The 61826-nt window shown below is 37.7% G+C and overlaps 7 protein-coding genes across 8 annotated transcripts; all 7 read left to right on the top strand.

Moving 5' to 3' along the window:
• Positions 1 to 1430: 1430 nt before the first annotated feature.
• Positions 1431 to 2857, top strand: LOC127496987 (apolipoprotein A-I-like). The gene is made up of 4 exons (XM_051865043.1): positions 1431 to 1539; positions 1638 to 1693; positions 1776 to 1926; positions 2019 to 2857. Exons 2-4 carry the CDS (start codon positions 1654 to 1656, stop codon positions 2593 to 2595), a joined length of 768 nt encoding a protein of 255 aa, XP_051721003.1. The 5' UTR covers positions 1431 to 1539; positions 1638 to 1653; the 3' UTR covers positions 2596 to 2857.
• Positions 2858 to 3412: 555 nt separating this feature from the next.
• Positions 3413 to 5546, top strand: si:dkey-7f3.14 (apolipoprotein A-I-like). The gene is made up of 4 exons (XM_051865050.1): positions 3413 to 3513; positions 3604 to 3659; positions 4483 to 4633; positions 4745 to 5546. The coding sequence occupies exons 2-4, from the start codon at positions 3611 to 3613 to the stop codon at positions 5025 to 5027; spliced, it is 483 nt and encodes a 160-aa protein (XP_051721010.1). The 5' UTR covers positions 3413 to 3513; positions 3604 to 3610; the 3' UTR covers positions 5028 to 5546.
• A 5105-nt stretch (positions 5547 to 10651) lies between these two features.
• On the top strand, positions 10652 to 12104 carry LOC127496986 (apolipoprotein A-I-like). The gene is made up of 4 exons (XM_051865042.1): positions 10652 to 10760; positions 10859 to 10914; positions 11022 to 11172; positions 11265 to 12104. Exons 2-4 carry the CDS (start codon positions 10875 to 10877, stop codon positions 11839 to 11841), a joined length of 768 nt encoding a protein of 255 aa, XP_051721002.1. The 5' UTR covers positions 10652 to 10760; positions 10859 to 10874; the 3' UTR covers positions 11842 to 12104.
• Positions 12105 to 17917: 5813 nt separating this feature from the next.
• apoeb (apolipoprotein Eb) lies at positions 17918 to 40700 on the top strand. 2 transcript variants are annotated; one of them, XM_051865684.1, is made up of 5 exons: positions 17918 to 18001; positions 38844 to 38908; positions 39128 to 39281; positions 39417 to 39704; positions 39847 to 40700. In XM_051865684.1, exons 2-5 carry the CDS (start codon positions 38866 to 38868, stop codon positions 40205 to 40207), a joined length of 846 nt encoding a protein of 281 aa, XP_051721644.1. In that variant the 5' UTR covers positions 17918 to 18001; positions 38844 to 38865; the 3' UTR covers positions 40208 to 40700. The 2 variants fall into 2 exon arrangements, with proteins under 2 accessions (XP_051721644.1, XP_051721643.1); XM_051865683.1 differs by lacking the exon at positions 17918 to 18001 and adding an exon at positions 38311 to 38429.
• Positions 40701 to 46438: 5738 nt separating this feature from the next.
• On the top strand, positions 46439 to 48038 carry apoc1 (apolipoprotein C-I). Its single transcript, XM_051865639.1, is given in 5 exon segments — positions 46439 to 46583; positions 47165 to 47233; positions 47375 to 47425; positions 47428 to 47512; positions 47711 to 48038. Coding segments are annotated over 4 exon segments (243 nt in total). The 5' UTR covers positions 46439 to 46583; positions 47165 to 47178; the 3' UTR covers positions 47763 to 48038.
• A 3289-nt stretch (positions 48039 to 51327) lies between these two features.
• Positions 51328 to 52970, top strand: apoa2 (apolipoprotein A-II). The gene is made up of 4 exons (XM_051865640.1): positions 51328 to 51470; positions 51729 to 51765; positions 52178 to 52400; positions 52512 to 52970. Exons 2-4 carry the CDS (start codon positions 51729 to 51731, stop codon positions 52669 to 52671), a joined length of 420 nt encoding a protein of 139 aa, XP_051721600.1. The 5' UTR covers positions 51328 to 51470; the 3' UTR covers positions 52672 to 52970.
• A 5658-nt stretch (positions 52971 to 58628) lies between these two features.
• apoc2 (apolipoprotein C-II) lies at positions 58629 to 60322 on the top strand. Its single transcript, XM_051866406.1, has 4 exons — positions 58629 to 58725; positions 59325 to 59407; positions 59548 to 59704; positions 59854 to 60322. The coding sequence occupies exons 2-4, from the start codon at positions 59359 to 59361 to the stop codon at positions 59948 to 59950; spliced, it is 303 nt and encodes a 100-aa protein (XP_051722366.1). The 5' UTR covers positions 58629 to 58725; positions 59325 to 59358; the 3' UTR covers positions 59951 to 60322.
• Positions 60323 to 61826: the final 1504 nt, after the last annotated feature.

The raw sequence follows: 61826 nt of genomic DNA, 5'->3' as shown, positions 1-61826 counted from the left end.
CTCTCTAGTGGAGAGAAACACATTTTCCTCATCTCTGATTCAAATTAGATTATATGTAGAGGCCTACTTATGTCAAATTTAGTGAAAGGAATTATATGATAAAATGATGAATTACCTTACCGTAGTTTAATCAGACAAATATTGTTATCAGAGGTGTCAAGTAACGAAGTACAAATACTTCGTTACCTTAAGTAGAAATTTTGGGTATCTATACTTTACTGGAGTAATTATTTTTCAGCCGACTTTTTACTTCTACTCCTTACATTTTCACGCAATTATCTGTACTTTCTACTCCTTACATTTTAACAATAGCCTCGTTACTCCTATTTCATTTCAGCTTGTCATCGTTCAAAAAAAAAAAAAAAAAAAAAAAAAAAAACTATCCAGATAAATCGTGCCATCTGGATTCTGCCATCTGCCAATTTTTTCAACATTGACATTTTAATATAATATTATAGTCATTATGGCCTTTAGAAAAATATTTTTTGAGGAAGTGGGGTAGTGCAAAATAGGCCCCTGTCCTTAATGGCACTTTTTTCCTTACATTACTTTTACTTTTATACTTTAAGTAGTTTTGAAACCAGTACTTTTACACTTTTACTTGAGTAAAAAGCTTGAGTTGATACTTCAACTTCTAGAGAAGTCTTTTTAAACCCTAGTATCTATACTTCTACCCAAGTAATGAATGTGAATACTTTTGACACCAGTGATTGTTACTGAATAATTAAACATCTTTATGTTCTTTCAGACCTGGTGTTGGGATCATGATAATTCCATGGGATAGTTGCAATCAGTTTATGTGGAGTGGAGTCTATTTCCTTTAAAACTATTTACGTATTAATTAATGGCACATTATTGTAAATGTTAATAAAGTTAACTCCTAGATTTAAAGCTAAAGGGCAAAAGTAACAAAGCTTAATGCCAGCAGACACAGAATCAAGAGGCTTCGAGTGACGTGTCAGACTTTATCAGGGAATGCAGAACGTCTTTTATCATATGTTGTTTCATTGGGTCAAATGTTCAAACTTGGGGCTCTGTCTGATTTAAGTACCTAAGATAGACCTTAAATAATTTGATTATTCTGGATGACTCCTTTTCTAGGCTTAATGATTTTTATTAATTTAATGTTTCCAAATATTTTTACATATACTTTTCTTTTTTGTTTTAGGCAGTTGGGGATTCTATTTTAATTCCCTTTAATGACATCTGTGTAATGTTAAGTGCTAAGCCCTAAAATATTTTATATAAATATTTGATTTTAACCAAATTTTAATAAAATTAAAACTTAAAATATTCACTACTGCTTTTAAAGACAAAGTTCCACTGTTATCATTATCTGCAATGAATCTGAAAGTCTGTGGTGGTTGAAGGTACAGTCAGGGCGTAATGATGTGTAGTGACAGCAAGGCACTACCCACTGGACTTTGGGTTTGCACTACGGCAATCACCTTCCCATGTTATATAAATACAGATGTGAACCAGCCACCTTCACACTGGTTTTTCAGACAGGACAGCGTCAGTTAAAACACACTGACTAAGGTAAGAACTTTCAAACTTTTTAGTAAATTCAAAATACAGCACTTTTTACATTTATGTAAAAGACAGAGACACTCATTGAAAGTGTTTTTTACTTCTAGACTAAAACTGAACACCATGAAGGTTCTTGTGGTGCTTGCACTTGCTGTATTTACAGGTGAGGAATTCAGAGAAAATTACAATATGAAAAAGGCTTGATAAATTTACAAAGTTTATTAACAAAACCATTTGATCAACAGGTTGCCAGGCCAACCTTTTCACTGCTGATGAGCCCAAGCCACAGCTGGAGCAGCTGACTGATGCATTCTGGAGCTATGTTTCCAAGGCAACACAAACCGCAGAGGAAACCGTCAAGATGATCAGGTCTTCCCAACTGGGACAGGAAGTCAAGTAAGTCAAGAATATTTACCTGCAGGACACTGTTATTTAGACTATTTCTTATGCCCTGATATAAAACTCGAACATCTTTCTCCATTTAACAGTGCTAGACTGACCCAGAGTGCCGACATGGCCAGCGAATATGCCGTCACCCTCAAGAAACAGATGGATCCTCTGGCTGAAGAGCTGATGACCAAAATCACCAAAGAAGCTGAAGTGTTGAGGGAGCGTTTGGGCCAGGACCTGATCACTGTGAGAGACCAGCTGGAGCCCTATGCTGACAACCTCAAGAGCCAGATCCAGCAGAGAGTGGAGGAGCTCAGGACGGCCATGACTCCATATGCAGATTCCCTGGATTCTGAGACCCTGAAGGCCACTCTGCTCCAGAAGAGTGAGGAGCTGAGAGGAAACCTGGAGCAGAGCGTGAAGGAGCTGCAGGCTCAGCTGGAGCCCTACACTGCTGAAATCAAGGAGAAGGTTGACCAGCGTCTGCAGGAGTTCCAGAAGACCGTGAGCCCTCTGGCTGAGGATCTTCAGACCCAGATTAGAGAGAGAGCCCAGATGGTCCAGCAGAGTCTCACACCCCACGCTGAAGACCTGAAGGAAAAGTTGGACCCCTATGCACAGGACCTGAAGGACCAGCTCACCTCCCTGTACGAAACCTTCATCAAGAGAAATTAGATGCTTCACAGACTTCTTCTTTCTCTAACAGAACTATATAACTACTCATGAACTTTAATATGGATCAAATTACATATATTTGATCCATGTTTTCCTCCATTCATCCTACCATGCCCTATACTAGAGCAAAAAAAAGTTTGATAAAGTCTCATAAATTACAGTATGCAACATCCAATGTCCTTTACAATTGCAAATTCTCTATTTTTTTTTCTGTGTAACAGCGGTTATTTATTTTGAATAAATACAATATCTCTGAGAAAAATGTGTTTTGTTCCTGTTTCTTGCAAGTTTACAAATGTCACATTTTATTTTATTTATGTATCAATAAAAAATAAACATATATATATATATATATATAAATTTTTTTTTTTTTTTTTTACAGAATGGTGCTTTTGTTGAAAGGTGTATGTAAGACATCCATCTTAGCAGATCAAATAGCAAATTTCTGACAAGAGGCTGCAAAAACAAAGGACATTATTGCAGGGGCATTCTTGTCAACAGCCCTACATTAAAAACAAAAGTACTTCATAAGTGTTAAACAATCACAGTCCGTCTCCAATCTAAACAGTAAATTGGCCCTCAAACATGTAAACAGGAATAAATTCTGCTGAAATACCATAGTTATTGTTGTGACGTGACATCAAAGGCCTTGTTCTTAAGTGTCCATTGCTTTTAGCTACACAGTCTGGCAGCTTTTATGGTTTGCTTTGAACGTGAGAATCTGATGAGACAAAAAGTTCCAGGAAATTTTGATATGGAGTAATCATGACAGTCAGGCACTACCCACTGGACTTTGGGTTTTTATTGCGACAATCACTTCTTTCTGGTATATAAATGGAGATATGCAACCACTACATCAACAGTACCACTTCGGATTGAAGGTAATTCAAAGGATAGTAATTCAAAGGATAGACACAGGTAATTATTAAAGGATAGTAATTATATTTACTTTTATTTTACTTAACAAGTAAATAATGTAAGTAACTCAGATATGTAATTTCCTTACAGGCCAAAAATGAAAACGATGCAGGTTTTCCTGGTCATTGCATTGGTGTTGTGTACAGGTTAGTCATATTACAAAAACAAATTTCGCAAATATGAACAGAAATATCTGTACTGTCTTTAAATATATTATATGCACCCTATTCATATTACGTTTCTTTGTGGAAGGCAGAAAATATGTGCATAAAAGGGATTGTTCACCAAAAAATAAAAATTCTGCCATTATTTATTCACCTTCATGTCGTTCCAAATGACTTTCTTCTGTGAAGGGGGAGAGAGAGCTGGATCCAAATGCAAAGTAAGATTTAATGAAAATAAGATTAAAAATAATAACAAAAACACCAGGGAACACAAGGAGCAAAACTGAACACCAGGAGCAGAACTGAGGACACCAAACAAACAGCCATACAAGTCCAAGACCTGACAAAGAACACAGGAAACACTGGGGTTTAAATACACAAGGGCTAACCGTCTAACAATCAATGAACATGGGTAACCAATGAAGAAAAGGACTACAAACATGGCACAAGGAATAGGAAACACAACATAAGTCCAGGGGCAAGCACAGCGGACATGTAACAGAAACCTAAAAGAAAATATTTTGCATAATGTTGGCAACCAGTTTTGGTGCCCACTGACTTCCATTGTATGGAGAGAGAAAAAAAAAAAAAAAAAAAAAAAAAAAAAAAATCAAAATATCTTATATTCCACAGAAAAAAGAAATCAAGAAATTTCAGAATTACAATTAAGAATTACAGAATTTTTATTTTTGGGTGAGCTATCCCTATAAAGATGACAGAAATATTTTTAGAAGGCATAATTATGAAACATTATATATCCTGAACATATACATTATTGATATAAAATGCTCTGCACCCTCATCAGGTTGCCAAGCCAACCTATTCTATGCTGATGAGCCCAAGACACAGCTGGAAAAGCTGACTGATGCATTCAAGAGTTATGCTGACCAGGCCACACGCACCGCTGAGGAAACTGTCAAGAAGATTAGGACTTCCCAACTGGGAGAGGATATCAAGTAAGTAAAAAAAATTTACCTACAGGAACCTGTTGCTATTAATAACTTCCTTCAGCATTTCTAATGAAAAGAAATGACAATGATAGACTAACAAAAAATGTCAATATCCAGCCAGTACACCACCAACCTGAAGAAAAAGATGGATCCTTTGGCTGAAGATCTGATGACCAAAATCACTAATGGTGCTGACATGCTGAGGGAGCGCATAGAAGAGGAAGTGAGCACTGTGAGGTGTGCACTAAAGCCCTACATTGAATATGTCACCAGTCCATTTCAACGGGGAGCGGATTACATAAGAGAGCTGAGTTTTGAGGACCTGAAGGCCACACTGCTCCAGAAGAGTGAGGAGCTAAGAGAGAGCCTGGAGCAGAGCATGAAGGAGCTGCAGGCTTAGCAAGACCCCTCTACCTGAGAGAAAAGATGGATCTTTACACTCAGGACCTTAAGACCCAGCTCAAAGAGCACCTGAGAAATTTGGATGATTTGATTTGTTTTATTGTTGGCATTTTTTTCTATGAATTAACATTTTGATTCCAAAAATCAAATATATAAGTGTTCATGCTTATTTTATCCAGCACTAAACACTCAAACAGGCCAAAATTTTCTCCAAAAATCAGTAATGATGGTCTGTTACCGAAAGCTAGAAGACAATTACATATGCAGAAAACATATGAACATTTTAATGTATGTCTATTTCTGAATCATGTACATTCACAGTTGCATTGATTATTCTTTTCTTCTCCACTTGTAAAATGTACAAAATGTATCTGTTTTAGAAAGTAATGACAGAGAGATTTCTTGAAAGAGCTTTTCATTTTTGTTATGTGACCACGAGACACCAATAATGTTTTAATGCTAAACTATAGGCCTAGATATATTCAAAATGGGAAGCACAATAAATTCTCTAGAAAAACATAGGCTACATGATTCTTTAGACACCACTGACAAACCTGATCACAGACACTTAAACAACAGCAGCCCTTAATTTAAGAACAAAAATATTCATAACAATTTATATTTAGTCATTAGTTTTAAAAAAACAAAAAAATATACATTTTATTTCTATTTAAGAACATTTAAATGCATTTTTCCACTTAAATACACTTTATTATTTCACTTTGTGTGCTCTTTAAGCATCCATAAAAAAGCATTTTTAGCTCAAGGGCACAAAGGTGAGTTTTGAAATATTTTCGACTTGACACTCTTAAAAACGGCTTATGGCACAAGAAACTGAGCACGTTTACACGCACACCAGTAAGCTGATAACTCACAAATATCGTCTTATTGAAATAACCAGTTTTCCCTGTTTACATGCATACCAGTAACTGACCACGCAAGTAAACCGTGTTTACATGACTTTATTAATAAATCTGGTTATTTCCCTGTAGTGACGTCAAAAATAATCATTTGCGCATCTGACCACTTGTCTACTTACATGACGTATTTCCTGTATTTGGCTCAAGTGTTCAAGTTGCGTGAAGACTGCAAGTGTGTGTAGAACTTTTGATTACCCGATGGGACACACTTATAGTCTTGCAAAAAAATGCAAGTGTTTACAGAGCTTTTTTTTTTTTTTTTTTAATTATTATTATTTTAAAATACACTTCTAAATGTATGTTCAGTGGTCGCTATGTAACTAACAGAAGAACAATATTAAAATTGTGGTGCTTCTTTAAGTGATAAAAAGCAGTTACCCATCTTTGCATCAATAAAATGTGCAACACCTCATATTTTACTACCAAATTATATAATGACATCTTGACATCCCGAACATAATGCATGATGGGATACGGTTAGCCTCGAATAGCGCTCCGAAGCGGTATTCAATATAGTGTGGGTTTTAGATTGTTAAGTCTGACGTCACGCGGCAGCGCTTCCGGGTCCAAATGCTCTATCTCATACCACAAAAAACAACAAATGGTGCTAATATACACACACGATGTGGTGTTATACTACAAAAAATATATAATTATAACCTTTATATCCATACCAAAATTCCAGATGGCCAGACAGTGATTCATCTTTTATAAATCCTTAAAATATTGATGTCTGTGACGCTGTGAGCACGGAGACTGTTGTGTAGACTGTAAATATTTAAAATGTTGAACTTTTTAAAATGATTGATGTTTAATATTAATAAATAGCGCTCATAAATGGCCATCGATGGCATTCTCAAGTGAAACGAGTTGAGGCTTGGACCCAGAAACGGCATTCCTTACGTCACAACTTAACAAGCGGTTAGTGTGCGTTAAAGTCCCCCTGAAATCAAAATTTATGTTTTTTAACTTTTAGTATGAATATGTTAGCCTTAAAGTTATGAATAAGCTGGTGTGTTCCAAAACAATGACAACATTCGCATTTAGGAGATATAAGCATTCAAAACTTACAGTCTCTCACTTCTGCTAAAATGGATCACGGATTTTCATGACATCACATCGCACGTCAGTTTCTCTTCAAATCTTCGGTCCAATCAAATGCTGTCTAGAATCTGAAGTCCCGCCTCCTCCTACACTCTTATGGGGCGTTCACACCAGACGCGACATGCGCCAGTAAAACGCGCTATTCGCGCGTTGTTGGACGCTTGAACATTTTGAGCTTACTCGCTTCATTCGCGCTTGAAATTTACTTCACAACAGACGCGAATTAGTGCCATGAGAGGGGCCTCCGCCAGGCGGCTCGTCTCGTTTCTGCACACTTCCTCTGAATAAACACATCAACTCGTCTGCAGGAAAGTAGTTGTAAAATACGGCGAATAAGCTCAATTTGCCGGCTTTAGCTAGCTTGTAGTCTCAATATGTATATGTATATATATATATATATTCACAAGGAGGGCAAGACACAAAAGGTCATTGCAAAAGAGGCTGGCTGTTCACAGAGCTCTGAGTCCAAGCACATTAATAGAGAGGCGAAGGGAAGGAAAAGATGTGGTAGAAAAAAGTGTACAAGCAATAGGGATAACCGCACCCTGGAGAGGATTGTGAAACAAAACCCATTCAAAAATGTGGGGGAGATTCACAAAGAGTGGACTGCAGCTGGAGTCAGTGCTTCAAGAGCCACTACGCACAGACGTATGCAAGACATGGGTTTCAGCTGTCACATTCCTTGTGTCAAGCCACTCTTGAACAACAGACAGCGTCAGAAGCGTCTTGCCTGGGCTAAAGACAAAAAGGACTGGACTGCTGCTGAGTGGTCCAAAGTTATGTTCTCTGATGAAAGTAAATTTTGCATTTCCTTTGGAAATCAGGGTCCCAGAGTCTGGAGGAAGAGAGGAGAGGCACACAATCCACGTTGCTTGAGGTCCAGTGTAAAGTTTCCACAGTCTTATATATATATATATATATATATATATATATAGCTCAAATTGAGTAAAGAGCATTTTTTACAACTTACCAGATTGTCCGACCTCCTCACTCACTTTCTTCCAAGCAAGATCCTTTTTATTCCTGTTTCTATAAAAGTACAAAGATGTATTTTACAGCGACAATGATTTTGTCCTCCATTGTTGTTTCGGATTTCTGCCTCCGCTCGCTACGTCACTACTAGAGCAAGCTCCTGATTGGTTAACGCTGCGCGAATATTCGTTCAGATTAAGTTCAGAATTTTCAACTCAACTGTTGCAAGAACACATCCTGTGTGAACTTTGCTGGATGAAAGCAATGTAAAGCAGCCAATCACAGTGTAGAATACATTTACAGGTGACACGCATAGGAAGTTTAGTGTTCCTTACTTTGAAGTTGATAATGATGACACGATGATAATACAAGTTGCGTTTGTTCCCTTCGATCCAATTTTCAATGGCAAAATGAGTGCGGACAGTTCATTAGGAAGCCGAATAATAAAATGATTTAAAACTTCCTTGGCCAGAAGCGCCCTCTATTGGCCAACATAAACACCATGCAAAAGATGATGCTTGGCACGTTTTTTAGAAGGTGCGTTCACGCTGTGTCAGAATTACAGTAGGCCTAATTCCGAAATTCTGACTTTGTAAAAAGCGTTCATATCTCCATATGGTGCGATCATGTCGAAAAGATAATATTTACGAGTTAAATGCACGTGAATGCCACCACAAAGTTTTAAATATGAAACTCGAGATTTTTAAGTCCAGAGGTTACGAATTGGGGGCGGTGACATTGGCAGTCTTATTTACAACAAAATAAGCTAATTGCCTGCACAAAACAGAATTGCATTTAGGCCTAATATAACAGCATAATAATCAATAAAGTTTACAGTGGCTTTGTGAATTAATTAAAAATATAAAAAAGCAAATGATTCACATTCTTTGTTTTTTGTTTTCTAGAAGTAGAGTTTAAAAATCTGAATTTTGTGAATTTTGCATACTTAATTAAGAGAAGTCGCCATCTTGATCCGACGAAAGTGACTTGAACACAAATCATAAATACAAACTTCCCAGGAGGACTTGAATGCACCAGTAGAAGAGTATGAGGTCTCTGCGGAACAAAAGTGGGCGTTTCTGAATTTGTGAGTGTTTTCAAACTGGTGGGTGTTTTTGTACCAAATTGTACCACGTGATCGCTGTACCACCTGACTGCTGCAAATTTATTTTGGCATTGATAGTGTTGCCATAGAAATGCATAATTCTGAGTCAGAGGACGTGAACAGCTCTGAGTAGAACGTCACAGGTTGTCATCTCATAATAATGGTAATTACGACATGTAAATGCACCTAGAGCAAACAAACAGGTGTACTTTGTGTATCGGAAGGCGGGAGTACAGCTGCCATATTTAGCATTCTCTGGTAGTATTTCACTTTGTGGGCTGTTTGAACATCCATAAAAACAGGAACTCTTTAAATGATGAAATGTTGATTTGCTCATCTCAGCAAACCAGTGGTAAAAACAAATGAATAATGGCAAGTTACGGTCTCTTCAAATTTTCAAGGATAAATTAATCAATATTTGGTTAAACCTACATCTAATTTTCAACTTCTAAGTTTACAATTAGGCTAATGGCTTATTTAAGGACCACTCATAATCATTGTTTGAACAAACACAATCTCTAGAATTAGCTCCTTATTCCTTTCCATATCAGACAATATAAGGTCTTTCATTTAAGGAGAAATTAACCTTCACTAGACAAACCTAACAGATTATCCCTGAAAGTCATCAGAGTCAACTTTCAGAGATAATCTTTAAGTTACTCAAATAGCATTGACAAATGTTAACTTCACCTTCTGTATGTGTCATTTTGTTTGTGCTCTCTTTTACCTAAAAAATGCAAGTACTCCCATGTATTCTGCATTTTTTAAATGTTAGGAAGGTCAGATATCTTTCAGCAGCAGTAGCATGATTCTAGGTCAAACAACCACCCTTATCTCTAGGGGTTTAGCAGGCATGTGTAACATGGACAGATTAATGCGTGTATGCTCCCTGACTCTGATAATAACTCCTCCTAAGAATCAATTGAAGTCAGTTTACAGCTCTGGACAGGTTAATTAAAATAAAATGAACTGAAAAGACTTACTGCAACTTTTAAGACATAAGAGTAGGAAATATATCCTTCCTCTTAGAATAGAGCTCAACAATTCATCCAGGATCAAAAAACATATCTCTTTCAGTGATGTGTCAAATCTTATCAGGAAGCGAGCAAAGTCTGGTATCATTTGTTAGTGTTATTAGTTCAAAGGTTCAAAATCAGCTTCTGTCTGGTTTTATAGATTAAGTAAACGGCAGTATTCAAAATGTCTTTATATTAAAATGAATTATATTACAATGAGATTGTCCATGTTAAAATATCAATTAAAATATCAATTATGAGTCTACAGAAACACTTCCAGAAATACTATCATTCCTTTATTAAGAAAACTCTTTTACTTAGAGATTTTACTGAATAGTCTTATGTGTTCATCTAAAACAATATTTATATTGGCATTCAGTTTACAGTTTATTGTCCAAGAGTTATCATAGTCTGTATTGAATTCAGGAATCTTTGGTGATAATAAGTACAGTCAGGGCGTTATGATGTGTAGTGACAGCAAGGCACTACCCACTGGACTTTGGGTTTGCACTACGGCAATCACCTCCCCATGCTATATAAATACAGATGTGAACCAGCCACCTTCACACTGGTTTTTCAGACAGGACAGCGTCAGTTAAAACACACTGACAAAGGTAAGAACTTTCAAACTTTTTAGTAAATTCAGAATACAGCACTTTTTACATTTATGTAAAAGACAGAGCCATTCATTGAAAGTGTTTTTTACTTCTAGACTAAAACTGAACACCATGAAGGTTCTTGTGGTGCTTGCACTCGCTGTATTTACAGGTGAGGAATTCAGAGAAAATTACAATATGAAAATGTTTTAAGGCTTGATAAATTTACAGAGTCTATTAACAAAACCATTTGATCAAACTGAAATGCTCAATCAACAGGTTGCCAGGCCAACCTATTCTACGCTGATGAGCCCAAGCCACAGCTGGAGCAGCTGACTGATGCATTCTGGAGCTATGTTTCCAAGGCGACACAAACCGCAGAGGAAACCGTCAAGATGATCAGGTCTTCCCAACTGGGACAGGAAGTCAAGTAAGTCAAGAATATTTACCTGCAGGACACTGTTATTTAGACTATTTCTTATGCCCTGATATGAAACTCAAACATCTTTCTCCATTTAACAGTGCTAGACTGACCCAGAGTGCCGACATGGCCAGCGAATATGCCGTCACCCTCAAGAAACAGATGGATCCTCTGGCTGAAGAGCTGATGACCAAAATCACCAAGGAAGCTGAAGTGTTGAGGGAGCGTTTGGGCCAGGACCTGATCACTGTGAGAGACCAGCTGGAGCCCTATGCTGACAACCTCAAGAGCCAGATCCAGCAGAGAGTGGAGGAGCTCAGGACGGCCATGGCTCCATATGCAGAATCCCTGGATTCTGAGACCCTGAAGGCCACTCTGCTCCAGAAGAGTGAGGAGCTGAGAGGAAACCTGGAGCAGAGCGTGAAGGAGCTGCAGGCTCAGCTGGAGCCCTACACTGCTGAAATCAAGGAGAAGGTTGACCAGCGTCTGCAGGAGTTCCAGAAGACCGTGAGCCCTCTGGCTGAGGATCTTCAGACCCAGATTAGAGAGAGAGCCCAGATGGTCCAGCAGAGTCTCACACCCTACGCTGAAGACCTGAAGGAAAAGTTGGACCCCTACGCACAGGACCTGAAGGACCAACTCACCTCCCTGTACGAAACCTTCATCAAGAGAAATTAGATGCTGCCAACAGACTTTTGCCAATTGCTGCTAATGTAATTAGATCTTAGATACAGTTCAATGTGAAAGTGTGTTCTTCACTGTCTGTGGTTAACAACTGCTGCTGACATTACAGTGACCTGATGGAAGTATTTATTCACAGCCATGAAACAAAACACAAAAGTCCAATGAAAAACGTGCATCCACATTTACACAATGATTTTTATGTAATATTTGAAAGATTACTTTTAATTTAAATTAAATAAATATTTTGTCAAAGGAAACGAGTCTCAAATGTTTCTTTACAGGGTGATAGAATGACAGATGTTTGACAAGTTTTAATACCCAGTTATATTCACTCTAGCATTATCATTTTCAAATAAATATATAAGGAAAGTTAAATGATGTCAAATATCATGTTAAGAAATAAACTTGGTTTGTAGGTATGTCTAATCTTTTGATGCTTGCTTTTATACCTGCATATGCTTAGAGAAATGCTAACTTATATACATGCATACATGCTAAATGCATACATTTCAATTTATTTTACTTTTTGCTTAAACTTCCACAAAACTCTTCATGACCTCAAATACAGTAAATACAGTAGTATTTCAGTAGTTAAATATTACCTCTTGAAGACAGCAACAAACTTCTAAAGTTCTTTTGAGGTTTGGATATATACGCTATTCCATTCAAAACTTTTTGGTTGGTAAACATTTTAAACATTTTTGAAGAAGCCTCTTGTGCTCACCAAGGATGCATTTATTTAATCAGAAATACAGTAAATATTGCCAGATATTATTACAATTTAAAATACCTGTTTTCATTTTTAATATATTTTAACATAATGTATTCCTGTCATGGCAAAGCTTAATTATTAGCAGCCATTGTCCTATTTTCTTCTTATTATCATTATTTTATTATCAAAGATAATAAAAACATAAGGGTTCATTATGTAAGGTCTTTATACACCACTGAAAACATAGTTATGTATATTATATTGCATTACTGTCAATAGATCCTCCTAAAATTTACACATTACAACTAATTGAGTACTTTACACTCATTTAAATTCTTGAGTGTAAAGTACTCAATTAGTTGTGTCAAGTAAGGATGGGACGGTATTTGTCTTAACAGTGATATGACTGGATAATTTTATAGCATAAGATAATCAGTTATGCATGATACAGTCAAATAATACAATCTTTCAAAATAAGTGAAAAACAATAGGCATTATTCCACAATAAATTATTTCTTAAGGCCTATTTCAGGGGTGTCCAAACTCTGTCCTGGAGGGCCACTGTCCTGCAGAGTTTAGGTCCAACTTACCACAACACACCTGCCAGGAAGTTTCCTGTATGCCTAAAAACCTTGATTAGTTGGTGTGTTTAACTGGGGTTGGAGCTAAACTGTTGATGACAGTGGCCCTCCAAGAGCAGGATTGGACACTCCTGGCCTGTTTAATGGACCTCTGGACTACTAGCTCTATTTATAAAATAAGGGCTGGACACTTAGTCAGACACCTAATTTCTATCCAATCATGTGGACAAAGGTGCTGCCATGTACTGTGTACTTGTTTTGTGCATCACACATGCCACCTAGTGGATGCCCACTATCATTTCAAGTCACTACAAAAAAAAGAAAAAAGAAAAAGATTATTAAGATTTACAGGTCATGTAATGCATTTGCTGTCAACTGATTGGCACTTCCTTTTTAATGGATGCATGAAGACACATGCTGCCAGAACATTCATAAACACCCACAGCAAGATCAACACTTAAAAATCCCACATAAATGCCAGCGCCAACATGCCAGGAGCCGTCCTTGCAGGTAAAAGTACCTGTTCTGTCAATACTTCCAAGAGTCTCCCACACACTTTCATTAGAACAAAAAACAAAAAACAAAAAAACAACCTTCATCTTTTACCTATACACAAAGAAGCTAGTCCTGACATTTCCAAGAGTTCATTCAAGCATGTCATCATTATCAAGACACTGCTTTCCTGGAAAAACAGCTGTAACCAGCCTAAGCTGGTTTCTAGATGCTCTAGCTGGTCTCCCAGCCTGCACAGCTGATGAGTGTACTATTAAACCAGAAAACTAGACTAGCCTGAGCATCTTAGGATGGTTTAAACAGTGTTTTTCAGCAGTAGAGATGGTGCGACAAAAAGGTTTTAGGTTTAATTCCCGGGGAAGGCATAAACGGACTCTTTAAATGCAGCTGTTAAATATGTAAACTGAAGTGACCTTAAACAGAAAAGGAACCTGATACAGTGAAATAAAACTCTTGTTTCATTACTGTTGGTTCACTTTTACATTTAAGTTGACTGAATTTAAATAGCAGTTCTACTCAAAGTCTGATGATATAGGGTGGTCTATTTACTTGTATTCTTATTTTTGTGGGTCATTTGCAGACACAGCTGAACTACACAGCAGAACAGACACAATTTTGCATTTTCCGCACTGATATTGGGGAAACAAACTGACTTGAAAATGGTAAAAAAAAAAAAAAAAATTGTTAAATATGACTGAGCGTACTGCATTCTTATTGGTAACTGGAAGCATGATCAAATTAGCCAAAAACATGCAAGTGATGGATGAGGGTTTGTAGAAGTTTGTGAATGCTCCGGTTCTGCTGTTTTCTGCATGTGGGCCTGGTTATTTGTACTTTAGCAGCACAAAATAACTGGTTCCATTTTATATTAAGTGTAATGTAGTAACATTTAAATTAATCATTTGATACACTACAATTATTTTGCACATACATGTTTTTACATTATTTAAAAATACCTGCATGTGATTACAGCTGTACACAAAGCAGCTGAGAGCCCTTTGACCTGGAATGCCTGACTGTTGAAAACAAAGACTAATGTAGACAACCTTCCCAAATGACACAACTGAGGAATGAATCACACACCACAGAAAGCAAGAAAAGAGAAAAACAAAGAGTCAGAGTCACTAGAGTTCATCAGCCCTCACTGTAGAGTACTTGTGCTGTGTTTGTGTTGGATAAATTTAGTCAGTGCATATCTGCTTGAGTCGTGGCTGTGATAAAGTATCAGCGCATAGCTCCTCTCACATGGTACACTGGACCTAGCAGCCCTTTTCTGCTAAATGATGAGTTGGCCGAGGTTACATGCATTCATTACTTACTGTTCACCTTTCACCCATTTATCCAAAAACCACATGGGACATAAACAACCAAGTCCTTTCCAGAGCTTATAATTAAATCATTAGCTGAATTTTTTTTTGTTTGTTTTTGAAAACAGTATAGTCATAATTTTTCAGCCACATTTTCTCCAATTTCATTATTCATTATGCAATCTTCATCAGGAATCTTCATCAGGAAAATTCAGTAGAAAAAAAAAAAAAAAAGTTCACCACTACCTAATTGAAAACCCACAAAAAATGGTTTGTCCAACAATTGGCACTGATCTTCCCCTTATGAAAGAACTGTTATCAAAAACAGAAAAAGGAATTACAGAGAGAGCTCAGTTTGCAATGCTTTCATCTAACTAATCCATTAAGAGTGTAACACAAAAGCATGGGAAGGGCTTGAAACAACCATAACAGTCATAACATTTTTAATCTTGCCTTTTTTGTTTTTCTTTTGTAGTCAGTTAAAATATCTTTTTTGTATACACTGCATTATAGTTTGTAGTATTTAAATTAGTATGCGCACATCCCAAAACAACTTAGAGCAGGTGCTCGACCATCAGAAACACTTGAATGTCAAAAAACAAACATCGGCACACTGCCACTGCTGCTCTCAAAATTTATTAAAAAGACAACGTTTAGACCACAAAGGTCTTCGTCAGGTCAGACAAACAGTAAATAATCAAAAGATGACAATTTCTTTTCATTTTATCAACATAATCAATCACACCTGATACAATTCATTAAACTAATAACCCAATCAACACAAGTAACAAATAGAATCAAATATATACAAAAAACTCAAATCACAAAAAAGGTTTCAAATCAAATTCCAAATTTAAACCTTTTGGAGAAATATAAAAAGCTTCCCTCTGTAATAAGATTTGATCAATATCACCACCCCTTCTAGGAATAATTTCGTGTAACACCAAAAACATAATCTATATGATCAAATGTCCCTGTGGTTTGGCTTATGTAACCCCTCAGCCAGCCCCGCTCTGCGCAGACCTCGAACCCGGGTCTCCGGCGTGGGAGTCGGACGCTCTAACAAGGAGGCTAAAGGCTGCAACCTCTAGTATCAGTTGCTAGAGCATCTCTTGAGATCAGAGGATTGAGGTTTACTTGCATAGCGACTACTAGCTGACCTCTGTTACATATAGGTAAAACAAACCGTTGTTTAAAAATGCGTATAGCCGAACACAGAAGTAATATAGGGTTGAGTGACCAAAAAAATCCCATTGCCGTGCATTTTGACGCTTTCAAACATAATTTGTCGATGAAGACCTTTGTGGTCGAAACGTTGTCTTTTTAATAAATTTTGAGAGCAGCAGTGGCAGTGTGCCGATTTTTGTTTTTTGACATTCAAGTATTTAAATGTTGCACTATACTCTCTATTTAAAAAAAAAGAGAAGTATCTATTTTGATATAATGCATCAGTGTTTTAATGACAACTATCCCTTTAATTACCCAAGGCCTTTTGGGCCGGAAAAAAAGATTAGTTTTACAAAAGAACACGATCTTGTTGAGTGGTGTTATGTTCAGAATAGAATTGCTGAAGCAAATATAGGGCTGTATTCATTATGTTAAATCTTCACAGGGAATACTAAAGAATGTCTTATCTTTAAAGATAAACACTAGGCCATTTAGACGTGGAAGGGCATTGTGATCAAACTGGCTGCAATCAACATTAGTTTGAAATTCATTACATTACTTACATATTATTACACATTACTACATAACTTACTAAACAAAATTACAAGGAAGGCACTAAACATTTGTTTTTACTTATTATAGCTATATAATATAAAATGCACTATTGTTGTTGTTACCACCATTGCCATTGCTCATGTGAATGCTAATACGAATTTGTGAAGTGAGCAATAGTATGGCCAATAGGTCTCTATAGCAGGGCCGTAACCACCATAGACATTGAGGTGGACAAGTCCCCCCAGAATAATTAGAAATTGTCAAATTGTCCCCCCCAAATTTCTGAAATGTTTGCACTGCTCTGCTGCACTCCATTACGCAGCGCTTTTTTTATGTTGTTAGGATGACAAAAAGCTTTAAAAGTTACATTTTAGTCTCGTCAATGTCAAAATGACTGAGACGGCCAATCAAATCAAAGTAGGCGGGGTTTACTGTTCACAGAAGCACAGCGTGAATTCCAGCGCGAAGCGTCAGTTTAACGTTGAAAGATAGTCAGGTAAGATGTAAATAGCGAAACATTTAATATATGTCAACTGTTTTACGATATGTTAAGTTTCCAGTAATGCAAACTTCTCGACTTTTTTCTCAAATATGGACGTTTTGAATTTTGAAAGTTTTGAAAAGTTCACGTGATTAATGTCATTCCTAACAGAGTGACGAGACCAAAAACGTTTTTGACATATTAGGCATACAAATAAAAGTGCATGTGTGCAAATATTAATGCAAATATTATTTGCAAATAGTTCAAAATTATGTTTTCTCAAGCAGAATTAGACTTAGAATTTTCTTCACTGTTCTATTTCTTTATGCTTTATAAAAAGTTGGTCCAGACATGGTGACAAATAATTAGGCTAAATAAAAATAATAGCCTATAAATAAAACAATAATATTAATAAATACTTGTTAGTAAAGACAAGCATAAAGATTTTGCACTCAAGGTATTTATAGCCAATATAAATATGCCTTTTAAATATCTGGCTAGGCGAGTAGCCAATAAATGATATAGGCTAAGCTAAGGGACGCAAAGTTGCTGTAATAGTCAGAACATAGGCTATATGAGCAATTCCTGAACACAATATTAAAGGAGATGTGCCTCTAAAATTTTCGAAAAGAAATTATATAAAGTGCGCAATTTATCTCCACCTGGTGCGAAAAGATGCGCACACTTGCTGCAGTCAGTGACGCGTGGGATGATGCGCGAGCCCCGAACAAAGGCGAAATCATGTTGCAGTGATTGTGAAGGCAGCGGGTGCGTCCCGGGACTATAAAAGACCTAACATTCCCAGTCCCTCTACACGAAGGAAAATCACACTTCTCAGGTGAGTAACGCTCTCTCTTCACTCATGAAGTAATCAACATCTTATTACCTTAACAGTTTATATGCAGGATAAACAGTTTGTCAGTAAAACCATTGCCTGTTACACTTCCAGTTAACGGTCACTGAGTATTAAACGCGTATGAGTGAAGCAAATCCTGCTCGTACCTTCAGATGCTGTTTTCTGTTTTGCTTTGTTTTGGTGCATTTTCATAAGGAGCTTTTAAAAATACTGTTCAGATTGAAATTATTTTAATACCTGTGAGGAGATTAAAGTTCCCATTTCCAAAGTTTATACTTTTTGTTGACTTTGATCTAATTTGTTTCTTTTTAAAGATCTTATATATATTTTTTTTGTGCCAGTGGTTTAGGCCTATTGATTTTTTTTTTTTTTTTTTCTGTGTTGATCTTTCCTCAGGTGTACTTGTCTGTCCATCAAAATGAGGTCTCTTGTGGTGATCTTTGTTTTGGCAGTTTTTACTTGTAAACTCTATTCACTCATGATTTAGTTTTTTTTAATCTGTTTTGAATATCAGTGCACAATCATATGTTTTATAGTGCATCTTATCAACTACATCACAATTTATACAGGTCATCTGCTAACCTTTGTAATCACTGTAAATTATCTAGCTCACTCACTGTGAATAACTTAATATGGCATAAAAGTAACGGTCTCTTCACACCCCTTGTAGGCTGTCACGCTCGTAGCCTGTTCCAGGCTGATGAACCCATGTGGGAGGATATGGTGGACGGCTTCTGGGAGTTTGTGTCCGAACTCAACAAATTTGGATGTTTGATGAGGGACTTCTTGAACTATGAGTCATTGGAAATTTAGTCAGACGCCTAATTTCTATCCAATCACTGAGTTATTATGTGGACAAAGGTGCTGCCATATTATGTACTAGTTTTGTGCATCACACATGCCACCTAGTGGATGCCCATGTAGCAGTGGTAACCTCCGGACACCACAGAAACACGACCACACCATAAACGGGATGATGGATATGCAGATTTTAGTCCTTAAACAGAGTAGTGAGGCAAGATTAGAATACACAGACATCAGAAGGCCTACTCTCTCATCCCTCTGCTTCTCCATTCGCATACACCATGCATCTGAGCGCGAAAGCTTAAAGGGATAGTTCACCCAAAAATGAAAATTTGATGTTTATCTGCTTACCTCCAGGGCATCCAAGATGTAGGTGACTTTGTTTCTTCAGTAGAACACAAATGATAATTTTTAACTCCAACCGTCGCGGTCTGTCAGTCAAATAATGCGTGTAAATGGGAACTCCATCTGTAAGAGTCAAATAAACACAACAGACAAATCCAAATTAAACACTGTGGCTCGTGACGACACATTGATGTCCTAAGACACGAAACGATCGGTTTGTGCGAGAAACCAAACAGTATTTATATAATTTTTTACCTCTAAAACACCACTATGTCCAACTCCGTTCAGCATCCGGTTAGTGAGGTCAAAAAAACGTGCTCTGATGACGGAACTGATGTCTCGCGCTTTGCTTCACTGAGTGCGAGACATCACTTCCGTTGTCAGAGCGCGTTCAGAACTTTAGAGGTAAAAAATTATATAAATACTGTTCGTTTTCTCGCACAAACCGATCGTTTCGTGTCTTAGGACATCAATGTGTCGTCACGAGCCGCAGGGTCTAATTTGGATTTGTCTGTCGTGTTTATTTGACTCTTATAGATGGAGTTCCCATTTACACGCATTATTTGACTGACAGACCGCAACGGTTGGAGTTAAAAATCATCATTTGTGTTCTACTGAAGAAACAAAGTTACATCTTGGATGCCCTGGGGGTAAGCAGATAAACATCAAATTTTCATTTTTGGGTGAACTATCCCTTTAAAGAATATATACAGAAGCGGTATATAATATTTAATACGAGTAAATGTAGTGGTGAACTATCTCAAATAACATGACAGCGCAAATAAAACATGTAAATGGTAAATACATAACATTTGTAAAAGTTAACATTCAAATATGCTGTAAACTCGTGCATTAAACTCTGATTGCTTAACTACTTAACTTCTTTTTTTACAAACACAGCATGTCATTACGTGAAAATATACCACGAGGCAATTAGTATAATGATAGCCTAGTATACACCTAAGTACACATACATATCGAATTAAATTCACGAATTACACAATAAACAGTTAAATTAATGATCACAAATTGAAACAACATACCTTAAAGGGAAGGGTACTTGTATGGCTTAATATAACGTAAATGATGTTTCTTACTGAAATTTGCAGTGGAAAACCCATGAAAGATTTACGTTATATAAAGAATCCATGACATATTTTGGACAATGGGGGGCGCCATTTTGTTTAGGTGCACAGTGCATTCTACGTCAGTGACTTCAAATGGTTGCACTCGGTGAGCTACTGACGCTACGCTGTTGCTATTTTTACCGCAACACAACTCGGAATATAATATACGATGCCACATTGTGCAGCTTTTGGTTGTAATTTTCAGTCGATGGGCAACAAGAGAAGCGATGCAAGTCTTCACTGCTTTACTAGCGTTAAGAGGAGAAATGAATGCAAGTTGTGAAGAATGTGGATGAATAAAACTTGATAAAGATCCGCGTCTTTGTTCTCTCCACTTTAGCCCTGATGCCTTTGAGGCTTTTAGTAGACCACAGCTACTGAAAGATCTGACAGTTGGTGATGGATATAAGCGTAAGCTTTAACCAAATGCCGGTGTTGTGCCGAATTTCGACCCCCTGCCAAATTATTACCGCTCTCGTTGAAGTCGCAACCTGATTGCCTAATCTGAATCCCTCCTCCACACCTACTCCTAAACCTACCAATAGGGGGGTCTAAATTCGGCACAACACCTGACCTGTCGTGGAGACTGACAAGGGCAGCCCATAACACATCTCGATTGAGACAGACTGCCTCAAAGCTTGTGTGTGCTGTGATGCACGGGATATCTCTGTGATCACATAAATAAATAAAAAAACTAAAAATCTCACAGTGAAGCCCTGTACTGGAGCTTGATTCGTTTTGCTATAACCACGTGATCAGTGACGTTTTCACATGCAACAATGTGACTGCTTCTATTCTGATCCGCGAACCCCTTGCGCAGGTTTCGAGTGTCATTCGCTTTTTGATATGAAATAAATCATAATGCATATAAAATTTACATGTGTAGTTTTTGGGCGTAGACTATTCAATTTAATAATCCTCAGTTCACAAGCACTTCAACTTCACAAGCATCATAACATAACACAATAACCTCTTCATTTATTTTGATCATATATGCCTACATATATGGACAATCCAACCATCTCCATTGACTTTGTACTGCGTGAAGCTGCCTCCTTGTCATTTCTGACTTATAACAAAAAAAAACAGAACAATGTCTAAAAGCTGATATGTGACAGGGTGTACAGCAAACCAACTAAAAAACACAGAACTAAGTTTTTATAAGCTGTCGACCCAAAAAAACAAGCGTTTAAGCAGGGGCGTGTTTAGGCTAGTGGGGGCCCTAAGCAAATCTCTGGGAGGGGGCCCCACGATCCCGTTCCGGGGTGGGGGGTCTAGTTTTTTGTAGTGAGTATACTGTGATTTTTCCCTCCCAGCCTCATACTCACCCATTCCAGAGCGACACACCATAAGCACCACCACACTCACTAATGCATATAGTATGCATCTGATCTAAGCTTCATGTAATTGAGAGCATTCTGAAAGACTGCTTATGTGTGTGTTATCAACGTCAATTTATTATAAGCAGCACAAGACTTTAACAGCCAATGACATTTACAGCTGGAGAGACTGGGCTGATTTTCTGCTGTTTAGTGTCAATCACCGTCTAACTCAGCCAGTTAAGATCTACATGATGTTATATGAATATGGTCCCTAGAGCATAGGTTTTATCAGCTGGCAATTTTCAATGCACATTTAAGAGTGCAAGTTGCAACTGTTATTAACAATAATGGAAAGATGAGGCTTATCCGTATGTCACAATATCACCCTGTTTGTTTTGCACCATTTCCTGCCAGTCTGTCATCATAGTTATGCATTTCGATTCACAAGCTTGCAATTCGATTCGATATCAGTTATTTTGGATATACTATATATCAGGGGTTCCCAACCACATTCCTGGAGGCCCCCCAACACTGCATGTTTGTTTTCCATGTCTCCTTAATCAAACACACCTGATTCAGATCATCAGCTCATTAGTAGAGACTGAATTGGGTATGTCAGACAAAGGAGAGATACAAAATATTGGGGGGCCTCCAAGAATGTGGTTGGGAACCACTGCTGTATATCAGGTACAGTAGGCTACATGGCAAATTTTCTCAAGAAAAAAAAAAAACTAATGCTGTATAATATACATGGGAATCAATTGGTACTACATTAATATTGAAAGTTAAAATTAACTGATTTGTTAAACAACTTTCTGTTTAACTGATTTGTGTCCTTAAGTTTTCCTTAAAAACTTAAGGAAATTTTTATAATAATAAAGTTATAATAGGCCTACTAACTTTAAAATGATTTCTACTCCAATTCATTTTTTGAAATATAAACATTTAAATGGTGGCTGTCAACTTGATGGATTTATTCAAACATGCATTATAGGCTATTAAAGAACGTTAAAAATTATAATTAATTTGTAATATGGAGTATATATTTAGCTAAATGCTGCTCTCTAGAGTAAATTTTTCTAGCTGACTAACGAGCTTATGGTCACTGAATATGTTTGTTCTGAGGTAAATGTGACGTTACGTTTGTTTGTTTACAAGCTTTTTTATTAACGTCACGGTTGAAACACTGATTAAGCGATTACACGAGACATGATACGGATTTCGGTAAGTTGTACTGTATCTTTTAACATATCTTTAGATGTTCATTCATTATTTCAAGCTGAGGAGAGGATCAGTTAACGTGAGCTTTAGGGCAGGCTGCCGTATCCTCCGTATCCTCGCGCTTTTTTAAGGGGGTATACGGAAATCCTTGACCTTTTATAGTGGGTATACGGCATACACCTGTGTATCACGTAGACTACACCACTGGGGGGTCCCCTTTGGGAGAAATCGCAGGGACCCCATGCAATTGCGTGCTGGGTAAACATGCTACTGCGTTTAAGGACACAAAGTGGATACAGGCAATTGAGAAAGAGCGCAACGTGCATATTACTCTGCGCCCACTAGACAGGATATGCTAAAAATAAAAATAAAAACACTTAGTTCTGGGGGTTTTTTTTAGCTTGTGCCGAGCATAAATGGGCGTGCTAGGTAAAGCCTACAAATTATTTCAGGAAAATAAAATATTTGCCATTTGCAATTCATATAGGCTATGTGTACATTATTCTTCTACTACATCATATTAATATTCATACTGGCATTAAATGCCAGTTTAATGGGTAAATTGATTTATCACAGAGGGAAATTCAACACACACACGCACTGTTAGGCTTTTATTTGAGCATGTAACATGAAACTATCTATAGAATGTGTGGCGGCTGCTTCGTCCGACGAAGCTTCTTTCACAGGATTTTGGTTGCTTTATTTTTTACTGAACACCAGATGGCGCTGTTTTCGACACTCTTGAAGCTTTGAATCTTTCCCGGTACAATGAGGGGAAAGCCTCAGTGCTTCATGAGGCTTCATTTGCCCATCATTAGGCCTACTGTACACCCTGTCACACAGCAGCTTTTAGCCATTGTTCTGTCTTTTGTTAGAAGCAAGAAACGACAAGGAGGCAGCTTCACGCAATAGGCCTTTATCACACTTCCGCGTTCGAAAAGCGGAAGCTTCAAGTATTAGCGTAAAATAACTTCCGCTGCAGCCTTTATTGGGAATGTTGTGATTTATTTTTGTAAAATTAAGCACAGATACTTATTCTAAAGACACCAACCTCTGTTTACCACCATTAATTGAGTATTGTGAATCAAAGAAAAAAGGCGTCATAATATTCTGACGCATATTTCGTTATTTTAATGGGAAGCGCGCAAGCCATTCTGTATGTGTATGCGCAATACTTCAGAGTTATCATCTTATTTTATCACAGAACTACAAAAATAAAATTCAAACAACAAATCACTTTAAAGAGCTTTAATTAGACAAAGCTTAAAATATTAACTACGACTAAAGTCTCTTTTGGGTGGATTAAATTAAAGGGTTGGGGAAAATGTATTGTATTAAACAAAAATGTTCACATTTTCTTTCATGGACTTACTTTACGATGCTTGCATCAAACTGAAGTTGTTTAAATAAAGGAATATGTCCAGCCCATAGACGATCATTCAAAAATAACTGGTTGATTATCGTAAACAAATCATATCCTCCGTGTTTGAGTGCAATATTGGATAGCATTATGCTGTAGACAATAATGGGCGTTTATATATTGCAAAAATAACATTACAAACAAAATGAAATCAGTCCGACGATTCCTCTGGCAGTAACTTGAGCTGCGCGCTGCTCGTTAATCTCATCATGCCGTCAGTACACCGGCAGCGCTGATGATCGCCTCGCTCAGATAATGTTACACATTAAAATGAAAGATGACATACATTGTAGGAGATCATGTAAGTCTAAATAAACAGTTTTAAATATTTAAGTTTATTGTTAAGTTACACTAAACAAGTATAATTTTCTTCTCAAAACTGCGCCTGTCCATTGACAATAATGCAGGTGGAAATTCCTTTACGCTACTAATCAAAGCCGGATGTGACGCCACGGTATGGGCGTGGCCTAAATGCGCTCTGTCTCTATGAGACGCAAAGGCAGCTTTTCCACCTTTTGACCACAAGATGTCGTTAGTGTGCACGGTCGTGCACGGTGTTGAAAAGCTTCGAGTAATGAACCGTTTTTCGGCACAATTTGATGAAAGCCTCAAACGCTTCAGAAAACTTCTGTTTCAGAAAGCTTCGGTTTACCATCACTTGTAAATGCAAGATAAATATGAGAGAGAAAAACTACCTCTGCTTCTCCGTTCGTAGGCTATACATATGTTTTTTTTTACAGTCTATGATACATAGTGCATCTTAGAGCGACCGCTTAAAGGAGAAGCAATATCCCACTAATGTCCCACTAATTAAACACTGTAAAAAAAATTCCGTAGTTTTTACAAAATAATTTTGGCAGCTGTGGTTGCCAGAATAATTTTGTAAAAAATACAGGAAAACTGTAAACACATTTACAGAACAAAATGTACATTTTACAGTATAAAACTGTATTTTAAGAAAATTTGAATGTAAACCAATAAATTCAACAATGCACACTACTACTAAAATCTGTTTTTTACCTTTAACATATACTGACAACCACCATAATAATGCAGGTGGTAAAAGAGAAAGCCACATGAAGAATCAGAGTTCATCACAAGTAGCTTTTCCACGAGCTGAAATATAGACTAATATAAGAAGGTGCACAGAGTCATTCATGCAAACGCAAAACATCATCATGGTAACCCACAATACTTAAATAATGCAATAAACATTCATTAAACAACAGAAGATGTAACATAAAACCCTAATGTACATAACTGATAACAAAAACTATTAAGAAACATGATTATTTAAACAAAATTCTTTCAAATGTGGAGTGTCACACAGGGAATTGTGGGAACATCAGTTTACAGATTTTGACTGTAAATTATACATTGATTTTGATTTTTTTTAACGTATGTAAATTGTAAAATTTACAGCATTTTACTGTGAAAATTGCATAAATGTCTGGTTAGAGCTTTTACAGTTTTTCCCTGTATATAACACGGGAACTTACTGTTAACCTATTTACAATTTTTTTCTGTAGCGTTTTTACAATATTTTACCGTTAAAATCACATTCATTTTTTACAGTGAAGGCCAACCTACAACAATTGATTAGGAACTCCCAATCGGAACCATTGCAAATAGATCATTTAATTAATACAAGTATTGCTGAAGTTAACAGCTGAACATTTCTACTTGGAAATGAAATATATTATATAATCATAATTATATCAATAGTCAAGAATATCAATAGTATAGAAACTATCATTTCAAGTCACTACAAAAATAAGATTATTAAGATTTACAGGTCATGCAACGCATTTGTTGTTGACTGATTGCCAGTTCCTTTTTAATGGATGCATGAAGACACATGCTGCCAGAACATTCATAAACACCCACAGCAAGATAAACACATAAAAATCCCACATAAATGCCAGCGGCAACATGTTGGGAGCTGTCCTTGCAGGTAAAAGTACCTGTGCTGCCAAGACTTCCAAAAGTCTCCCACACACTTTCATCAGAACAAAAAAACAACCTTCATCTTTTACCTATACACAAAGAAGCTAATCCTGACATTTCCAAGAGTTCATTCAAGCATGTCATCATTATCAAGACACTGCCTTCCTGGAAAAAACAGCTGTAACCAGCCTAAGCTGGTTTCTAGATGCTCTAGCTGGTCTCCCAGCCTGCACAGCTGATGAGTGTACTATTAAACCAGAAAACTAGACTAGCCTGAGTATCTTAGGATGGTTTAAACTGTGTTTTTCAGCAGTAGAGATGGTGCGACACCAAGGTTTTAGGTTTAATTCCCAGGGAAGGCATAAACAGACTCTTTAAATGCAGCTGCTAAATGTGTAAACTGAAGTGACCTTAAACAGGAACCTGATACAGTGAAATAAAACTCTTGTTTCATTTGCATTACTGTTGGTTCACTTTTACATTTAAGCTGACTGAATTTTAAAAGCAGATGTACTCAAAGTCTGATGATATAGGGTGGTCTGTTTACTTGTATTCTTATTTTTGTGGGTCATTTGCAGACACAGCTGAACTACACAGCAGAACAGACACAATTTTGCATTTTTCCACACTGATGTTGGGGAAACAAACTGATTTAAAAATGGTAAAAAAAAAAAATTGTTAAACATGACTGAGAGTACTGCATTGTTATTGGTAACTGGAAGCATGATCAAATTGTAATTGTTAAGATTTTTAGGGGGTCAAGCACGTAGTGCTGAAACCCTATTGTAATTGTAAGGATTTTTATTATTTTTCTTCTGCCGTAAAATTGATTGTGCAGACCAAGCCGTAAGGCATAGAGATTTGAAACTTATCCAGATGATAGGTCTCAATTTGGGGAGAGCCTGACAAGGTATGACCCCGATTGGCCAATAGGGGGCGCTACAGCGATCAACAACGCAAAACTGCTCATAACTCCTAGACTGTGTCGTAGACTCAAGTGTCTTATTATTGGAATCCTTGGCACAAGACGAACAAAAATAAATCCAAGTAAATCCAATTTCATTTCAGCCATTAACATTTTCCCGCCATTTTGAATTTTCTGAAAAATCTACGTTTTCAAACTCCTCATAGGCCGTTTGTCCAATTCACTCAAGACTTGATATACATCATCTAGAGACCTTCCTGGCAAAAAGATATCAAAAGAATTTCGATCAGTGATTCACACTTGTGACGGGACACCAAAACGTTCGAAGTAGGCAGGGCCACTTTCACTTAAATGGTTTTAAGTCTTGAACAAAATGAGATATTTTCACCCAACTTGTCATACTCATGTACTCATGTTCATTCTGTGGTCTTCTAAAAAAATTGCGGAGATTTACCACTTGGTGGCGCTATAATACGAATAAAACATAAAAACAGCTATAACTACATTAGTCCAATTGACTTGAAAATTGGCATGCACTGTCTTTGTCCGAGTTGCCTTGATGATTTATGATGACATTTGTGTATCTCGAAAAACATGGCTGCCATTGGCCAATAAATTTTGAGCACCTTTAGACCAGGTTAACAGAGCACCTTGAGCACCTTTAGACCAGGTTAACAGAGCACCTTGAGCACCTTTTAGACCAGGTTAACAGAGGCCGATTGAGACGAAACTCGGTGGGCCTGTTTGACTCATGGCCCTAGAGGTCTGAAAGAAACGGCCACGTAAACGGCAAAGTATCACACATACACACAATATTCATATCATATGTTGAATCTCCTCATTCTGAACAACTTTGCCTCAAGAACCACTTCTGTCAATCAAACTGTTCATTAAACATTTGCGATTATTTGAAAAATCTACTTTTTTGAACTCCTCATAGGCCATTTGTGCAGTTTGTTCAAAACTTGACATGCATCATCTAGAAACATTCATGGCAAAAAGTTATCAAAAGAATTTATTGATTCAGGTTCACAACAGAACGCCAAAACGTTTGAAGTAGGCAGTTGCCTTTTACTAAAATGGTTATATCTCTTGATTGCAATGGGATATTTTCACCAAACAGGGTACACGTGTGTACAAGCTCAGTCCGAGGTCACAGTAAAAAAAAAAACTGGGTAACACTTTACAATAAGGGTACATGAATAATCATGTACTAATACCTGAATTAATACTTAATTCAGCATGAACTAATGATTATTGAAAGCATGAAATAATCATGAACCAATGAAGAGCTAACCTTAATTATGACAGAAGTCATATGGATTCATGCATGAATAACGGCAGCCTTAACTACATGTTATTACATGTTTGATAGTTAATGAATTAATTAACATTTATGGATAAAAAAATCAAACAGCCTCTTTAAGAAGTAATAAGAAGTAAACAAATTTAAATAATATTATCAGAGTTTAAACTTTTGACTGCAGCTTTGTCATAAACATTATTGAATAGCACAGAATTAATTGATCCTCCTCATCAAATGTAGAAAACACTAAATACACTAATAAGTAACTGATCTTAAAAGGTCTTTATCTGTTTTGTTTTGTTTTGTTTTGTTCTCTTTCCCTTCAAACTCACCCTACTGCAACTTATGCACAGCTAAACAAAAAATAAAAATGCAAAACCCACAAAGAACATTTGTGGATCAGTTCCCAAAGAAACAACCAAACTAGAACCATGGTCAGAACGTTTGCTGGGATCAGTACAGTTCAATCTCCATCCAGACGCAGGCCGTAATGATACTGTACCTCCACTCTCTGACTTCTTGAAAAGCCACACAACATCACTTTACTGGCCTGAATACTAGTTGCGTTAGTATATGTGTATTTGATAGTAAGTTTATGATAAATAATGTGCTGAATTTAGAAAGTTGTTAACAGTGAATTAATTATGATTGGGCCCTCTCAAGTAAAGTCATTACAAAATAATGCATTAACAAGACACAAGTTGATGTTAGTGTATGGTTAGTTAATAATGAGTTAATTAAATGTGTCATGACATGTTAATTAAAAAAGTCATGACAAAATAATGCATTAACAAGGCATGTGTTGATGTTAGTTAATAATGAGTTAGTAATGATTGGGCCCCTCAAAATAGTCATGACACAATGATGCACTAACAAAACATTAAATAAAATATGATTAAACATGCAAAAAGAGTATCATTCATATTCCTTTACACCACCAGTACAAAAACAGATGATAATGGTTATCTGGAGTTCTTTTATTATTTATTTACATCAAACATATATGGACTCAAAAGGACATACCTGTAAAAACACATAAGGAACGTTTACAATCAAATATGGTGCATCTACAAGCTAATGCTAATCCACACTCAAGGTTAAAAAACAGGCAAAGGGTCAAAAATACACAGGAAGGCAGTCCAAACAAACAACAAGGCAGAAAGACACAGGCAGACAGGGAAATCCAAGAGACAGGCAAAAATCCAAGAACCAAGAAACATGAAACCAGAGAAATGCTCAGAATTGCAGTAGTACACTAGAAAAGACTTCTCAGTCACTGAATGAGAGAACCAGTATTGATTATTGAGAAAGAAAATTACCCATATTCTTTTTTTTTCTACAACCTGAATTCCGGAAATGTTGGGATGTTTTCTAAATTTGAATAAAATGAAAACTAAAAGACTTTCAAATCACATGAGCCAATATTTTATTCACAATAGAACATAGATAACATAACAAATGTTTAAACTGAGAAATTTTACAATTTCATGCACAAAATGAGCTCATTTCAAATTTGATGCCTGCTACTGTCACGGTTGGTAATCCGCTGTCTCATTCTGGTCTTGTGTGTTTGTGTGTGTGTGTGTGTGTGTGTGTGTGTGTGTGTGTTCGTCACGCTGATTGTTTCATGTGGGCGTCACCGCTGATTACCAGTGATCAGCGGCAGCTGAATGTCATCTACCAGCCTATTTATTCGGAAGGGGGATCTCTGCTGAGAAGTCCTCACCATCCACTCTCCTTCCGGTAAGACTGAGATGGGCCAACCACACACATACCTGCCAAGCCTTACTGGACTCCGGAGCCGAAGGTAATTTCATGGACATTCATTTCGCTCAGAAATTTCATCTCCCCATCACACCTCTCACCAGACAGATCTCCGTTAATGCTCTTAATGGACAGGAACTCCCCAGCATCTCCCTTACTACCTGTCCCATAACTCTTACTACGTCAGGCAACCACACTGAAACCATCACGTTTCTCCTCATGGACTCCCCTCTGGCACCCATAGTTCTTGGTCATCCCTGGCTTAGTCAACACAACCCCAGGGTGGATTGGCGCCAACACTCTATCTCTGAATGGAGCACACAGTGTTACGAGTCTTGTCTTGTGTCTGCTTGTCCGCCTGTGTCTGTTTTTGTGTTTCAGGAGAAGGCAGCGGATTTATCAAACGTGCCCGTGGAGTACCTGGATCTGAAGGAAGTGTTCAGTAAGTCCCGTGCGGCTTCTCTCCCTCCGCATCGTCCCTATGACTGTGCTATAGATTTACTGCCAGGTAAATCTCCACCTAAAGGCAAACTTTACTCTCTTTCTGTTCCCGAGAGGGAGGCCATGGAGAAATATATTTCTGATTCTCTAGCAGCAGGGTTCATCCGACCTTCCTCTTCTCCAGCGGGGGCGGGGTTCTTTTTTGTGGGGAAGAAGGATGGTTCCTTGCGACCTTGTATTGATTACCGAGGACTGAACAACATCACGGTAAAGAATACCTATCCTTTGCCGTTGATGTCTTCAGCCTTCGAGAGGTTGCAGGGAGCATCCGTTTTCACAAAATTGGATTTACGTAACGCTTATCATTTGGTTCGCATTCGGAAGGGGGATGAGTGGAAAACCGCCTTTAACACCCCTAGGGGGCACTTCGAATACTTGGTCAGGCCCTTCGGGTTGTCCAACTCCCCGGCGGTTTTTCAGGCACTCGTCAATGACGTGTTGAGAGATATGGTTGACCAGTTCATATATGTCTACCTGGATGACATATTGATTTTTTCTTCTTCTCTCCAGGAACACGTTCAGCACGTCAGGCGAGTGCTTCAGAGGCTGCTAGAGAATGGGCTTTTTGTCAAGGCGGAGAAATGCGATTTTCATGCACAGTCTGTTTCTTTTCTAGGATACATCGTCTCGTCTGAGGGAGTACGTATGGACCCTGACAAGGTTAAGGCTGTGGTAGATTGGCCAAGTCCAGATTCCCGTAAGGCCCTACAGAGGTTTCTGGGGTTTGCCAATTTTTACCGGCGTTTCATTCGTAATTTCAGCCAACTAGCCGCGCCTCTGACCGCCTTGACCTCCCCCAGAACTACGTTCAGGTGGTCCGATACAGCTGAGGCTGTATTCGCCAAACTTAAGAGCCGCTTCGTTTCGGCCCCCATTCTCATAGCCCCTGATCCTTCACGTCAGTTCGTGGTGGAGGTCGATGCGTCAGAGGTGGGGGTAGGTGCAGTTCTGTCTCAACGTTCTTCCACAGACGACAAGATGCATCCCTGCGCGTTTTTGTCCCATCGTTTATCACCCGCCGAACGTAATTATGACATTGGTAACAGAGAGTTGTTGGCGGTCAAATTAGCGTTGGAAGAATGGCGTCATTGGTTAGAAGGTTCGGGGGTACCTTTTATCGTTTGGACTGATCATAAGAACCTGGAATATATCAGGTCTGCTAAAAGACTTAACTCCAGGCAGGCTCGGTGGGCACTTTTTTTCGGACGATTTGATTTTTCTCTCTCGTACCGCCCGGGTTCCAAGAACATCAAACCCGATTCTTTGTCACGTATTTTTGATCCTTCCGAACGCCCGTCTACTCCCGAGTGTATTTTACCTGAGACATTAGTGGTCTCCACTCTTACATGGGAGGTCGAATCGAGGGTCAGTACGGCCTTAGAAGGGGTAACGCCTCCGCTCGGTTGCCCACCGAATCGTTTATTTGTGCCGGAGGGGTTACGGTCCGACGTTATCAAGTGGGGACATTGTTTAAACGCACCAGTTTTTTGGTCAAGCAACGATTCTGGTGGCCATTGATGGCTCACGACATTCGCAATTTTGTTTTGGCTTGTTCGGTTTGTGCCACTGGTAAGACTTCCAATCGACCCCCAGATGGGTTACTCCAACCGCTGTCTGTCCCTTCGAGACCCTGGTCCCACATTGCGCTAGATTTCATTACCGCCCTCCCACCCTCCCAGGGAAAGACAGTCGTTTTGACCGTAGTGGACCGGTTCTCGAAGGCGGCTCATTTTATTCCCTTGCCTAAATTACCATCTGCCAAGGAGACAGCGGTAACTGTTGTAGATCACGTCTTTCGGTTACATGGCCTCCCGATGGACGTGGTTTCCGACAGGGGTCCCCAATTTGTGTCCAAATTTTGGCAGGAGTTTTGTAAGTTACTGGGTGCGACTGTCAGTCTGTCTTCGGGGTTCCATCCTCAAAGCAATGGCCAAACCGAGAGAGCCAACCAGGATTTGGAGAGAGTGTTGCGATGTTTGGTATCCAAGAATCCTTCCTCCTGGAGTCAGCAACTCTCTATGGTTGAGTACGCTCATAACTCGTTACCAGTGTCGTCCACGGGCCTCTCTCCGTTTGAATGTAGCTTAGGTTACCAGCCACCTATCTTTCCCAGTCTGGAATCCGAAGTCGCGGTCCCCTCCGCTCACGCCTTCGTCCAGAGGTGCCGCCACACCTGGAGTAGAGCCCGTGAGACTCTCCTTCAGGTGGGGGCGCGCACCAAGGCTAAGACCGATCGCCACCGGTCGAAGCCTCCCGTATACGTCGTGGGTCAAAAGGTGTGGCTTTCTACCAAGAACATTCCGCTCCGCTCCGTATCTAACAAGTTAGCTCCCAAATTTATTGGCCTGTTCCCTGTCACCAAGATCATTAGTCCGGTGGCTGTCCGACTCAAACTTCCTCCGGCGTACAGGAGAATACATCCCGAATTATCCGCCTTCCATGTATCAAAGATTAAACCCGTGTTTCATTCACACATTAATCCGCCGGCCCCGGTTCCCCCACCGCCGCGACTCGTAGACGGGGAACCTACATATTCGGTAAACCGTATTCTGGACTCGAGACGGAGGGGACGCGGATTCCAGTACTTGGTGGACTGGGAGGGTTACGGTCCGGAGGAGAGAAGTTGGGTTCCTGCTAGGGACATCCTGGATCACTCCCTTATCGATGATTACAATCGACAGGTAGGTTCGTCTGGGAACGCCAGGAGGCGTTCCTAGGAGGGAGGGTACTGTCACGGTTGGTAATCCGCTGTCTCATTCTGGTCTTGTGTGTTTGTGTGTGTGTGTGTGTGTGTGTGTGTGTGTTCGTCACGCTGATTGTTTCATGTGGGCGTCACCGCTGATTACCAGTGATCAGCGGCAGCTGAATGTCATCTACCAGCCTATTTATTGCCCTGTCTTTCGTCCCATGTTTGTCAGATCGTTGCTGGAGATCGCCCGTGCTGCTTCCTGTTATCCTGTGTGTTCCTTTGTCTGAGTCATCGTGTCGTGCTGTTCCGGTTCCAGTCCCGTTTGGATTACTCACCTGGTGTTTTCCTTTCACTCTGGATACTCTACACACGGTCTTCACTCTTCTGTTCAGGATTGCCCATCGAAGTCCCTGTGTCACCACTCTCCTGCTGGCTGCAACGTGTTGGACTCTGTTGTTTTCTCAATAAAGAGATTTTACTTGCAACTTGCATCCGCGTATTATTCCCGTGACAGCTACAGGTCTCAAAATAGTTGGGACGGGGGCATGTTTACCATGGTGAAGCCATGGTGTTGGAATTTGATCCCATTCTTGCCTGATAAAGGTTTCCAGCTGCTGAAGAGTTTGTGGTCATCTTTGACATATTTTTCGTTTAATGATGCGCCAAATGTTCTTTATAGGTGAAAGATCTGGACTGCAGGCAGGCCAATGCAGCACCCGGACTCTTCTACGATGAAGCCTTGCTGTTGTAATAGCTGCAGTATGTGGTTTTGCACTGTCCTACTGAAATACACAAGGTCTTCCCTGAAATAGACGTTGTCTGGAGAGGAGCATATGTTGCTCTAAAACCTTTATATACCTTTCAGCATTCATAGTGCCTTCCAAAACATGCAAGCTGCCCATACCTTATGCACTTATGCACCCCCATACCATCAGAGATGATGGCTTTTGAACTGAGCGCTGATAACACGCTGAAAGGTCTCCCTCCTCTTTAGTCCGGAGGACACAGGTGTCCGTGATTTCCAACAAGACTGTCAAATTTGGACTCGTCTGACCATGGAACACTTTTCCACTTTGAAACAGTCCATTTTAAACGAGCTTTGGCCCACAGGACACGACGGCGCTTCTGGACCATGTTCACATATGGCTTCCTTTTTGCATGATAGAGCTTTAGTTGGCATCTGCAGATGGCACGGCGGATTGTGTTTACAGACAGTGGTTTCTGGAAGTATTCCTGGGCCCATTTAGTAATGTCATTGACACAATCATGCCGATGAGTGATGCAATGTCGTCTGAGGGCCCGAAGACCACGGGCATCCAATAAAAGTCTTCGGCCTTCACCCTTACGCACAGAGATTTCTCCAGTTTCTCTGAATCTTTTGATGATGTTATGCACTGTAGATGATGAGATTTGCAACGCCTTTGCAATTTGACGTTAAGGAACATTGTTTTTAAAGTATTCCACAATCTTTTTACGCACTCTTTCACAGACTGGATCTTTACTTTTGAGAGACTCTGCCTCTCTAAGACATCCCTTTTATAGCCAATCATGTTACAGACCTGATATCAATTAACTTAATTAGTTGCTAGATGTTCTCCCAGCTGAATCTTTTCAAAATTTCTTGCTTTTCCAGCCATTTGTTGCCCCCGTGCCAACTTTTTTTGAGACCTGTAGCAGGCATCAAATTTAAAATGAGCTCATTTAGTGGATAAAAGTGTACATTTTCTCAGTTTAAACATTTGTTATATTATCTATGTTCTATTGTGAATAAAATATTGGCTCATGTGATTTGAAAGTCTTTTAGTTTTCATTTTATTCAAATTTAGAAAACGTCCCAACATTTCCGGAATTCGGGTTGTATTTTGTTTTTCACTGTAAAAATCAGAACGCGAGGCAGGAGAGCCAGTTGACAACATCGATTGTCCTCCATTTGTTTTTCTTCTCAAGTCACATTTGATCTCACGAGTCTCGAGATCTCGTCTTACTGTGAATGTGAAATCCTTCCTGCAATCGACAGGTGTGTGGTCTCGCAGTCCAGTCAAATCATAGTGTATGCATTCAGAGGAATATAATGCTAAAAATCGGTTGAAACTGTCATTATGTCTGTGGTCAGTTTTAAAATCGGTTAAGATTTGAAAATCATCTAGTGTGTCCCAGGCCTAATATAAAGTGTGACCAAATCACTTTTTGCACAGAGACGAGGGGTTCGAGACTCAGATTAAGATGCAGATGACTGATTTCTCTGACACAAAGCAGCTGAGAGCCCTTTGACCTGGAATGCCTGACTGTTGAAAACAATGACTAATGTAGACAACCTTCCCAAATGACACAACTGAGGACTGAATCACACACCACAGAAAGCAAGAAAAGAGAAAAACAAAGAGTCAGAGTCACTAGAGTTCATCAGCCCTCACTGTAGAGTACTTGTGCTGTGTTTGTGTTGGATAAATCTAGTCAGTGCATATCTGTTTGAGTCGTGGCCGTGATGAAGAATAGATGCTATCAGCGCATAGATCCTCTCACACGGTACACTGGACCTAGCAGTCCTATTCTGCTAAATGAGTTGGCCGAGGTTACATGCGTTCATTACTTACTGTTCACCTTTCACACATTTATCCAAAAACCACATGGGACATAAACAACCAAGTCCTTTCATGAGCTTATAATTAAATCATCACGCTGAATTTATTTATTTATTTATTTTTTTTAAACAGTATAGTCAATTTTTCAGCCACATTTTCTCCAATTTCATTATTTATTAGATGCAACACCAAATAATTAAATAATCACTCTGGTGAAACCACATGTCAAATACTTCATCGGGAAAATTCAGTACAAAAAAAAAAATGTGTTCACCTAATTCTAAATCCAACACTTGGCACTGATCCAACACTTTTTGTCCAGCAATTGGCACTGATCTTCCCCTCATGAAAGAACTGTTATCAAAAACAGAAAAAGGAATTACAGAGAGAGCTAAGTTTGCAATGCTTTCATCTAACTAATCCATAAAGAGTGTAACACAAAAGCATAGGAAGGGCCTGAAGCAACCATAACAGTCATAATTCATTCTTAATCTTGCCTTTTTTGTTTTTCTTTTGTAGTCTGTTAAAATGTATTTTGTATACACTGTGGGGCATTATAATTTGCAATATTTACATGTTGCCCGTGTACTCTCTATTTCAAAAAAAGGGAAGTATCTATTTTGATATAGTGCATCAGCGTTTTGATGACAACTAGCCTAGACGTTTCATCAGTGTCAGTGGTCACCTTGGTACACAGAATAAATGTCATTGCTCAAAACTATCTTACATTTACAATAATTCTTTTATCAGATGCTTTTATCAGAAGCGTCATATGAGGTGTGCCAACCTGATTCATCCTTAGGAGGCAGAAACATCCAAGAACACAAAAAATTGTTCCAAAATTGACCATAAAATAAAATAGGTTTGTAAATTAGGGTTTAGTATAAATGTCTCAATAAAATAAAATCTATTTGCAGAAGGATTAACAGTAAATTGAACGTACAGAGGAGTATAAATAATAGTGGACGTCTGCATGCAGTGATCATACTGGGCCCTCTGCATACTAAAGCCATGTTTGTTTTCATCAGCTGCATGGGGTGAATCAGACAGAGCTGAGCCAGGAGAAAAGGACAAGCTGGGACAAGAGGCTAAAGATCACTGAATAGGTGGAATCAAATTGTGGGTGATAAGGCTTTTTTGCGTTGTCACAGAAAAAAAACAACGTAATTACCCAAGGCTTTTTGGCCGGAAAAAAAGATTAGCTTTACAAAAGAACACGATCTTGTTGAGTGGTGTTATGTTCAGAATAGAATTGCTGAAGCAAATATAGGGCTGTATTCATTATGTTAAATCTTTACAGGGAATACTAAAGAATGTCTTATCTTTAAAGATAAACACTAGGCCATTTAGACGTGGAAGGGCATTGTGATCAAACGGGCTGCAATCAGCAGTAGTTTGAAATTTGTGACATTATTACACATCACTACATAACTTACTAAACAAAATTACAAGGAAGGCACTAGATGTTATTATGAAACATTTGTTTTTACTTATTATATATAATATAAAATGCACTATTGTTGTTGTTACCACCATTGCCATTGCTTATGTGAATGCTAATCCGAAAGTGTGAAGTGAGCAATAGTATGGCCAATAGGTCTCTATAGACATGCTAATAGGCTCATCCATGTTGATAGGCCATTGCAGTAAAACGTTCGAGCAACAATGTTGGCGCCAGCAAAAAAAGTTTACCTTGAGGCTCAATTGTTTCTTTAATCACGAATTTGTCCCACAGGGACATTTACAGTTGTTTGACTTTGTAAACTGTCCGTTTAAGGACAACAACTTCGATTTTGATCCACGCAGCAATATCTACTAAAACTAAATAATTAAATAGCTAAAAAATAATAGCCTATAAATAAAAGGTTACACTTTATTTTACAGTGCCATAGTTACATTGTAATTACTTAAATAAGTACTGAGTACTATTAATTAACCTCATGTACTTATAGAGTTACAGTTAGGGTTTAGGATTAGTTAGCCTACTTGTAATTATGCATATTTTACTGGTATTAATATAGTAAGTACATGTAGTAACGTGTAACTACGGCACTGTAAAATAAAGTGTTACCGCCAACGATATGCTTTTTAAATATGTGGGTAGGATATTTAACAGAGTAGTCTATAATAAATTATATAGGCTAAGCTAAGGGACGCAAAGTTTTTGTAATAGTCAGAACATAGCCTACATGAATTCCTGAACACAATATGAAAGGAGATGTGCCCTTAAAAATTTCGAAAATAAACTATATTAATAGCGCATTTTATCCCCACCTGGTGCGAAAAGATGCGGACTTTGCACACTTGCTGCAGTCAGTGACGCGTGGGATGATGCGCGAGCCCCGAACAAAGGCGAAATCACGTGGCAGTGATTGTGAAGGCAGCGGGTGCGTCCCGGGACTATAAAAGACGTAACATCCCCAGTCCCTCTACACGAAGGAAAATCACACTTCTCAGGTGAGTAACGCTCGCTCTTCACTCATGAAGTAATCAACAGCTTATTACCTTACAGTTTATATGCAGGATAACCAGTTTGTCAGTAAAACTATTGCCTGTTACACTTCCAGTTAACGGTCACTGAGTATTAAACGCGTATGAGTGAAGCAAATCCTGCATTCATACTCGTACCTTCAGATGCTGTTTTCTGTTTTGCTTTGTTTCGGCTTTGATTTTCAGAAGAGGCTTTTAAAAATACTGTTTGGATTTAAATAATTTAAAACCTGTGAATTAATAAGTTTAAACTTCCCATTTCCAACGTTTATACTTTCTGTTGACTTTTATATAATTTGTTTCTCTTTAAAGATCTTATATGTTTTGTGCCAGTGGTTTAAGATGTACTGATTTTTTTTTTTTTTTTTGATCTTTCCTCAGGTGTACTTGTCTGTCCATCAAAATGAGGTCTCTTGTGGTTATCTTTGTTCTGGCAGTTTTTACTGGTAAGGGGAAAAAAAACTATTCACTCATGGTTTAGTTTTCTATCTGTTTTGAATATCAGTGCACAATGATATGTTTTATAATGCATCTTTATCAACTGCTACATCACAATTTATACAGGTCATCTGCTAAGCTTTGTAAACACTGTAAAGTATCTAGCTCACTTACTGTGAATAACTTAATATGGCATAAAGTTAAAAGTCTCTTCACACCCCTTGTAGGCTGCCATGCTCGTAGCCTGTTCCAGGCTGATGCCCCTCAACCCAGGTGGGAGGAGATGGTGGACCGCTTCTGGCAGTATGTGTCCGAACTCAGCACACATGCTGACGGTGTGATGCAGGACATCAAGGGCTCCCAGGTCAGCAGAGAGCTTGAGTAAGTTCAGCAGCCCTTTTAACATATATCTACAGCACCGTCATACTCATCCTCGCGTTATCAAATAGCACACATGCTGCTGAAACATTGTATGTGACCAGTGTTTTTTTTTTTGTTTGATTTGTTTTTTTGCAGCACCCTAATTACTGACACCATGGCTGAGCTGAGCTCATACAGTGACAGTCTTCAAACCCAGCTGACACCATACGCCTCTGATGCTGCTGGTCAGCTGAGCAAAGATCTCCAGCTCCTGGCTAGCAAACTGGAAACTGACATGACCGACGCTAAGGAACGCTCCACTCAGTACCTGCAAGAGCTGAAGACCATGGTGGAGCAGAACGCAGATGATGTGAAGAGCCGTGTCAGCACCTACACACGCAAACTGAAGAAACGCCTGAACAAGGACACCGAGGAGATCCGCACGTAAGTCTGGATGTTCTTTCAGGTGGTTTGAAAGAATTGCAAGTGGGTTGACTTGGGTCAAATGCAAATTGGGTAAAGCATTCAACTAGTGAAAATGTAGGTAATTTTTAAAGATATTAATCTTTACTTTCATTCCCTGCAGCACCGTGGCAACCTACCTGGGTGAGCTGCAGTCTCGTGCTTCCCAAAATGCTGATGCCGCGAAGGACCGTTTAGAGCCATACCTCACCCAGGCCAAGGATGGTGCCAGCCAGAAATTGGGTGCCATTAGCGAGCTGATGACGTCCCAGGCACGGGAGGTGAGCGAGCAGTTGGAGGTCCAGGCTGGAGCTCTGAAGGAGAAGCTGGAACAGACCGCTGAGGAGCTGCGCACCTCCCTAGAGGGCCGCATGGATGAGCTGACCAGCCTCTTCGCCCCCTATTCCGAGAAGATCCGTGAACAGCTGCAGATTGTCATGGATAAGATCAAGGAGGCCTCAGCAGCTCTTCCCACTCAAGCTTAAGAGCTCCACGCTTATCTAGTATTAACACCAAACATAAACAGGAAGGGAGGTTTTGTGTTACTGAAATGTGCTTTTTTCATTCTGTGAGAGGTTGATAAGTGGTTAACAACCAGACTCCATTGGACTAGCACTGTCCATTATTGGACAAAAGAATACCATGTACTCACCATGTTTACTTTCTCAGTATTAACCCACTGTCTGAGGATATAATTTCCATAATGTCTTTTGTTTGCATACAGTAGAGCAATTTTAAGATCAATCAAATTGTCATGGAAGTTATCTAAGAGATTTTTTTGTAGTTATTGGGGCCACAATGGCACCATTCAAAATAAATAGTAAAAAAAGTGCCTTCAGCTGTTGAACTAAATCAGAATATATGTAAAGATGAGCTTTGGTAGCCACAAATCCAGATATATATGCTCATTTACTTCATATGTTTGTGCACTGCTGTGTTTGAATTTGTTTGCAATAAATGTGCGTCCTACTACACTAACTAGCTTCTCATTTGATTTTTGTCAAGAGTATTGCAAAGTACTTGTAAAAACATTTTTGTTCCCACCACACTCATGTTAACAATCCCCCACACAAATACATACATCCCCAACACTAGCGTTTGGGTCAATAAGATTTATTTATTTTATTTTTTATTTAGCAAGCATGAATTAAATTGAACAAAAGGGACAGTAAAATCCTTTTTAATGTTATAAAAATATTTCTATTTCAAAAACATCACTGTAAAATATTTTCAGCTGGTTAAACTTAGAAATGTAAGTTCACCTGCTGCCTTAAAAATGTGAGTTAACTCAACTTGAAAATAAGCTTTGTTTCAACTCAAAAATAGTCAAGACAACGCATTATTTTAAGCTAAAATTTAAACTTAAAATAATGCATTGTCTTGACTATTTGTGAATTGAAACAAAGATTATCTTCAAGTTGAGTTAACTTATGTTTAGTTGAGTTAACTCACATTTTCAAGGCAGCAGGTGAACTTTCATTTCCAAGTTTAACCAGGTGAAAATGTTTTACAGTGATGCTATTCTTTCTGTTCATCAAAAAATCATGAAAATATATTTCACTTTTTTTCATAAAAATAAACATTGATAATAATAAGATATGTTTCTTAAGCACCAAATCAGCATATTAGAATGATTTCTGAAGGATCATGTGACACTGAAAACTGGAGTAATGATGCTAAAAAAAAATTAATCACAGGTATAAATTACATTCTTCAAAATACATTAAAATAGAAAACAGTTATTTTAAAGTGTAACATTTCACAACATTGCAGTTTTTACGGCAGCCTTGGTGAACATCTTCAAAAACATTTAAAAAATCTTGCTGACCCCAGTGTATCTTACAAAAACCAGGTGACCTAAAGTATTGAGGTTGTTTTGCAGTATATTTTTGCCCCGTAATCTGAATTACCATCTTAATAACAGGCTGAGAAATCGGTCAGGCTAAAACATGTACTGTCACACAACTGTAGGCCTGTAACAAGAGTCAGAGAACAACACATAGATACACATGGCCTTGCAAAAAGTCTCACATTTCAGGGTTTTGTATGTTTAGACTTGACTGATCCACTTTTCTTTTTTTTTTATCTGTGTTCGCAATTATGATGTAAACTTTGGATTCTATTCACCCCCTTGTTCCCCCATTTCTAACTTCAGCTCACTGTCACGCATCTCTCTTCCGCCTCCTGGTTTTTCAATAGGACTTGTGTGGACAAGACCAATCTACTGGTCACACCTTTCCTTCTTCATACAGAAACCGGAGATTTAAACCATTCCTCAGTTCTGGAGTTCAAAGAAAGGTCTGCTGTTGGATTTTTAAATAATTTTTGTCTTCGCAGAATTATAATCAATTAGGTGCAAATAAAAACAAATTTTGTAACCATCCTATTACAATTTCTTTTTTTTTAAAAAAGTGTGTGTGTGTGTGTGTAGACATGGGTTAAAATGTGAACACAACTCATAGCACTCTAAAGACTAAGGTTAACCCTAAATTTGCATCTAAAGGGAATGTTTAAGACTAGAATAAATGGAATTCCGCAAACCTAATCAAAAGAATTTTCACTGTTGTTAATTTATAAGAAAAACAAAACACAACAAAACAACCCTTCCACTGGCCAAAACAGCATACATGCAAATTTTACTTTTCCGACTCACGTTGACAGGAATTGTTTTACATTATCCTTAATGGAAAAAAACAAAAAAACAAAACACTTTTTCTGTCGCCCTTTTGAGAAGGATCCACCTTTTCTGTCTTTTCTGATAAACTCTTTCCTCAAACTCTGGCATATGCACAGAACTTTTCACTGTCAGATGCAAGTTTCTCAGCTTTGATAGTCTCATGATCAAAGGGTCTGTTCTCAAACCGCTATCCTGTCTTTCTGTCTCTCTGCCTCTCTCTCTCTTCTGCTGCTTTGAATCTCAAGAAAGACATGTTGAGATCTGTTGCCAAATTCCATTTGTTTTCCTGCGGGACTGTAGCATAAAGGAACATGCTGTGCCCCTGGTTATGTTCACTGTCTTTGTTTTTCCTTTTTAATCTCTGCTATCTTGTACTCACATCTGGATAAGCAACACAGAACAAATGCATTGAGACTGCAAACAATGCACTACCAAACAGTTTCATCCGTCTAGTAGTTGGACGTACATTATACCAGTAGATTCCACCCTTTATTTCACTCTCTCTATTTTTTCTCTCTCTTTTATTTATTTATTTTTTTACAGTTTTATTTATATCATCATAATTTTAGACAGATTCACAGTTTCAGTCTTTGTAACCTACTTTTATTATTGCTTTTTCTTAATTTGTTCCTCAAAGTGAGTGTAAGTAATAAAAATACTAAAAAAGATACAAAAACTAAGAAAGAAAAGATTACATAACCAGGTTATTCAGCATCACTCCTGAAAAGATCTGTCGTAATCATGGTTACTCCCCCTTTTCCAAAGAAAAAAAGTCCCTTTCTTCACTATAGATGGATGGATCTCCTAGTTAGCTTGTGGTGAAACAGAAATACCACAACATTTCTTAGGTTGCAAACTATGTCCTGATCTGAAGCTTTTAGCTTTCATGCAGGTGGTCTGGCAGAAAAAAAAAAAACACAGAACAATCTGCAAAGAAGCAAAGTCCAGGCCTTTCCTGTTCCTGTATATTAGAAACCCAACTAACTCCCTTTTAATCAATAACAACATTTTTTTCAGGTTTATACAATTAAATGTAAGTCTTTGAGGAGTTTTCATGTCAAGCAAAACCACATGGCAGTTTTATACAATCTTTCTTAAACTATAAGAATCACTAGCTCTGAAACACACCTTTTCATTCAAAAGTCAAACAATGAACCTGAGATGGCACAGCATGTCGCCGACTAGACACAATGATAAATCCTTCCATTCTCACATTAAATGAAAGACTATGGTCCATCGAATATGTGAAACAAAGAAAAAGAAGTGGCAAATTATGCATGCATGACAAGGAAAGCTGTAAGCAGTTAGCAAGACTGTGTCTGAATGGTTTTAGTCTAAAAGGTGTTGCAAAGATTGCAGTTCACTAACAATAGAACCCCTTTAAGTCTCCCTTTCCAGAGACTATATGACTGGTCAGATGTGAGCAGAGGTAACTGCAGATCACTGCCTCTTGGTGTGATTGTGTCCTCATTTGCACAGAGCCTCACTTCCCCTCTTTTGAGTCTAGACGCTTTCAACACTTTGCATGCTGTCAACTTTTCACCATCAGCATTTTCTATAACGATCAAGCCTTTTAATAGATGTACCATAGTACAAGAAAGCACGTTATTTCGCAAAAAAAAAAAAAAAAATCAATAAAAGGGCAGATAGATCTTCTTGACCAAGAGAATAAAAAATAAACAGGTCATTGGCCGTTGATTAGCAAGAACTGCTGAGTTTGTGTGTGTGTGTGTGTTTGTGTGTGTATGTGTACCTGGTATTCCCTACGTTACGGGGAACAAATGTTCCCACACAGATAGTAATACCAGTTAATTTTGACCTTATGGAGACATTTTTTTGGTCCCCATGAGGAAAATAGCTTATAAATCATACTAAATGAAGTGTTTTGAAAATATAGAAATGCAGAAAGTTTTCTGTGATGGGTAGGTTTGGGAATAGTTTAGGGGGATAGAATATACAGTTTGTACAGTATAAAAATCATTATGTCTATGGGAAGTCCCCATAAAACAAGGAAAGAGTCACATGATCTTTCAGAAATGATTCTAATATTCATGAAACATTTCTTATTATTGTAAATGTTGAAATATTATTTAATATTTTTGAGGAAACTAAAACACATTTTTCAGGATTATCTGATGAACATAAAGTTAGAAATAGCAGCATTTAGCGTTTTTTCCCAACAATTTTGACTTAACTGTCACTTTTGATTAATTAAATGTATCCTAAATAAAAGTACTGGTAACACTTTATTTTAATGTGTCCTTATTACACGTTACATGTATTTACAATAGTAATAACCATATATTAGGCATAATTACATGCAACTAACCCTAAACCAAACCCTAATCTTACCCTAACCCCAAAGTACATGAACTTAATTAATATTACTCAGTACTTATATGTATAATTGCACAGTAATAGGGACACATTTAAATAAAGTGTAACCAAAGTATTTTTATCAAAAAAAAAAAAAAAAAAAATCATACAGACCTTAATGGTTTTAAATGGTAGTTTATATATATACACATTTTACAGTAGGAAAATAAGTAGCAAGTAAGTAGCATAAATAAATAAATTTCCAGACCTGTAGCTTCATGAAAATGTAGTAAATTAACAATAAAATGAAGGCTATTCAATAACTTGGCATATAAAAATGCGATGTGTTTGGACATTTAAGCACAGTATATGGCATAAATACTCTACAGCACTAAACATGCAATACTTTAATTTAATGTAATTAAGAAGGCTAGTATATGACACTAGGTCAATAGAGTTAAGAGATCTAATCATCTTGCTGACCTAAAATCTAAAGGTGGTTTCAATGCATGCAATCCTGCATCAGGAATGAAGCAAGGTTATGCAACTACACTGAGATAAACAACTTCAATTTACTCTAGTCCAAATCCAATCTCTCTATCTCATGTTATGATGTGGCTAAAAGGTTAAAGAGCTATGGAGTAAATCAGCATGTCCTTACATCAAACAACGTTATACGCCTACAAATACACTATAAAGTTAGACTGACAGAAGTATGTTTTTAATTGCTGATAAACAACTAAGGCTAAAATTGCAGCACTATCTTTGCTTTACAGTTAGGAAGAATCTCTTTGTAGATATGTTCATACATCCAGCGTATCCAGGAAGATACATCATCGTATGGACAGTGATCATTAATTACATTCATTGGGGGGGGGGGGAATTCTATAGCCTTACGGTAAGAAATGGACAGTAAAGTGGATGGTGAGGGTATGCCATGCTAGGATGACGTGACATGCAATCTGTTTTCATTTTCCAAATGTTGGCATTTTGCCCACTTCCTCTCTTTCCTCACCTGGTACAAAGCCTCCAGATAGACACAAAGAAATGGTGCATTCTCTATTAGAATGAGGTTCCTCAAATCACTAGTTCCAAATTCAGCATACATAGTGTAACATGATCATTATTGACCACTTTGAATAGATAGTAATGAAATTGATATCAAAACAGCTGCTCTTAGCTGCAATAGGAACTAAAGTTTTAGATCCTTTTTTTTTTTTTTTTTAAATATTGTATATTCAGTAAGGAATGACTTTACCAATGAACCACAATACTAATTTAGTTAACTGTTATTTTTTGAGCATAACATATTAGTTTTGTGCAAAATGGGATGAGGACAATGAGGTTTGCTAGAGGAATTTGACTGAGAAAAGATTCAGTGAATTTAGACCACATCCACTGTTGTTTTGACTTTCAGAAGAGTTTAGAAAATATGCAGGCGTTGAGAAGAGCACGTAACCAATTGTAAAATCCCTGATAATGAATTAACATTGTACCATACAGGGCACCAGAGTACCAGATAAAGAAAATACCCACTGTTTTGTAACATTATTTCATTTGTGACTGTTTAAAATGGCACTGATAGTCATTAATGTTATTTATCAGGAATAACTGAACAAAACCTCTGGGAATGCAGCTGTTATGGCAAACAGAAGTTTACTCATTTCTAAGATGTTTACTATAGCCATTTGCAACATGGCAAAACAGAAACAACAAAGAGATGTACGCGAACATTGAAAGATCGCAGGAGGTCTTGATAGGTCAGAGGTGGCGTTATCACATACGTCAGCTCAGTTCTGCTATAAAGAGCCAAGCCATCTGTGGGTCATCACAATCTCAACACAATTCTCTCGAGGACTGCAAGGAAGGTATGACAACTTACATTAAACTTATTCTTGTCGTGATAACTTTCCAAACTTTTAAACAGAAATAAAAAGCGAATCCAGCGAGCTTTTCAGTCAAGCAATAGACGTTCTTTTCTTACGTTCAGTAAGTAAATAAACAGTATATTGGCGACATCTAGGCGTCATTGCGTGCCATCATCGGCTCCTAGTTAATTAAAAACAGTATTACAGTGCTTAGAAATGATGGAAAACAAGCATCAGAATAAGCGTAAGAAACATAATATATTTATATATATATATATATTTTTTTTATTATTTATTTAGTATTGTTATCTTTATTTGTATCACTATTGCTTTAGTTTCCAAAAGCGAACGTCTTCGTGTCTTCAGCACATAAATGATCATTTAGGCTAATTTAACTCTTCTCGTCGAAGCAGACGGTTCTTAACATTATAACATAAATAAATACCTTATGTTATAAAATATATTTCGCTTAAAACATTTTAAACAGTTCCTAATAGCAAACGAAAAAAAAAATCGTTTGAAATGACCACTGTCTGTAATCGTTGGCTCTATAAACTCGTTTTATTTTCTGTGTGTTACAGGAAAGACTGAAAAGATGAAATTGTACTTGGCTGCAGCCGTGCTGATGCTTGTACTTGCAGTACAGACAGGTAAAATAGTCCATCTGATCCATCTACTTAGATATACAAACTGTTATTTTATTCTCAAGATAAATTGGTATATTTAATGCTATTTCACATCAGTACAAATGAGATGTATGCATTTACAACGTTTACCTGACATCTAAACAGAGGCCCAAGATGAGCCCACACTGGAGCAGCGTTTCGCCAAATTCCAGACTCAGGTGAAGAGATTGCAGATGACCTGACAGAGAAGACCAAGGCCACATTTGAACAGATTGATAAGAGCGAGTTTGCTGTTAAAACCAAGTGAGATCATTATAATTCAACATTTTTTTGCAAAATAAAATGTATTAACTTTACATGTTATATTTATTTTTATATTTATGTTACATTTATTTTTTAAAATGCATTATTAAGATGTTCATGATGTTTATGTACTGGCATAGAAGCTGCTTCACATTTCTGTGGCTTTTTCCTAACATAAATTGTTTTTTGTCTTGGCAGGAGCTGGTTTAGTGAGCAGTATGAGAAGATGAAGCAGGGTTTGGGTTTCTGAAACCTTCAATTAAAATAAAGACCGATGACCTTATACCCTTCATCTCTGCAACCCTGCAATTACTTTGTGATATGTGATATCACCTCCACCCTGTTGTGCCGAATGGCGCGTTTGTTACAGTTCTAAACAACTTCAAACTGTGATGATCTGCTTGTCATTTGTGTAATCTGTAAAATAGTTTACAATTTTGTGGGATGCTGTTAAATATTATGGAAAAATTTAAAATCTAAAAATGCATTCTAAATTTTTTCAAAACAATAAACAGTGAAAAAAGAACCAGTTTGTATTTGTGTCATTTGAAATTTGTTCACAATAACAATTAAATATTTTGAATATAAATTAGATTTTTTTTATTATTTGTATCAACCTACATAACAGGAATATACTACATAAATTATAAATCAGTTTTAGTAGTTTACTCAATTATTTCTAAAAGCGGTAACAGATAAAGAGCAATATACAGGCATACACTAACTATAAATGAAGCCACATCATCAACATAACATCAATCAATAAAGGGTCAATCAAAATTTATTATATAAACCAGTATGCAAAGTTGCAAATCATAGGTCAAAGGACTTCTAGCATCAGACCACATGAGGCTAAAGTCACTGTTTGTCCTCAGTTAATGATCATTACATTCCTATGATTGATATCAACCCATGCAGTTCAGCAGTCAAGAGGACTGACTACTGACCCCTTTTCTTTGAATTACATCCCACTATTGAATTTCTCTGGCCTAAATGCAACAAATGTAAACTTGTTTTTCTGTTCATTGCCTCAAAGGATCAAGGTTGAAACATCCTCCATATGTCCTAACAGTCATTGATCGAAAAAAAAAAAAAATAAATAAAAATAGCAACTGATAACAGGAATCATGCTTATATAATAATTATATTTATAAATATTTATTAAATATTTATAGACCTTTTGTAGAAGGGTCTATATTCCTGTGCATAACAGGAATACATACATATACTAAAACCAATATAATATTTTTAGAATATATATTACTGTAACAATATACAGTATATGTAGTTGTTACCAGCATGATGGTTGCTGCATGTGCTGCTGAACCAAAAACCACCATGCTGTTGAACTTATCTGGTAACAACACTGCATATTATTCTCCATATTTTTCTTGCAATTTCTTTGGCCAAAACTGATTAAAATATGGTAAGATTAATGGAGAAAGAAAGAATGTATGGCTCAGGGCCATACGAACCCTGACCCCACCTTCAAGTGAACAACCCACAGCAAAAACAACTATTTAAAATATAATTGTGATTTTTATTTATTCACTTGCATGTATATATTATTTATTATTTATGGAATATATATATATATATATATATATTAAATATTTGTACCCGAAACACCATAAATGCTTGTTTTTGCTCTTCATCTAAGTAAACAGCGGACAGTGCCTGCTCAGAAATGGTGTGATCTGTTTCTCAGAACGTGAATTGATACAAATACAGCATTGCTGGAGCAAGTCGGCACTCTTCAAAGAAAACACAGAACCAAAGACAACCTCATCGCAAAAGCCTCAGAAAAACAACAGTGAGTTCTTCTGAAGAAAAAAAGACTACATCTACTTCTGCACTTCTAATACTTTAACTCTAAAGGTACATATTTATTATATATGTTTAAGTTACCACCAGACTGTAATAACGTATATGTAAGCAATTCCAAATCTATCATGAACAACTGATTAACTCAACTGATTGTTTTGCCAGATGTCCAGATTGGTGCTCTTTGTTCTGGTTGTGATGTTGCAAGGTCTGGCGTTACATATGCATATATATATTTTATTTATCGCTGCTTTTCATATGAAAGACTAAAGATGATATAGATCAACAACAACAACAAAAAAAAATCAATCATGCAACTTATTTCTAAATCTGTAAATCTATGACCCCCTAGTGTATTTGACATCATCCAACCCATTGCCTTCTACTGCTCCAGACAATGCTGGACTTCTTGAAAGAGCACAGCAGGTGTACAGGTACAGCTAATATATATTGTTTATTCACTGCTAAAATGTAATGTGTGAACATGTTCTACTTCTGTGTTTGTTTGTGTGTCTGATACAGGGACACAAAGACTAAAGTTCTAAATGTTGGCAGCACAGTGGCTGGTTTTGCTGGCATGTACTATGAGGAACATCTCAAACCTGTAGCTGACTCTTACATGGAGTGGGCTAAAGATGGTGCAAGCTCCCTTTGGGAGAAGCTGAAAAGCAAAGTGCCCACCTTCAGATCAACCCAAGATGAATAAGCAGAACAGACCTTCAAGGACGATCAAACCACATATAAGTTTTAAGTATACTGATATTGTGGATATTAATACCTCCAATGTAGTCATTTCATTGCAATAATGCAAATATGACTTAACGTAAAAAGAGAAAGTGCAACTAAACTGTGCAACTAGAAAGAAGAAGAAAGAAGAATGTTTCCTTTTAACACCAAACTAATAAACATGCTGGATAATATCACAGAACAAATGGATTGTGGAATCTTTGCATGAGAAACAATGGATGAATTAGGAAATAAGAAAAGAAAGAAGGAAGAAAATGAGAGACAAAAAAGCAAAATGAAGAGAAGTGATAAATATGACAAAACTTTAATCTAATTAATACAATAAAAAAGGAAAGGTGGGAAAAAAAGGTCCACAGGTTGTAGATTAGACACGTTATGTTCCAAAGTGGAAAGTTCACTGGGTCTGCTTCTGTGATTTTGGCATGTGGAAAGTTTTTCACAACCTTTGGACAGCCTTTGCTCAACCCTTATTAGTTTATGTACATTAAAGTCAGGAATATTGATTCTGGCACTCATGCAAAAATGAAACTGCTGTCCAAGCACAATCAGTAAATTTTGTACTAAATAGGTTAAGAAAATGTATAAGAAAAATGTTTATAAAATGTCTAAAAGGTGTAAAATGCATCCTTGCATCCTTACTAATCCTTTCAGATTGCTTAGAGACTTCTGTGTTGAGAAGTATATTCAAATATTTAATATTAATATGCAAAACCTAATAAAATGTGTACAATACATGCGGGACTTTTTGAAACTCGGATATGGTTGTAACCCAAAAGGTTGCAAGAGGTTTCTAGGCGGTCAATGGAAAACCAGCTAAATATTTTAGATTCCTTAAAACTATAATAACAGTATCACATTTACATGACATGTTTAAAATGGTATATACAATACTGTATCCTAAAAATATAGAAGCTTTTATATTTTAGGAAGGGGGTCTTTTGCAAGGGGATCTTTTGAAAATGCTTTGAATGAACCTTAAGCTGCTTTGTATAAAAGTGCCTGCTAAATGTATACATTTATCCTTAATGCATCTTTAAACACAGAGAACCTATGAATATCTTCAATTAGTGATTTCATAAGTATCTTCTCATGCCTTATTAATACACACAGAGGGAACTGTGGACTTTGAGTGGGCAAACCATGGTGTGCATGTTTGCCCTGTAGGAACAGTAGGTCCACCCGCGTGGGTGGGTGTGTGTGTATGCATGCAGCATGAGTGTGTGATTGATTGTGAGTTATTGAGTGTGTGTGTGTGTGTGATGACGTTTGTTTGGTCAAGCGGTCAGGCAGATATAGGGATGGACGGCAGACAATATAACTGCAGACTCAGCTGGTGTAGTTGACTCCAGTCCTTTATTTCTCTCTACAGGAATCTCACCAGCACAAGGTAAAGTGAGTCTTCACTATGTTGCTCTTATTTATACATGCATGCATTAAAATGGGGATAAACTACTTCCAATGCCTCTTTATTTTCAAGAGAATTTAAATGCATCTAATTTTTTGCAAATGCAAAACAATGCATATTAAACCTACTGCATTATAAACACATTTTCTTGACTGTTTATACATTTAAATTTTTGGTGAAAATTGGTGATATTCCCATATATTCCAAGCGTATCATCTACATTTCTGTCTCCTCTCCTAGATGAAGCTGACATTTGCTCTCATCCTTGCACTCCAAGGTAAAAACTAGTTCTTGAAAAATTGGATGTCTTTGTTAACTGGTGCACAACTGGAAAAAGAAAAAGACATTTTAGAATAGAAGGCCTGGAGCCTGTTCATCTTAATTTGCTCATCAGGCAAGATTATGGCCCTGAAGGAAGATTTAGGCAGATTTAATTGTATAAACGAATGACTGACATGTTACCTGTAAGTGGCTACTCAGCATATAGACATGTTAAGATGAACAGCAGTTTACTAGGTGCACATACTTGTGCAGACCTTTATCTGGTCCAAACTCTGCATTTCCATGATAAAACAAGATTTCAGACACATACAAACCAGGATTCTTCAATGAATTTGGTTGAGCATACTATTTTAGGTGGGCACGGTGCTCTTTTATATCATTCTAAAGGTCTTTTCTTCCTCTTGTAGTGTCGGTGTGTGTCTGGGCGACACACGAGCCTGACAAGGAGTTAGTTGAGAAATATACTGCGCTGAAGGAAGTTTTCCTTAAGAGGCTTGTCACTGCTTATGAAAAGGCCAAAGACACTGTTCAGCCACTGCTAGAGGGCTCACCAACAGGAGAAAAAGCCAAGGAGATTTTTGAAGAAATGAGGCAAAGCCCAAGAGTGGAAAGCGCTGTCAAAATTATCAGGTGAGGGCCACCTCAAACTAGTCATCCTGGCTCTTACTGCATCATTCTAACGTCATTCATACCAGTTATTCCATGTGAGTAAATCTATTGCGCTTTGTGTGCTTCTTCCAGCGGTCTGGCCAGTGAGCTCGAGCCTGTCGTGGACAAAGCTCGCTTGGCTCTTCTCGGTGCTTATGGCCATTATCTCCGGCCTTACATTGGCGAACACCTGGACACAGCAATCACCAACGTCAAGCCAGTGCTGGATACCGTCCTGCCTCATGATGGTTAGAGTCCACTGCTCGTCAACCACTGACTACTTCAACCCAGCAAACATGCATTTTCATTGCTTCAATAATGGATCCAAATCTGAAACTATCTGACAGCTGTGTGTCCGGCACAGTCATCATGTCAGTACAGTCTTCTTTTGCATGTATATACTGTATCTGTGTATTTGATACTGTTCTGTTTAGTGCAGGAAAAAAATAAAATAACATCCGGTCCAGCATCAATAGATTATGAATTATGTGATTTTGTGTGCCTCAAAAAGAAACAAACTCATTCTAAATAAAAACCTCTGGAAAATGCAAACCCTGGTTTTTGGTGTGATTAAGTACAATGTGTACTGTACCACAAAAGTAAAACAAGGGTAACATTAATGTAAACATGATATAATGTCTTTATTTAAACACCTGAAAGGTCAATGTTCGCACGTGCATTGAACTCTTGTGTAATGACCACTGATGAGCTCCACAGTCCCGCTCTGACATGAACACAAGAATTAGACTCTTTAATGTTCATACTTACAAAATCACATTTCTTAAACATATTAAGAATATGCTAGAAAGCAACTATACTCGATTCATTTTGTCCATCACTGATAAAAAGCTACAATTTTCACCTTTAGCTATTTCATCCCCTTGGAATTATAAGGTTCTATCTGAGCTATTATCTACAACCCGAATTCCAGAAAAGTTGGGACGTTTTTTAAAGATGAATAAAATGAAAACTAAAAGACTTTCAAATCACATGAGCCAATATTTTATTCACAATAGAACATAGATAACAAATGTTTAAACTGAGAAATTTTACAATTTTATGCACAAAATGAGCTCATTTCAAATTTGATGCCTGCTACAGGTCTCAAAATAGTTGGGACGGGGGCATGTTTACCATGGTGTAGCATCTTCTCTTCTTTTCAAAACAGTTTGAAGACGTCTGGGCATCAAGGTTATGAGTTTCTGGAGTTTTGGTGTTGGAATTTGGTCCCATTCTTGCTTGATAGAGGTTTCCAGCTGCTGAAGAGTTTGTGGTTGTCTTTGACATATTTTTCGTTTAATGTTGCTCTAAACCTTTAAATACCTTTCAGCATTCATAGTGCCTTCTAAAACAAGCTGCCCATACCGTATGCACTTATGCACCCCATACCATCAGAGATGCTGGCTTTTGAACTGAACGCTGATGACATGCTGGAAGGTCTATCTCTTCTTTAGCCCGGAGGACACGGCGTCCATGATTTCCAACAAGAATGTCAAATTTGGACTCGTCTGACTATAGAACACTTTTCCACTTTGAAACAGTCCATTTTAAATGAGCCTTGGCCCACAGGACACGACAGCGTTTCTGGACCATGTTCACATATGGCCTCTTTTTTTTGCATGATAGAGCTTTAGTTGGCATCTGCAGATGGCACGGCAATTCCCAGTATTCCTGGGCCCATCTAGTAATGTCATTGACACAATCATGCTGATGAGTGATGCAGTGTTGTCTGAGGGCCCGAAGACCACGGGCATCCAATAAAGGTCTTCGGCCTTGTCCCTTATGCACAGAGATTTCTCCAGTTTCTCTGAATCTTTTGATGATGTTATGCACTGTAGATGATGAGATTTGCAAAGCCTTTGCAATTTGATGTTGAGGAACATTGTTTTTAAAGTATTCCACAATCTTTTTACGCACTCTTTCACAGCTCTGCCCATCATTACTCCGCCTCTCTAAGACATCCCTTTTATAGCTAATCATGTTACAGACCTGGTATCAATAGTTGCTAGATGTTCTCCCAGCTGAATCTTTTCAAAATGTCTTGCTTTTTCAGCCATTTGTTGCCTCTGTGCCAACTTTTTTGAGACCTGTAGCAAGCATCAAATTAATGAGCTCATTTAGTGGATAAAAGTGTAAAATTTCTCAGTTTAAACATTTGTTATGTTATCTATGTTCTATTGTGGATAAAATATTGGCTCATGTGATTTGAAAGTCTTTTAGTTTTTTATTTTATTCAAATTTAAAAAACTTCCCAACTTTTCCAGAATTCGGGTTGTATTAGAACCTTATAATTCCAAGGGGGCGATTTGTATTATAGAAATTTAGTGTCTGTTATATTTTATGTATGTAATTTTATCATGGGTGAAAGTTTTGGAGCAAAAAAAGTTTTTCTTTGTTTGAGAGTGTGAATAAAACAAAATCTATTACTACCACTACTACTAATAATAATATAAGACAAGCATTACTATTATATTTGCAAACAAACCCCTAATAATGATCAATAAACCTGGAAGCATAACTTGTCCCATGTTTGTATTACCAACATTACCAATGTCTCAAATCGTGCAGCTTATTGAGAAGAGGTGTGCTATTGCTGAAGGGACATGATTTTAACCTGATGGTAAAACAGAAGAAAACAATCCCATAGCCATATCTAGGGGATGAAATGTCATAGTGTTATGAACTCACTGCTCCAAGACTTGAGCGAAGATCCAAGTGCAGCATTTATTTAGGACAATCCATAAGAGTAGTCAAAAACAGGCAAATGGTTAAATACACACAGCATTCCAAACTAGCAGAATCCAAGGACATGAACAGAGAACAAGGTGCTCAGAAATGCAGTGGTAACATTACCAAGACTATGCAACAAAAGCAAAAGAGAACACAACTCCAAAGACAAGCTACTGAACCACAAGTGAAAACAATCAGGCATGATGAGTCCAGGAAGAGAGTTATGGGAAATGTAGTTCATGTGTGAATGTCAATGAACAAGAGGGGAGTGTCCTCTGGTGGACAACCAGGAAAATCCAGCTGGTGATCATGATGCATAGAGACCCATGCAACCATCTAGCAATGTCTTAGCAACCATACAGAACACCCTAGCAGTCTAGTGTGTCGATGTTAACAGTCCTAATGCATTTGGGTCAATTTTGTCCCAAATATGGTATACAAATTTCCAACAAAAGTTTTTAGTACAAAAATAAATCTTTGGATATGTGTTAAGACTGTCAAAATACACATGTTTTTTTATGTAAGAGATATAACCATTTAAACTAAATTGTTTTGTGCTCGGGTCAGTTTTGACCCAGAAGTGAACTGTGGCTTTACACACGAAATTATGCTGTTTTCTAGAACATCTTTTGGTTAGATTTGTCTCAAACATTTAGCCTCTTTCCTACACTCAAACACACATTGTTTATAAACATGCTTGTGCGCTCTCTCACACACACACACGCATGTCTGTTTCACTATCCTTGTAGGGACTCTCTATAGTCGTAATGGTTTTTATACTGTACAAACTTTATATTCTATACCCTAACCCTACCCCTAAACCTACCCATAACAGAAAACCTTAGGCATTTTTACATTTTCAAAAAAACATAATTTAGTACGTTTATTAATCCTTTTCCCCCATGGGGACGGACTGCTGGCTGGTCCCCACAATGTAGGTGATCTCAGGTTTTACTATCCTTGTTGGGACCATTTGGTAATATAAACCTGTACACACACACACACAATTCTGAAATTAAAATAAACTGACAAATTAAATGAATGTAGATCAAAAGTTCATTGATCAAATAGTCAAGAGCCAGAAAGTCACTTTGGAGCACGCACAACAAACAAACATCGTGTGTGGGTGAAATATTATCCTCAAGGAGAGAATTTTTGGAATATAATATAACAATACACAATTACAGTGACGCCGATTGGGTTAAGCATTTACCGTATCTGAGAGAAACGTAGCAGCGCGTTGATCTTCAAAGGGAGACTACAAACGGAGACTTCTCGATGTGAGTACAGGACTCTTTTACTTCACGGTCACTTGTTGGTAGACATTTTTAATTTGCCTAAAACAATATGAAGTGAGGTCTATATGTTTTATCTCCCGCTTCTTGAATCTCGCGCCGCCTGAGCTGACAGGCGTGCTTTTAGTTGTCATGACACTAGGTGCGTTTACATGGAGCATTGTAATCGGTTTAAAAGTCCAATCCGAATGAAAATGCTCCATATAAACACCTCAATCGGAATACAAATGCCCAAACCGAATGAAATTGTAATTGGTTTGAGAGGGGTGGGATAAATCTTTCTATAATCAGAACAAAATAAAAATTCTGCCATGTAAACGAGTTAAACCGATTACTTTGCGTCTACGTCAAGAGGCCAGGAGTCGTCAGAATGCACAATGGCGGCGGCAAAATTAAACTGGAGTAAAACTGAAATAACACATTTATTAAATACACTGAAGGAACTCAGTTTATCATTACTACGGACCTTCATCCACACGCTTCTGCTTTTCGGAGGAGGGAGGGGTAGTGTTGCGATGCTCCTTAGAGATGCACAGCCACCAAAAAGGTCAGCTTCCTGCACCCGTCTTTTCCTCAGTCCTTCCAACAGTAATATGCTACAAATTCACGCTGTTGCTTGATTAAGAGCAACACTTTACACAAAGATAGCGCGCATAAGAAATAATTGAACTCCATGTTGACAGAATAAAAGGCGGCAAACAGGACATAAATAATGTGCGCATGTCACAAAGTCATTCCGATTGAAAACGCCGGTAAACACCATATCGGATTCGATAACGTCTCATGTAAACAATCCACCGAATCTTTCAATCGGAATGATTCTAATCGGAATGACAAAAAAGCGCGCATGTAAACGTGGCTACTGACGTAGAGTAACATTGATGTTATGTTGTTGCTTTGTTACAAACAGAATGTGTTGTTTTAGTTGAAAAATAATACATTTTTTAAAAGAATGCAACAGGTGTATACAGTTTTTAATCCATTACAAGGGCTAAGGTGGCTATGGAGAACGATCTGACTGACTGAAGATCTGCCTACATTTTTCTTAATGTAATAATGCCCCCCAGTGTGCAACAAGAGTGTTTTATCTGCAATAGATATTGTAGCAAAACTGAAGCTCTCAATGATAACCACCTGCTGAGGTTCATGACCTGGTATATTGCTTAACACTTGCATTTCCCTTTCTCTCTTTCTCGCTCTCTCTCATACAAACACAATATTACAACAGGAACTATTTATTATTATATGAGTTCTGGCCATTTTCAATCAACACAGAGCACCTAATATCCCTCTAAGGGACACCAGTGTTAATGGATTATGATGAAAGTTCACCAAAACCTCACTGTGATTTCTCACTATCTGTTCTGCTGCCAAGATAATAGTGACTTCCTTGAGTCCTCTTAGTTTATGATCACATCCATCAACACCTGAATCCTTCCACCGAAACTAAAAATAAAACTAAAACAGCTGGTGTCTGCCTTGGAAATCCTTCTTGAGCTGTTGTAGCTATATTTTGGAATATGGTACATGGTTATTAGCTGGTTGACCAACCAATAATGATCCAAAAAAAACAGCTTGACTGTCTCCAATCTTGTATGACCTACTGGCAGCTTGTTTGTTCCATTATGGTCTACCCACTTGGACCAGCGAATGAACAGCTAAAAAGCAGCTACCATATTCCAAAACACAACTATCAGTTTAAGTAGGACTTTCCATGTTGTTCAAGAATATCACGACAGTTCCACAGCATAATACACAAATAACCTGAAGTAGCCTGACAGGCTGACGTGTCTATGGTGAAACAGACTTAGGACTTTATTTGGAAATGTGTTGAAGTTCAATTACGCAAGACAAGTGCCTGTAAGCATTTATCTGTCTGCTGGTGGATGGGAAACAGAATATAAAAGACACTAGTGTATTATCATATTAAAAGAGCTCAGATATGAGCTTTCCTTGTTCTTAAATGTCAGACTGTTGATCAAAGCCAGCAAGTTTGTATAATGTGATCAGTCAGTTTGTCTCTTTATGTGAAGAGCCATATCTTTTAAACAGGTAATCTCATTTTAGTCTTTCTTATCTTACAACAAACCCTAGCAAAAAAGCACAGCTCTACATAAAACACACACACACACACACACACACACACACACAACATTTATCTGAGACGGTTGCACTTTGGCACCTGGGTTATCAGGTCAATAAATCTGCACCCATATATATAAGATAGGCCAAAGAGTTTTTGCCGCTAACCCGTCTGACACACTTTCCGCAGAGGAGAAACTGTGAGTACAGCCATATTTTCCCTCTTGTATTAAAGGGCATTATAAAAATGTTCAGATAATAGGACAGATGCTTGATGATTTATGATGCTTGACTGTTTAGAACCTATGAATCCATAAACCTGCTGAATTTCTAAAATGCACATGACATAAGTCTTTATAGAGGACTGTACGAGGATTATTACAGCATTTAGTGTGAAAAACGCTAATGCAATGTTATTGCAAATGTAACAATATGTAGATAAAATACATATGCATTTCAACATGCGAGTACAACATGACTTTGCATTTTTATGATGTCTGTCTAATTTCATTATCTTTAGGTTAAGCAAATGCTTTCTTAAAACAAACAAACACAAACAAACAAACAAACAAAAAAAAACTAAAGTAAAAGTAAAATAATACAACTAAAATTAAATAATTGTTTTATACTACTAAAACTGCCTTGCCATGTTCAGCAACACAAGACATAATAATCTAACAGCATATTATATGCTTTTAATAGCTTATTTATGACTTAATTGAGTTTGTCACAAGGGATAAAATACTGCCATCTTGTGGTCAAATTTATATTTTCATTCTGTGCTGTGTTTCATGACCAGTGCTGCACTGAATCTCTCAGACATACCTGCCATTATGAACAAGCTACTGGCGATCACAGTGCTCGTTGCTTTCCTTGCTCTGGGTATGTACACACACTCATAAATACACACAATTATATAATTATTATGTCCGCTTTGCTGCTAGTAGTGTAAAATGACAATGAAACGTAAAAAAAAAAAAGTAGAATGACTCATCTCCCAAACTTTCCCTTGCCCCCTGCAGGAGCAGAGAGCTTCCGTATGCCCAGGCAGGCAGAGGAGGAGAAGGGAACCATTGCCACTGTGGTGGACACCCTGAAGTCCTACTATGACAAGAGTGTTGACGCTGCCAGCGGCTATGTAGAGACCCTGAAGGGCTACAAACTGGAAGAGAAAGCCAAGTAAGTCCAATTTTATGTGTTACCCTAGTCCGTACTTGCAAACATTCCCTTTTATTAACTCCTCTAAGTTTTTAGACAGTTACATGGTCAATAAAGAGATTTTAATGCTCAATGACGACTCATGACATTTTCTTTCCTCCCTCATCAAGAAGCCTGTATGACGAGACAGTTCGTGCCGTCAGCACCTACGCCGGCATCTTCAACGACCAGGTGTACCACATTTTGTACCCTCAAGACAGCTCTTAAGTTACATAGTATCACACCTCAACACAGCTCCGTCTGTTTCTGGTCCTGAGTCTGTCACTACGCTGGAATCACAATTGCATGCATCCCACAAGAAGACGGCACAGTCTGGGGTGAAAACATGACTTTTGAACTCCCAATGGCCAGTTACCTCTGCCCTGTCAACTATACTGCAAAAGCACAAAGCACCCTGACACACATCAGTGGAAAAGTATGTGAATTTCTGGGGTAAAATCAGGTATAATGCTCGACCACAAGCTGTTTTTGGATGAAGATCAGAGACTCTACGCTACTGACTGTTACCTGGTGCCCTCTAACATTCATAAACATTGTAGTTTATCTGTATAGATTAAATAAATCCTTGTATGATATCAACTTTTAGTGGTTCTGTGTCCATGAGCATTAACACATTGCAATAAAACTCCACATTTGTAGAAAATCAAGTTATTTTCTTTGCTCAAAGTAAGTAATGCGCAAGTAATACCAAACAGATCTAAAATATGAACACTCTAATTACCAATCATTTGGAAGCAAAAGGGCTACACTTCCATGAAGAATTACTTGTAATTGGATTGATTTCCGTGCCATCTGCAAATATAAGCCTTTTTAGAGGGATCAAAAAGTTATTAGCAACTGTTTTAATTAGGTCTTATGGCTGCATACAAACAATCTCTCTCTTTCTCTCTCTCTCTCTCTCTGGAGACTGGTTAATCAGTTATTAAGTGCAATTTGTCATGATGACTGATTAAAATTAAGGATTTTCAATATAATGAGCTTTTTAAATGAAATAACGTTTTAGCACCATGAGCTGATGCTCTTCTTTTAATAATTATGTAAATATTACACAAAATAAGTCTACATCAGTCATCCTGCATCAGACATTGCTGCAACCTCACTGCTAGATTCCGCTAAAATTTACACACTCCACCTTTAAGTAGCTTTTATAAATGTGCCTTAGAAAAAAACATTACTGGTGTGCATCTTGAGACAACAATGGCACTGACATATTTTAAGATATGTCTGTGTAAGTTGCTTTCAGTTAAAATAGCTCAAACATGCATTTTAGTCTGTGACTAGGCTTAAGCCTTGTCTGTGGAACCGGGGGATAATTATTATGCAATATCAGATTTACTTTTTCAACCATTAACTATGCTGGTAATGAAACAGCAAAACATTCCTCAAGTAGCCATCCACATATCTGTGACACAGTCTTCAGTGTCACATGATCTTTCAGAAATCATTCTAATGCTGATTTGGTTGAATACAATTGTTCTGCTTAATATTTTTGTGGAGAATCATTTCTACTTACCTGCATCATTACAATCGTTTAGACTGATTTAATGGCCTAATTCCTGCATAACACTACAGTTACAAATCTGACCATAAACATGTGGTTTCTTTGGTTTCGGGCAGAAGATGATCAGGGAATAACAACTTAAATTTCAGTTTGTTCTTAGAAGAGTTGGAATAGTTATTGAGTTAAATGATTTAGTCCTTTTTGGAGATTGACAGATGTGGTCATTATGATATGGTTCAAGAGCTGCTTGGAAAAAAGAAAAAAGAAAACAGTTTGGCACAACATGAGGGAGAGTAAATAATGACAGTACTATCTTTATGTTTCACCCCATATAAACACTGCAACCCTGCAGTCATGCTCTCTATACACACTCATTTTAGGTTCAAATATTTATAATCACCAGGTTTGCACAAACAGAGCTAGTGGCAGAGAGAAAAGTGTCTGCCGTGGCACACAGCAGGCAGTGTACTTTGCTCCAGGGCAACAGCTGAATTCTGATGAAAAGCTTTCTGAAAGGGATTCAAAACAACAACCTTCCTGTTTAGCCACCTGTCACATCAAAAATACAATAAACTATCATCT

Source organism: Ctenopharyngodon idella, chromosome 16 (assembly GCF_019924925.1).
Source record: "Ctenopharyngodon idella isolate HZGC_01 chromosome 16, HZGC01, whole genome shotgun sequence".
Classification (NCBI taxonomy): domain Eukaryota; kingdom Metazoa; phylum Chordata; class Actinopteri; order Cypriniformes; family Xenocyprididae; genus Ctenopharyngodon; species Ctenopharyngodon idella.
This window is presented reverse-complemented; position numbering and strand designations above follow the sequence as displayed.

What these genes read in the sequence shown, in the direction of transcription:
- LOC127496987 (XM_051865043.1), top strand. Translation starts at nt 1,654, where the DNA reads ATGAAGGTTCTTGTGGTGCTTGCACTTGCTGTATTTACAG. An exon ending in TGCACTTGCTGTATTTACAG is followed by an intron (nt 1,694 to 1,775) that starts GTGAGGAATTCA and finishes TTTGATCAACAG; the next exon opens with GTTGCCAGGCCAACCTTTTC. An exon ending in CAACTGGGACAGGAAGTCAA is followed by an intron (nt 1,927 to 2,018) that starts GTAAGTCAAGAA and finishes TCCATTTAACAG; the next exon opens with TGCTAGACTGACCCAGAGTG.
- si:dkey-7f3.14 (XM_051865050.1), top strand. Translation starts at nt 3,611, where the DNA reads ATGAAAACGATGCAGGTTTTCCTGGTCATTGCATTGGTGTTGTGTACA. An exon ending in TGCATTGGTGTTGTGTACAG is followed by an intron (nt 3,660 to 4,482) that starts GTTAGTCATATT and finishes CACCCTCATCAG; the next exon opens with GTTGCCAAGCCAACCTATTC. An exon ending in CAACTGGGAGAGGATATCAA is followed by an intron (nt 4,634 to 4,744) that starts GTAAGTAAAAAA and finishes GTCAATATCCAG; the next exon opens with CCAGTACACCACCAACCTGA.
- LOC127496986 (XM_051865042.1), top strand. Translation starts at nt 10,875, where the DNA reads ATGAAGGTTCTTGTGGTGCTTGCACTCGCTGTATTTACAG. An exon ending in TGCACTCGCTGTATTTACAG is followed by an intron (nt 10,915 to 11,021) that starts GTGAGGAATTCA and finishes CTCAATCAACAG; the next exon opens with GTTGCCAGGCCAACCTATTC. An exon ending in CAACTGGGACAGGAAGTCAA is followed by an intron (nt 11,173 to 11,264) that starts GTAAGTCAAGAA and finishes TCCATTTAACAG; the next exon opens with TGCTAGACTGACCCAGAGTG.
- apoeb (XM_051865684.1), top strand. Translation starts at nt 38,866, where the DNA reads ATGAGGTCTCTTGTGGTTATCTTTGTTCTGGCAGTTTTTACTG. An exon ending in CAGGTCAGCAGAGAGCTTGA is followed by an intron (nt 39,282 to 39,416) that starts GTAAGTTCAGCA and finishes GTTTTTTTGCAG; the next exon opens with CACCCTAATTACTGACACCA. An exon ending in GACACCGAGGAGATCCGCAC is followed by an intron (nt 39,705 to 39,846) that starts GTAAGTCTGGAT and finishes CATTCCCTGCAG; the next exon opens with CACCGTGGCAACCTACCTGG.
- apoa2 (XM_051865640.1), top strand. Translation starts at nt 51,729, where the DNA reads ATGAAGCTGACATTTGCTCTCATCCTTGCACTCCAAG. An exon ending in TCTCATCCTTGCACTCCAAG is followed by an intron (nt 51,766 to 52,177) that starts GTAAAAACTAGT and finishes TTCCTCTTGTAG; the next exon opens with TGTCGGTGTGTGTCTGGGCG. An exon ending in AGCGCTGTCAAAATTATCAG is followed by an intron (nt 52,401 to 52,511) that starts GTGAGGGCCACC and finishes TGCTTCTTCCAG; the next exon opens with CGGTCTGGCCAGTGAGCTCG.
- apoc2 (XM_051866406.1), top strand. Translation starts at nt 59,359, where the DNA reads ATGAACAAGCTACTGGCGATCACAGTGCTCGTTGCTTTCCTTGCTCTG. An exon ending in CGTTGCTTTCCTTGCTCTGG is followed by an intron (nt 59,408 to 59,547) that starts GTATGTACACAC and finishes TGCCCCCTGCAG; the next exon opens with GAGCAGAGAGCTTCCGTATG. An exon ending in AAACTGGAAGAGAAAGCCAA is followed by an intron (nt 59,705 to 59,853) that starts GTAAGTCCAATT and finishes TCCCTCATCAAG; the next exon opens with AAGCCTGTATGACGAGACAG.